The 71,729-nt window shown below is 47.9% G+C and overlaps 2 protein-coding genes and 1 non-coding gene across 3 annotated transcripts; 1 reads left to right on the top strand and 2 right to left on the bottom strand.

The window, feature by feature from the left end:
• Positions 1-13,526: 13,526 nt before the first annotated feature.
• Positions 13,527-13,600, bottom strand: TRNAT-AGU (transfer RNA threonine (anticodon AGU)). The gene has a single exon. It is a non-coding gene; the product is annotated as a tRNA-Thr (tRNA).
• A 23,140-nt stretch (positions 13,601-36,740) lies between these two features.
• Positions 36,741-46,269, bottom strand: LOC142047405 (uncharacterized). The gene is given in 3 exon segments (XM_075070264.1): positions 36,741-37,267; positions 37,270-37,695; positions 46,143-46,269. Coding segments are annotated over 3 exon segments (972 nt in total). The 5' UTR covers positions 46,177-46,269; the 3' UTR covers positions 36,741-36,755.
• Positions 46,270-51,613: 5,344 nt separating this feature from the next.
• On the top strand, positions 51,614-62,999 carry LOC116825321 (uncharacterized). The gene is given in 6 exon segments (XM_075069784.1): positions 51,614-51,769; positions 54,216-54,304; positions 54,958-55,084; positions 61,019-61,132; positions 61,496-62,447; positions 62,449-62,999. Coding segments are annotated over 6 exon segments (1,575 nt in total). The 5' UTR covers positions 51,614-51,681; the 3' UTR covers positions 62,654-62,999.
• The last annotated feature ends 8,730 nt before the right edge of the window (positions 63,000-71,729 follow it).

Below are 71,729 nucleotides of genomic sequence, written 5' to 3'. Positions count from 1 at the left end.
GTATGTTAGGATTGGTTAGTTACATTTCTGTAAAATGATTGGTTAAGGCATTGCTAAGCAGAACTCAAGTTTTACAATATAGTCTGCAGTCAATCGGGAAGTAAGGTGTGGAGTAGGGGTAGGGGAATTAGAATTATGTTTTGCTAAGGTGGGAAATAGGAACAGGGAAGGGGAACAGGGACACAGACAAGCCTCTGTGGTGTCAGAGCTGGGAAGGGGGATACTGAGGAAGGAAATTGGAATCGTTGCTTGCTGGAAGTTTACCCCAATAAACATTGCAATGATTTGCAACCTTCTGAACTGTGTGTATTTGAGCTGCTCCCTGGATCATAGGAGAATGGACCAGGGATGGGAGTGGTGACTGGGAAAAACTTAACAAGACATCTTTCAGGGTGAAAAAACCTGGAGCCAGTAATACAATTAGAGACTGACCCTAAGCCATGGTTAGATTATGTGCTAAAATGAAGAGAAGATTGATTCTGTCAACCGTTGCTATTATAAGGGAAGTGAAACCCCTCCACCTCACTTTAGCAGCATGTACTCCACAAGAGTAACGCAGTAATTTTTAAGTGTAGCTTAGTGCTCAAGAGTGAGACCCAGAATCTGGCTCTCAGGTTGATTTGACTACAGGCAACTTAAGATCTAACATATAATACATAACAATATTGCCAGTGCTCGTGTAAGTTGGCAGGATATCAACCACTCCTGCATGGGGAGACACAATTGGATTCTAGTCCACTCGCACTTAACATGTCGGCCACAGTTAATATGTGTACGCTGCTTTGCTCACAATGATTATTCTAGTATCTCACATGACACTGTCCACTTCACTATTTCGCTCAGGACCAGCTTTCCCTCAGCCAGGAAGCCGGGCTCTTACAGTTTTTCACCGCCCCAAGCAGCGCGCCCAAATTGCCGCCATGGGTCGGCAGGGGCAGTTCCTGCACCCTAGGGCAGCGGGCATTCCAGCGGACGGCGGCACTAGGCGGCAATTTATGGTGGCAAGTTCTTGTTTTAGCTGAAGCCGCCATGGACAGCATAACAATAGAAGCTGCTGCGCAATTGCCGCGGAAACACACCTGCCCCCTAGGGCAATCGGACTGCGACACCGCCGCCCGGGCAGCAATATCGGCAACGCTACTTGGGGGCAAACAGCATGAGCACTGCCACCCCTTTGAGTGACCGTCCAAGCACAGCTTGGAATGTCCTATGGTTCGCCTGGGACAAGGCACGGCCCTGCCACAGCACACTCACAGCTCTGCATACTGTAAGTAGTCCATGGCGAACAGACCAAGGATCTGCCATTTCCCTTCCCGCTGCTGGAACATGATTAGAGTGTGTTTGTGGCTTAACGACATCGCTATGATCTGATTGTTCCTTCCAACTGTCACTGCACACTGCACAGACAGTCCGTTTACACTCTCCACAAGCTCCCCATTTCATTCCCAATAGCCGTGGACCGAGCATTTCTCTGTAGGCCACTGCCATAGTTTCAGGTGGTTGTCGTTCTGTGAGCTCAGCCTCTGCCTTTCATCCCTGCATAATTTCAATAGGAACATACACACAACCGCACAGCATAAACAACACAGCAGACAAAAAAAAAAAAAAAAAAAAAAAAAAAAATAGACCGAGCAATATCCTCACATGTCAGAGGATTGGAAAGGTGGCACATCAGTCTCCTCATGTCTGACCATTATGCACATGCAGGAGAGAAGGAGTTCACTAGGAAGTACAGAATGCCCACTCAGACCAAGAGACCACAGAGAAAGTATTTCCATAGTTATGGATCTGTATTGCACAGGGAAAATTGTGTCTCTGTGCAAATGGGAAGGAAGAAATCCACATGTGACCCCAATGCTCTAAGGAACGTGGTAGTGAAGGACTCTGCGGAGAAATTATTAACAGAAGAATTGTTCATATGTATTTCGCCCTGTTCTAAAGCTATGGCTGTTAAGGCAGCCCTCGTGTTTAGTGATCTTGAACCATGCCGATGACGACAACCGAGAGGATATACAGTCCATTCCTTAACCAGAGGTAGTTCGATATTATGAATCAAGATTCCAACATATCTTGGTCAGGTCAGTCAATATCTAGATCTCCAGAGAAACATAAATTACACGATTGATAATAAAATATTAGAAACGATTGGCATAGTCACTATGAGCAAATATGATGATTGTTTTGTGTTTCACTCTTAATATCGGCACCACCATCTTATCCTTTAGTATTGCGTTACAAAGGGTAAAACATACAACGATCACTTCAGATCTGAGGAGGATGTTTTTGTTTCATCCTGCGAGGCTACCACAGGGGTTTTGATTGAGAGTGACTTGTTCCAATCCTCCAGCTCTGCTAGGATAGTAACTATTTCAGGACTGTCACTGAACTGAGGAAGGAGATACCAGGGGCCGGTGCAACCATAGAGCGTGACTACGGCGGTATGCCTTAGGGCGGCCGAAATTTGGGGCGCACCAAAAGCGCCCCCCAATGTTTTTTAAATTGGTTAAGCAGCTCCTGCCTACTAGGACATAGAGGGTGTCTGATGCGATGGGAGCCAGCGCATGCCCAGAGGTGTCACCACTGAGTCAGGGCGCTCCGCGAGCCAGCGGCAGCCAGGGATTTCCCTGGTCAGGGCGCTAGCCGGAAGGGTGCAGGCAGGCAGCTCCGCATGGAGCTGCCCTCAGTGGTGCCTGCGGGCGGTCGCGCGATGTCCGCGGCCTGGATGGAGCTTGTCCGCAGTTCATGCCTGCTGGACTGGTTCAGCTGCTCACCGCGGCTCGATGGACTGCCCGCAGGGCACATTCGACCCTCCGCATGCACCACTGCGGCCGAGCTCCACGGAGCCGCGGGACCAGGCGCGCGGCGGCGGCACAAATTGCCGTACCGCCTAAGGGCACTCACAAACCCTAGCGCCGGTCCATGAGGATGATCATTTTTTGACAGATACACCCCTCTTAAAGTGTTTGTCTGGCAACTTGGTACCAGGTCTCTCCTGAAGCGGAAGAAACGTTTTCTGTGCAGAAAATACCTAAAACTATTAACAGAGGAGAGGGAAGGCGATGGCCACAATGATGAAGGCTCACAACAATGTTTCTGTTTATGGTGGGTATGAACCTCTGAACACTGACTGGCTCCACTCCCTTGGATTGAAGAGATCTTAGTTTTGCAACTTGGGAACCGTAAGATCAAAGGCTGAAGCAATTTTTATGGATTGGTGACTACTAGATTGAAGGGTTATTTAAGTCTGTAAGAAATTGTTAAAAAACACTTAGCTTAAAACTGGAACTCTGTTATTAAAGGCTGGTTTCTCACGTCAGTTCCATAAGCTCTGCTAGAAACCCTGGCTTCTCTCTGCCTGCCTGTGGACGCAAAAGGGAATCGTCCCCTGCTGCTCTTGGCTCCAGGCTTGTTTTTCTGTGGAGGGGACGTGGAATTGATTTGTTCACTGTTGAGAAGGGAGCCAGGCCAGTTCTCAGGGAAGGGGAACTCTCAGCATCTTCCCAGCCCAACACAGGCTGCTGCCCTGTCCCAGCCTCTGTTCCCTGGGGGCCCTGCGTGTTTGACTCTAGAGCAGACTGGGAGCTGCAGCTGAGGCAGAGGACAGCCTGGCTTTTGTATGTTACCATTTCTGATGTCCAATTTGCGTCCATTTATTCTTTTATGTAGAGACTGTCCGGTTTGACCAATGTATATGGCAGAGGGGCATTGCTGGCACATGATGGCATATATCACATTAGTAGAATGAGCCCCTGATGGTGTGGCTCATGTGGTTGGGTCCTCTGATAGTGTCGCTAGAGTAGATATGGGGACAGAGTAGGCAACGGGGTTTGTTACAAGGATTGGTTCCTGGGTTAGTGTTTCTGTGGTGTGGTGTGTAGTTGCTGGTGAGTATTTGCTTCAGGTTGTGGGGTCTGTCTGTAAGTGAGGACTGGCCTGCCTCCCAAGGTCTGTGAGAATGAGGGATTGTTTTCCAGTATAGGCTGTAGATCACTGATGATGTGATGGAGAGGTTTTAGCTGGGGGCTGTACATGATGGCCAGTGGTGTTCTGTTATTTTCCTTATTGGGCCTATCCTGTACCAATCTCGCTGGGTACCCATCTCGCTCTGTCAGTTTGTTTTCTCACTTCCCCAGGTGGGTATTGTAGTTTTAAGAATGCTTGATATCTTGGGGAGTTTCTGTACTAAACTTTTTTATTATTATAATTATTTTTTTATGTAAGAACGGCCATATTGGGTCAGACCAAAGGTCCATTCAGCCCAGTATCCTGTCTTATGGCAGTGGCCAATACCAGGTGCTTCAGAGGGAATGAACAGAACAGAGAATCACTGAGTGCTCCATCCTCTGTCATCCCAGAGGCTAGGGACACTCAGAGCATGGTGTTGCATCCCTGCCCATCCCAGCTAATAACCATTGATGGACCAATCCTGCATGAACTTATTTTGTTCTTTTTTGAACCCTGTTATAATTTGGCCTTCACAACATTCCTGGCAAAAAGTTCCACAGCTGACAGTGCATTGTGTAAAAAAGTACTTCCTTTTGTTTGTTTTAAACTTGCTGACTGGTTCTTGTGTTAAGTAAAGGGATAAATAACACTTCCTTATTCATTTTCTCCACACCAGTCAAGATTTATAGGCCTCTATCCTATCTCCTCTTAGTCATCTCTTTTCCAAGCTGAAAAGTCCTAGTCCTTTAAACTGTCCTCATATGGAAGCTGTTCCACACCCCTAATCATTTTTGTTGCCTTTCCCTATACCTTTTCCAATTCCAATATATCTTTTTTGAGATGGGCTGACCAGAACTGCATGCAGTATTCAAGACGTGGGCATATAATAAATGTTTATAGTAAAAGTGGAGGAGCTTGGTTTGCTACACTGATCAGCCAAGCCAATACTGATAACCTACGTGAAAAGCCTGCAAAACACCACACCTCTGGACTGCATGAACATGCAAAATTCCTTATAAGCCAATCACTGTCAAAGCCAGTTTTAGAAGTACTTAATAAGGCTGTTAAGAATGCTGTTTTATTATACTTTCTATTTAAGCAAGCGATACAACATACTACAACTGGAGGCCAATTTTAAGTGCATTGTCACTTGTTAATCCTGAAGTTGGACACTGGTTCCGAACAAGACTGGCAAATGCTCACTATATTTCTGCAAAAAACTCAGCTGATAGTCTAAAAGCATGCAGCGCAGCAGTGAAAGACTCAACAGCTGAAAAAGTGAAGAATTCTCTCAATGTACCTATTGGGTTCCGGGAACTGGGCGGGCGGAAGCCCACCCATTGCTAACGGATCCCCGCCCCCACCAGCCTAAGGGGAGGATCTGCAGGACCTGGAAACAAACTGATTTCAGGGGACAACTAATGAAATAACAGGGACAGGAGTGCGGTCAAAGGATCAAAAGAAGGGAGACTGATAAGGACACCGAGCAGAGAACGCTGGACAGTGCCCACTGCTCCCCAAAGGCATCAAGGAAGCCAGTGGACACTGCCCAGAGGAACTCTGCCCAGATAAGTGAACGGACAGAGGATTGGAAACAAGCCCCACAGTCACAGGAGTCTCCATCAGCCAGTCTCCTCTCCCTGGTTTTATAGATGGCGGTTTTAGCCAGGCCCAGGAGGAGGTTGACCAGGAGGTACTGTGATTTTTTGAGGCCACGGATAGGCAGTGCATAAAGAAGGAGGTGAGGGGAAAAGTGCAGCCAGAGCCTGGGCTGGGCATATGCTAGGAGCAGAGCACCAGATGCCTCTACTGGCTCCCTTCTCAGCAGCAAACAATCAGTCCCCACCTGCACCCCAGGACAGCAGCCTAGAGCCAAGGGCAGTGCAGGTATCTCTTTTTTCTCTTCCTGGGGTGAGCAGGGACTTGAGGGTCTTTCTAGCAGAGCAGTTGGAACTGAATTGTGAACCAGCTTTTAATAACAGACAGCTCAAGTTCAGACTAATTTTGTTACAATTTTCTTTATAATGTAAAATAGTTCAAAAAGTAAACAGGCCAGGGAATTATTGGAACTCTTTTCTCTCGGGTATAGAAAAAACGCTTTTTGGCTTTTATGATACGGAGTCAGGTTGTTCACTTTTCAGAAGCAAACGTGCTCAGAAGCGTTGGTGTTCATTTCTTAGGTTCCGCTGCCATCATGTGGCCATTTCCCTTCACTCCTTTCTGTCCAAGCCAAGACCCAGTTCCTCCAGGAGAGACGAAGGACATCTTTCCTTCCTGCAACAGTCCCCTTCCCTGGAGAGCCCTTTGCTGGGGACAGTCGTTTCTGAGAGACTAATTTGACACCATATTTGTGTTTGATCTATAGATTTTACAGCCAGACTAGATCATTAAGGTAACCTCTGCTCTGACTGTATTCAGAACAGAGTCCAAGAGAATTTTACCGGTGACTCCTACATCCACCCCAAGATCTTCTGCCGTGAATGAGGAGGGCTTCATTCAGAACGTTCATTCGTGTTGGATGTAAAGGTGGAAAGTGGCCCCTCTTTCAAGTTTAAAATGTTGTTAACTTCTTAACATCTAGACCGGGCTGGCCACCTAGCCGAGACGGACCAGAATTTCCCAATGTAATTGCCAACGTGCACACTTTGTTGCAACTACTGAGTCAATTGTGAACCTCCCTTATCATATAGCACACTCACACCATACGTAACTCTAAACTCAGGAGTCAATCATGCAACATAAACCTCGATCCAACTACTGCCCACACATCTACGGCCAGGACGACCATCACAGGACCTAACAATGACCACACCACAACGATCACTAGTTTCTTTCAACTGCACTTCCCACCAAGTAATAATAACGTCATGCATATGCAAGCAATGCCCCTTTGCTATGTACATATGGGCAAACTGGACAGTCCCTACAGAAAGGAATAAAGAGACACAAATCAAATATTAGGGAATGGCAATATTACAAAAACCTGTAGGGAGAAACATTTCAACCTCCTGGACTACTACTAATAAGCAGATTTAAAGGTAGGCAATTCCTGCAGCAAAAAAACTTCAGGACCCAGCATCACAAGAGAACACTGCTGCATCTTCAGTTTCTCGCCAACATTTGCCCCAATCAGCTCCGGTTAACCCAGACTGTGACTGGCTAGCCTCCAACACAGCCGTTTCTCTCCCTTGGTGTTTTCATACCTCAACTGCTAGAAGAGGACCTCTTTTCCCCTGATTGAACTACAATGCCTTATCTCTAGCCTGCTTCTGCTGCATATAATATATCTGCCCCTGAATTCCTACTACATGCATCTGATGAAGTGGGTATTTGCCCCACCGAAACTCATGCTCAAACGTCTGTTAGTGTATAAGGTGCGCGCAGGACTCTCTGCGGCTTCCCATCATTATCATTATCCTTTGACAATAATGAGGTGATTGACACTTGGCTTTATATCCCAGAGTGCCCCTGGACGTCTACAGGCTGCAATTAAGCCATACCAACTATTCGATCACTTTGAGATGGCACCTCTGTATTGTGTCTGAGCTTGTACAGCTATGAAAGGCTGTAGATGCTGATATTTTCTCACCTCTTTTTGAAGCCAGGCACTTAATACCAGGTCCAGCCAGGACTTGGGGAGAGAGAGAGCAGCAGCCTTCCCCTACTTGTTTCCTGCTCTCTTTTTCTTGACTAGTTTCTCTCTTGCAATCAGCATATACTTTGTCTTCAATGAGCCCCCTTTGGATAGCTCAGTTGGTAGAGCATCAGATTTTTAATCTGAGGGTGTTCGCAGGTTTCAGTCCCTGGTCAGGTAATAAACTTTCTCACTATGACTGAAAAAAGTGACTTTTCTGGTGGTTTGACTCTTTCTCTCAGGATTCTGTCTTTTCCTAAGAAGGGGAGGTTGAAGGGGCAACTTATCCTGACATCTCCCTCTGTCCTCCACAGGCTGGAGGAATAAAGGCGCCTTTGGGCATAGAGCATGTTCCTCCCCTGCACACACACAAATGCACAGAATATCCTTAAGGAATTAGAATCACCTGCTGCCTTCTCCTGTCCTGCTGGATCCCCAAATGTGGATGCTCTTCAGCCCACACCTGTATCCCCTCAGTCCCTCCTATGCTCACTGCTCCTCACTCCCAATCATAGCCTACTCTTCTCCATAGTCCCAACTCACAGCCCCCTCCTATTCCCAGTGCACCTCAATCCCAACCCACAGCCACTCCTATTCCCAGTGCCCTTCAATCCCAACCCACAGGCCCCTCCTCCTCATGCTGCTCCTCAGTCCCAACCCACGGCTCCCTCCTTCCCTCCAGCAGCAGGTGCTTCAGACCCCCTCAGGAAGATTTTCTTGCAAGGTTTTGTGTATGAGTCAGCATGTGGATTTTACAGTACATTGGAAATATGTTGGGTTGCTTGCCGAAATGATCACGTTTGGCTGGTGTTGGATTCTCAGTCTCCTTGTTATTGGGGCAGGAGAAACAAAGGGTTGTTATCCTCCTGTGTGAATCAAGGACTCAACCCTGGGTGTAAACTAAATGAGCTACCCACAGATTCTGGCAGCCACAGTGAGGCATTTGGTGTGAGAGTCCAGATCTGCCCCCGCCCCAGAGCGAGGGGATCATCTGCGAGGGACTGGAACACTGACCTATCAGCTCTTAACTCTCAAACTTTCAGTAACTCTATTATCAGTACCAGTGAGTGTAATTTAAACCATAAGAAAAACCACACTGGGCTAGACCAAAGGTCCATCTAGCTCTGTATTTTGTCTTCTGACAGTAGCCAATACCAGGTGCCCTAAAAGCATCTCAACAAGGCTCCGCTGGGAGTTGAATCCAAGATCTGTTGTTTACAAAACAGGTACTTTAGCCAGCTAAGCCATGGTTCCTGCCTATGACTAAAGTACGGTGTCTGCTTACACCTGACTCCCTGCATCCCACCTGCACCTGACAAACTTTGCTTGTGTTTGGATTCTGCAAAGCAGAGGAGCATGTGACGTTTTCCTTGCAAGCTGTCTGTGTGTGTGAATCTTTGGCCTGGTCTGCACTACAAAGTTATTTCAGCAGAATTATATTGCTCAAGTGTGTGAAAAACACACAACGCTCCCTTGGTCGGCAGCTTGTGGCTAGTGCACACACTGCAATGCCACGTCTGGCGACAAAACTGCTCTGTTTTGGTGACAAAATAAAACCATGTCAACGAGAGGCCTAGAGCTTTTTCCAGGAAATTTAAAGTGACAGAGTCGGTGTAGACACTGCTGTTCATTATATCACCATAACTGGCCTCCGAGAGTATCCCACAATGCCCACTATAAACTCGCTTACTCTGCATTCCTGCTCCAGAGCCATGGGCCTCTCCCCTTTCATAACTCTGGGAAGTTCTGACAGCGGAGCCTGCTGCTCTGCTCTGGCAGCCAGGAGCAAATCACTGCCATGGAATGCTGCTCTCTCCAGCACTGTGAACACAGAGCAGATGGCGGGAACTTCCTTACAGCAGGGGGGGGCGCCACCAGCATTCAAACTGTGACACCTTCCCTCGAGGAGGCTCTTACCTTCTAAACAGGGAAGTCTGTTTTCTAGTAAACTCACTAAAAGGGAAGGAGAAAACTCAGAGATTCCCCCTGCGCTCACGTACGTGAACCCGAATAATCTCTCAGTCCTCAAAGAGAGACCTGGAGAAGGAGACTTGCTGAAGCAAAGCCACAGGGGTCTCTGAGGTTTCCCTGGCCCCTCGCCCCTTTCCTGCCTGGCTGATGTCAGCATCTCTCTGTGAGGTCACCACCTCCCCACCACCTTTGACCAATAGGCTGAGATCCTGCAAAAGGCCTTTGTGATGTCACTGCCACACCCTCTCCTTGCTGTGCTAATGTCCTGCCCCTGGCCAGGCACTTTGGAGGTTTGAGCTACTCCCTGTGATCACCCCACTCAAGGAGCGTTCGTTCTAGGCAAGCAAGCCAGGCTAGACAGGAAAACATTCAGACGCTGCTCCCAATGCTACACTCAGTTTTTCAGAAATTAGTCAACTTTATGGCCAGAAGAGACCATTAGAGCATCTAATCTGACCCCCTGCATATCACAGGCCTCCTGTATGACACAATAGCTACTTTGGGGAAAACACATTCCAGAAAGGCATCTAGTCTTTCATTAAATGACATCAGGAGATGGCAAATCCACCACTTTCCTTGGTAGCTTGTTCCTGTGGTGAATCATCCTCACTGTTGAATATTTGTGCCTTATTTAATATGAATTTGTCTCTTTTCACCTTCCAGCCATTGGTCTTGTTATGCCTTCTCTGCTAGATTAAAGAGCCCTTTCATACCCAATACTTTTCTCTCCATTAAGCCCTTCAACACTTCAATGAAGTCACCTTCAATCTTCTTTGATAAGCTAAAACAGGTTGAGCTCGTTTCAATAGCTCACTAGAAGGGCATTTTTCTCCAGCCCTCAGAACATTTGTTCATCAGACTTCCTGAACTGCAAGCGCTGGATGTGGTTCTTGTTCTTCTGCACAGCATAGCCCCTGGAGAAGAGGGATCTGCAAATGTACATTCCTATGATACCTTTGTTTAATTGATGAAAACATAAACTAGACACTTAGAGGACTGGAACTGATTTCAGCTGATGGACAGCTTTGCTAGTTTTTATTCATTTGGACAGCAAAATGTTGAGTTTTTACATTCATTTCAGCAACCCCGTATAGTGGAGCTCCTGAACATAATGGAGAATGGAAATGAAAAATTTTTCCTTTTTTTTTTAAAAAAGAAAGAAGGAAGGTTATAAGAGGGGGGGGGGAGGGTTAAAACAAGGACTACTTAAGCTGCAGTAAAGCACTCTACCACTGAGCTAAACCCCCATCACAACAGGAGCATGGAATCCTGATCGCCAGGACTTTGAAGGACAGACCCTGCTTCATCGAGCTCCTTTGCCATTCCCAGACCACCCACCGATATAGCTTCTCCTACTGATATAGCTGCCACCTTCTGGGGAAGTGGATTAACTACACCCACAGGAAAACTCTCCCATCAGCATAGAGCAGTGGTTCTCAAACTGTGGGTCAGGAACCCCAAAGTGGGTCGTGACCCTGTTTTAATGGGGTCTCTAGGGACGGCGTTAGACTTGTTGGGGTCTGAGGCTGAAGCCAAAAGTCTGAGCCCCACCACGCAGGGCTGAATCTCTCAGGCTCTGGTTTTGCCCTCTCCCCACTGGGGTAGGGCTCAGGCTCTGGCTTTGTCTCCCCCCTGGCCCAAACCTGGTGTGGAGGGGCTTGCTGCTTGGTCACTCTTTCCAGGACCATGTAGTAAGTTTTTTTTGGCAGAAGGGGGTTGCAGTGAAAGGAAGTTTGAGAAACCCTGGCATAGAGCATCTCCATTGCTGAGCTGCAGCAGCATAGACTCACTGTTTGAAATGTTGACTTATCCTTGGCCTCTGAATACGTCTAGACTTGGCTCCCTGTGGCACCATGGGTGATCAGACACTGAAAGTACAGCCATGGAGACACCACACACCAGCCTTCCCAAGCTGGCAAGAATCAAACCTCCACAGAAAGACGCCCATGGTTTTCTAGCCAAGCTCCCTAAGCCCTCAGCCACAACCACTTAACACACGGGCCTTTCTACACTATGGTTTTGTTCTCACTGAAGGGTCATTTCTAATTGTTTGCTCAGACCAGCTTTCCCAGCATACCCACTGCTGTCCAGCTCTGTACGTGTGGCCATAGCTGAACAGCAGGAATTCCTGCCCATTTCCCTACTGGCTGGAGCATGGTTAGAGTGTATTTGTGGCTAATGATGTTGCTGTAGATTGTTCATTCTCTGCCTTGGCAATTCAGACAGTCCCTTTCCCAACATATCTCCAGCACATCAGTGATTCCAATAACAGGGGTAGGTTTTCTCTGAGGCACTGAGCTTTTTCAGGGCAGTGGTGGCTCCTTTCTTTCCTCACCCTGGAGTAAACTCAACTTTTTATTCCATCCTTGATGACTCATGGAGTAACAACAGCAGCATGAAGAGGAGAGGGAATATGTCTCTGCTGGGTGAGGAAGGTGGACGCATCTCCTCTGTTTGACCATTGCCAGTGCAGGAGAGAAGGTTTCAATGGAATTGAATGCCCTGGCTCAGACAAGAGACACAGGGAGGTTTTGCTGTTCATGGATCTGTGCAAAGGAAATTGTTTCTCTGTGTGAAAATGAGGAGGGATATGAAATGCCCATGTGGTGGTGCCTAAGGCAGAAGGGATCCCTATAGGATTAGAACAGGACACGTTCTCAAGCAGCATGTTTCTTACTTTGCCCATCTGTCAATTTTGATTATTATACGATTATATGAAAATGAGGAATATGGGGGTTACAGCACGCTCCCCCAAAGCTATAGAATGTCACACTGAGATTCGATTTTCATTTGTTATGTAACCAACTTTGACCTCTGTGTCTAACACTTATAATCACTTAGCATCTATCTTTCTGTAGTTAATAAACTTATTTTAATGTTTTACACTGACTTGTGAAATTGTCCAGAGTGCTTGGGAAAGCTGCTCAGATTAAAAAGGCTGGTCCATGTTCAATTTCTTTTTGAGGAAGTGGCGAATTAATTAATGAGCTTGCACTTTTCAAGAGGTTTTGGGCAGTGTAAGACGGTAGATTTCTGAGGTGCAAGGCTGAGGGCTAGGGAGATATGTTGGTGTCTATGTATAATTGAGGAGTGGCTTATAGAGCATTCATGCAACTTAGTTGGGTGCATTGCTGCATGTTCTTGGCTGAGTAATCACAGCACCAGGAGGGGTTTTGCTGCTTGTCACTAGTGCAGCATTATAAGACACAGCCCAGGCTGGAGAGATAAGAGGACAGAGCAGTCCCACAGTTTGGGTTTGTACCCTACAGATCCCACCACACAGAGACTCTCCTATGACCAGCCGTGGTAATACTGTGCTTAATGCCTTGTAGCTTCAAGAGCTGCACATGCCAGATGAGTTACAGGGACCTTGATCTTGTTTCTATGTTTATCCAAAGACTCCTTTCGACACTAGTTAGCAAAAAGACCCATTTCTTTTGCAAGCATTTGTATGGCTAGACAGAGTCGGCCTTCTCTGTTAACAAAAAAGATTGACCAAAAGGTGACAAGAGGAGACATGTTCAGCAAGGCAGCACTGGATGCCGGATCTGCTTTTTATCCAGCAGGTCTCTTGACAAGCTCTGCCACGGTGCCACTCACTGGGACTTCTCTCCTAACTGCTTCATGTTTCATCAACAACAGTAACATGAAAGGTGAAAGGACAGTAATTCTCCATTTCCTTGCAAGCCCTGCAGAGAACCCTCTAGAAGGGGCTCTGTGCATAGATATTCCCAGCAAATCGCACGGGCGAAATACACAGGTTCTCATGTCACAGCAATTGCAGTCTAAGCAACGTCCTTGCCTATGCAATGGCCTTTTCATCAAGTCCAGGCTCGTGACTTGACTCTCTCCAATGCTCCTCCGGAAAGAAGCCTTTTCCTTAGCAAGCAATTACTTGGGTTGCCAAGGGAGGTCTCTTCTGCTTTCTAGGAAGACACAGAAAAATGTGATCAGCTGAGACAAAAACCATGCAACAAGGCACCACTGGGAATTGAACCCAGGATCTCCTGTTTACTAGACAGGTGTTTTAGCCAACTAAGCCATGGTGCCTCCCTTAAGAGTCTCTTTGCAACCATTCTACTTGATGGTCCAGGAGAGCACTTTCAAATTCAAAAGTAAAAACGTTCCCCATTTCCCTCAAGACTTGCAGACCTTAAGCAGGCTGGCTCAGTGCACAGAAAGCCACAGCTGAGCTGACAGAGGGCTTCTAACATGTGCTTCTCCCACAAGCTGATCTAATCAGATACTAACACTCTGTGTTTCAGTCACGGCAACTTCAGCTCAACTCTGAGTCATGGTAACCTTTCCATCAGCTCCAGACTTACCATTTAACACTTTCCAAGACTTAGCTGCAAGGAAGGTTCTCTGTGTCTTGAACAAGCACTTACAAGGATTGTGCAGTGAGGTATTTTCTTTGTATAAGAAGAGATACAAAAAAGGAGCCTGACAGACAAGCCAGGTTCAGCAAGGAAGAACTGTCAGCCCAAGCCAGGATCTCCTGGTGAGTAGGTAGGCTCTTGAGCCAGCTCTTCCCAAAGATCACTATCTAGAGGCCACTTACCACAGAGACTGATTATGGTTACAGACCCATCCTGAAATTAGGCCAGGATATTTTTAAGCTTTATCTCACAGTAAAGTAACACAATTCAAACCATGTCGGCACAGAGGAGAAAGCACTCCTTCATTTCATAGTTATTGTCACTGATCTCACTGACAAACTTCCTTTTCTCAGGGCTTCTCCCAGCACTTTAGTGAGTTTTTCCTCTTCTCCCTTCCAGCTGTGGTGATGGGACTGCAGCAGCTCCCCAAGGCCAGCTTTGCTCTTTCACTTACATCCTTCACTGCTTTGGATGAAGCTCTGTTTGCCACCAGTTTAATTAATATCTGAGACCACAGGTACCAGCAGCTAGTTACAAAGGCTCAATTCCCATTGCCATCAATGGGAGGTTATCCTGGGCTGCCGGATTTGGCCCATTATCAGTCAAGGTGCTACGGCAGCTACATTCTTACATGTTGAGTCCTGCAGCTTATTACCAAACTGCTCTGCCATAGTCTGCAGGGCAGCCTGACTTTTTGAGAATCTGGCAGAAGAGAGATCCTGGAGTAGACAAGGAAAATGTCCTCAGCAGTCACAGCCGGCAGGAGCAGCAAAGACTGAGTATCAAACACCCTTTTTCACCAGGCCAGTAAATGTGCACAACCCCCCTGATATATTGTCAATTCACTCCCCCTCCCAAGGAAGCCCTTTTCTGCTTTATTACACTCTCATGGGCTGAGAGGGAAGGTCCTCTCATGGATAAACAACTGGTTAAAAGGTAGGAATAAATGGTCAGTTTTCAAAATGGAGAGAGGTAAATAGCGGTGTCCCCAAAGGGGTCTGGGACAAGTACTATTCAAGATATTGATAAACGATCTGGAAAAAGGGGTAAACAACAAGGTGGCAAAATTTGCAGATGATCCAAAACTACTCAGGAATGTTAAGTCCAAAGCAGCCTGTGAAGAGTTACAAAAAGATCTCACAAAACTGGGTGAAAGGGCAACAAAATGGCAGATTTGTTGATAAATGCAAAGTGATGCACATTGGAAAACATAATCCCAACTATACATATAAAATGACGAGGCCAAAAATAGTTGTTGCCACTCAAGAGAGATCTTGGAATCACTGCGGATAGTTCTCTGAAAACATCCACTCAGTCTGCAACGACAGTCAAAAAAGCAAAGAGAATCTTGGGAATCATTAAGAAAGGGATAGAGAATAAGCCAAAAATATCATATTGCTTATGGCCCCCCACATGCATTGGCTTCCCCCCAAGCAGGGGACAAAGGCCCCTCTGCCAGTTGGCGTTGGCAGCAGCAAGGGCTGGGTTCAATGTCTAGCGGAGAAGAGCAGCAGAGACGGAGGAGGAGAGAGAGTCCTGAGAGGGAAGCAATGAGAGCAGAGTGCAAACCGACCAGCTGAGGGTCTCACAGGAGTCCTGAAATAACAGTAGCTCCAGGACCCATCAGGGCTGCCCAGGGGGGAGGCGGGGTAAGTGGGGCAATTTGCCGTGGGCCCCACAGGGGCCCCCATGAGAGTTTTTCACGGCTCCTGGAGTGGGATCCTTCATTAACTCCAGGGGCCCTGGAAAACTCTCACGGGGCCAAGGACCCCAGAGATTCTTCCGCTCCGGGTCTTCGGCGGCAATTCAGCAGTGGGGGAGTCCTTCCACTCCGGGACCCACCGGCTAAGTGCCCCAAAGTTATTTTATTCAAATTTCCTGAATTGAGTTCATACATTCAGTGTTATGTGTCCCCACTAAAGCGGATGAATTCGGGGGAGTGTGTCCACAGTACCGAGGCTAGCATCGAGTGGCGGAGTGTTGCACTGTGGTAGCTATCCCACAGTTCCCGCAGTCTCTGCTACCCATTGGAATTGTGGCTTAAGCTCCCAGTACATGATGGGGCAAAAATATTCTTGCGGGTGTTTCTGGGTGTGTGCCGTCACTCACTCCTCCCTCCGTGAAAGCTACGGCAGACATGGCAGTGAAGCACGGTGCACTGCCTGTCTCCTGGTACGTTGAATCCACTTCGAATATCCTCTCCTCTTTCTATCTACTCTTTCATTTAACCATTTTGCGCCATTTCTCGGTCATCGTGAACAGAGCCGCACAGCTTCCGCCGCTTTATCCAGATTGTCTGTGCTGGACTCCCGTGGAAGCTACAGAAGGCAACAATTCACCACCGTTCCTTGGCCATCGTGAACAGAGCCGCGCAGCTTCCTCCACAAACTCTGCAGGTCCAAATCAAGTCTCTGGAGTACATCCATAGCTGGGATGGGTCATTCAGTCCTTTGTATAGAGCTTCAGTTTGTAGCAAAGTCCCTGCAGCAGTATCTGCCTTCTCTCAATGGGTCGATTGTATAGTTGATGGTCCTTAATGGGCCACCAAACAGGCTAGGCAGAACTGACACTAACTTGTCTGGCTGGGTGTCCGCCGGAAGCATAGCACAAGTTTGAAATACGGACAGCATAGAGCCAATATTCATAACATCATTCTTCACTGCTGGCATCGCGTGCTCCAGCAGCATCTGCAAGAGACATAGAGTGACATTGAAAAGTCAAAGAAACTATTTTTCCTTTTTCTTCATTTCGGTGGTGGGGGGGGAGTAATTGACAGAGCTTTCCTGACACCGGACAATGTGTTTTGACTACATTGTGATGGGAGCTCAGCAAGATGAATACTCGGAGACTGCTGTGGATGTGGGATACCTGGATCCTTAGTACCCTCCCCCACCCTCATAGCGTCCATTGAGTCTCTGGTTCCGTACGTTGTCACAGCAGTGTGTAGCCTGGAGATTTTTTTCCACTTTGCATTCTCGTCTTCGAAGGACTTTGAAGAAAGATTTGTCTCCCCATACAGCGATCAGTCAGTCCTCCGTGCCATGTTGGAGTCTTTTGATTGGACTCGCATTGCTACCCGTGCTGGATCAAGCTCCATGCTGGCAACACAGGAATGTAATTCATAAGTTGCCGGCTTTTTCTGTTCACCTGCGCCATTGCTCCAGTTCGGATTGCTGCCAAGCGGTCATTGCACTGTAGATACCGCCGGAGGCCAATTTGTCGAGTTGCGGCCACACTACCTAATCGATATTTCATCGATTTAGCACTACTTCTGCGGGAGGGTACAGAAATGGATTTAAAGGCCCTTATTTGATAAAGAGGCATTGTAGTTGGAAGGTACGCGTTAAATCTTTAACACTGTTTAATCGATTTAGAACGTGTGTGTAGACAGCTCGCGTTTTTCAGTATAGTTAATATGGCAGAGAGACCATAGAGCTCTATTAGAGCTCCCTACATAGCACAGCTCCGTGCCACAAATACTACGTTTGAGAACAACATTCAGAAAGGCATTAGCTCAAGAAATGGAATCAGATGGAAATGCCACTTCTTGGGTAGCTTGCTTCCTCGGTGGTGAAACATCCCACTGTTAATATCTGGCTCTTAGTTGTAATATGAATTTGTCTTTTTACTGCCAGCCAGAGGTCTCTGTTCATGCCTTTCTCTCTGATTAAAGGCCTTTAAAGGCCAATATTTCTGCCTCCCCGATTAAGCATTCAAATTTCACTGAAGCACCTTCATCATTCTTTCTGAGATAAGCTAAAAGTTGAGCTTTCAATAGCTCACTAGAAGCATTTTTCTCAGCCCTCAGAACATTTGTGGTCTTTACTGCCCAGCTCATTTCAAACATTTTCAATGAGACGCCAAAATGAGGAGAGTTATTCCCATATCGTCTCATTGATGCGTTCACCTTCCTGTGACTTTATTGTAGTAATCTGTAAGTATGTAGACACCTTGCAACCATTTCTATATTGGCAACTTTAGTACAATGTTGTTGGTGTAAGGGGTCTATTGGAGAGGTTATGATTGTTGTATGATTATAATTGAGCATATATCTCTGATGTGTTTCATTTGTAGTTGATAAGGAGGCAACTCAAACATTTTCTCCCTGCTTCCCTTGGCAAAGTCTGACTGGGAAAACAAAATTCCCCAAACTGAAAATTTTCTGCTGAAAAAACGAATACTAGTCTGTTTGGGGACTTTGGTTTGAAGTATTATTGTTATTATTCTCTTCTGATTTCTGAATCAGTTCAGTCTTTTGTCTTCCGGGTGTTTCCCAGCTGCTGAGTTGTGGGGGAGAGAGGCCAAGTCATGATGTCTCTTCCCTCTTTCATAGTTTCTCCAACTTGCGAGGAAGCTCCTTTGCTACAATGTGAGTTAAGCAGTGTCCATTGTCTCTGTGCTATCTCGGAGAAGCCTGCATTGTCTGTGGCATAGAACCAAATTCGTATTGGAATTATAAAGAGCTCTATTTTTAATCTAGAGAGAAATGAAGGCCATAAAAGCTGCATTTAGAGACATAAAAGAAACCTACAGTGCTAAAGACAAATATGGGGCTTCCAGGTACTGCTTGAGCTGAGCGTGCCACATCTGGGCTTCCATTGCAATGGAGACGTACTGTGGAAGAAGGGAAAGAATTGACAAGGACTTGTAGGGGATCTTAATGCGTGTCAGTCTGTTAGTAAGAGTTAGGCCAGCGGTAACCCTAATGACGTGAGATTTGTAGAAGTACCCTTGCCCCCCAGCAAGGATAGTGTGAGGCGAGTAGGAAAGAACTGTGTGAGAAGTTATCATGACCTTGCACTGATAATCAAATACGTAGACTGGGGCCCAGAAGTGAGAAAAATAAGATAGCAGGATGGCCTAGGTATGAACAAAATGCAGCTGCTGCTCATTATTGTCTGTAATATTGCTTGTTATTGTCTGTACACAAAGGTATAAAATGCTGCTGTAATTGTTTACCTGTTGAGAGACCTGTCCGGGACTGGGGTGACCCTGTGTCCTAGGATACTCCCTCCCTCTATTGCAATTGCTGGAGAAATAATAAAGTATTTGATTTTGCTGCACCCAAACAAAAAGCGAGAACTGAGTTTTTCTCAGACAGTACCCATAGAGTCCATCTCTCATGGGATAAAGATGGCAGCAGGGCTGACCTGGGTCATCTGACTTGGGCTCATGGAGCTAAAGTTGTGGGGCTAAAATTTGTGGTGCAGATATTTGTGTTCATACTGAAGCCTGGGTTCAGAAACCCTCGCCCCTCATGGGGCCTCAGCGGTTGGGCTCAAGCCCATATGTCTGCTTTGTAATTTTATGGAGAATGGAAGGGAGTTTAGCAAGTGGAAATGGGAAAACCACTTTGAGGGGACTGGACCACTGACCTATCAGCTCTTAACACCCAAACTTTCAGTAACTCTATTATCAGTGCCTGTGAGTGTAATTTAAACCATAGGTCCACCTAGCTCTGAATCTTGTCTTCTGACAGTAGCCAATACCAGGTGCCCCAAAAGCCACACCACTAGGAGTTGAACCCAGGATCTTCTGTTTACAAAACAGGTACTTTCACCAATTAAGCCATGGCACCTGCTGTTATTTAAAGAATTGTATCTGCCCACACCTGACTCTCTAACAAGCCCCACTGGGTCCTGACAAACGTTGCTCGTGTTTGGCTTCTGTAAAGCAGAGGAGCAGGTGACGTTTTGCTCCCAAGGTTTGTGTGTGATTCTTTGGACAGGTCTACACTACAAAATTAGGTTGGTGTAATTACATTACTTAGGCTGGCAGTGATTTGCTCCTGGCTGCCGGAGCAGAGCAGCAGGCTCCGCTGTCAGAACTTCCCAGAGCTATGAAAGGGGAGGGGCCCAGACTTTGTAGCAGGAATGCAGGGCAGGCGAGTTCACAGAGGGCATTGTGGGATACTGGCAGAGGTCAGTTATAGTGATATAATGAACAGCAGTGTCTACAGACACTCTGTCACTTTAAGTTTGCTGGAAAAAACTCTAGGCTTCTCATCAAAGTGGTTTTATTTTGTCACCAAAACAGGGTAGTTTTGTCGCCAGACGCGGCATTGCAGTGTGTGCACCAGCCACAAGCTGCCAACTGAGGGAACATTGTGTGTTTTTCACACACCTGAGCAATATAATTCTGCTGAAATAACTTTGCAGTGCAGACCTGGCCAAAGATTCACACAGACAGACAACTTGCAAGTAAAACGTCACCTGTGCCTCTGCTTTGCAGAATTCAAACACAAGCAAAGCTTGTCAGGTGCAGGTGGGGATGCAGGGAGTCAGGTGTGAGCAGACACCATACTTTAGTCACAGGTAGATACCATGGTTTAGCTGGGTTGAAGTACCTGTCATGTAAACAGGAGATCCTGGGTTTAACTCCCAGTGGAGCCTTGTTGAGATGCTTTTAGAGCACCTGGTATTGGCTACTGTCAGAAGACAAAATACAGAGCTAGATGGACCTTTGGTCTAACCCAGTGTGGTTTTTCTTATGGTTTAAATTACACTCACAGCCACTGATAACAGAGTTACTGAAAGTTTGAGAGTTAAGAGCTGGTAGGTCAGTGGTCCAAGGCCTTCACAGATGATCCCCTCCCTCTGGGGCAGGGGCAGGTCTGAGCTCTCACATCAAATGCTCATTGTGGCTGCCAGAACCTGTGGGTGGCTCACTCAGTTTACACCCAGGGTTGAGTCCTTGATTCACACAGGAGGATAACAACCCTTTGTTTCTCCTGCCCCAATAACAAGGAGACTGGGAATCCAACGCCAGCCAAAAGTGATCATTTTGGCAAGCAACCCAACATATTTCCAACATACTGTAAAATCCACATGCAGACTCATACATGAAACCTTACAAGAAAATCTTCCTCAAGGGATCTGAAGCACCTACTGCTGGAGGGAAAAAGGGAGCTGTGGGTTGGGATTGAGGAGCAGTGTGAGGAGGAAGGGCCTGTGGTTTGGGATTAAGGAGCACTGGGAATAGGAGGGGGCTGTGGGTTGGGTCTGAGGGGACATGGGTGTGGGCTGAAGAGCATCCTCATTTGAGGATCCAGCAGGACAGGGGAAGGCAACAGGTGATTCTAATTCCTTAGGGATATTCTGAGTGTTTGTAGAGGAGGAACATGCTATATGCCCAGAGGACTTTATTCCTCCAGCCTGTGAGGACAGAGGGGACATCAGGAAGTTGCCCCTTCAATTCCCCACACACACAAAGGCACTTCTTAGGAAAGGCAAAACCCTGAAGGGAAAGAGTAACACCAGAAAGTCAGATTTTTACAATCATAGGGAGAAGTTCATCACCCGATAAAGGACTTGAACCCTGGATCCTCAGATTAGAAGTCTGATGCTTTACTAACTGAGCTAGCCAGGCTCACACAGGAAAAGCACAAGTTGGTGCAGAGGTGAAGCTAGTCAAGAAAAAGAGAGCAGGAAACAAGAGGAGAATCCTGCTGCTCTCTCTCTCCCCAGCCCTGGCCTGATCTGACCTGGTATTAGTGCTGGTTAAAAAGGGGGGGGGAAATATCGGTATCTACCAGCCTTTCATAGCTGTACAAGACTCAGACACAATACACAGGTGCCCATCTGCAAGTGCCTAATGGTTGCATTGGCTAATGCAGCCTGTAGACATCCAGGGCACACTGGGATATAGAGCCAAATGTCCATCATCATCATTGTTTCAAAGGGATAATGATAATGAGAGGAAGGTTCACAACTGACTCAGTAGTTGCATACAAAGGTGCACGTTTGGCAGTTACATTGGGAAATTCTGGCTCCTTCTCAGTCTCAGGTTGGCCACCCCGGTCTAGATGTAGAAGTTACAACATTTAAACTTGAAAGAAGGGCCAATTTCCCCATCATTTCACACCTTTACATCCAAACACGATGATTTTCTGAATGAACCCTCCTCATTCAGTCAGAAGATCTTGGGGTGGACGTAGGAGTCACTGGGTAAAATTCTCTGGACTCTGTTCTGAATTAGGTCAGAGCAGAGGTACCTAGTGATCTAGTCTGGCTATAAAAGCTATAAATCAACACCAAATATGGTGTGAAATTAATCCCAGGAATGGCTGTTCCCCACCAAGACCTCAGAAAAGGGCTCTCCAAAGAAGGGGGCTGTTGAGGAAGGAAAGAAGAAAGATGTCCTCTCCCTGGAGGAAGTGGGCTCTGCACTTTGGACAGAAAGGAGGGGAAGGAAATGGCCACACGGTGGCAGCAGAACCTAAGAAATGAAACACAAAAGGCTTCTGTGCACATTGCTTCTGAACAGTGGACGAACCTAACTCCTGTATCATGAAAAGCCAAAAAGCCATTTCTTTCATGCCCGGGAGAAAAGAGTTCCAATCATTCCTGCCCATTTACGTTTGAATTATTTTACATTATAAAGAAAATTGTAACAAAATTAGTCTGAACTTGAGCTGCCCTATTATTAAAAGCTGGTTCCCCAATTCAGTTTCCAACTCCCCTGCTAGAAACACCCCAGGTCCCTGCTCACCCAGGAAGAGGAAAAAGAGAAACCCCCAACTGGGCCACTGCCCTTGGCTCCAGGCTGCTGTCCCGGGGTATGCAAGTGGGGACTGATTGTTTGCTGCTGAGGAGGGAGCTAGTAGAGGCCTCTGGTGCTCTGCTCCTAGCATCTGCCCAGCAGGCTGTTCCTCTAGGCTGTCCTTTGTCTCAGAGTCAAACTGCGGAGCCCCCCAGGAAACAGAGGCTGGGACAGGGCAGCAGCTTGGGTTGGGCTGGGAAGATGCTGGAGTTCTCGTTCCCTGAGAACTGGCCCAGCTCCCTTCTCAACAGCAAACAAAATCAATTCCATGTCCCCTCCTCAGAAAAATCAGCCTGGAGCCAAGGGGCAGCAGGGGACGATTCCCTTAGTTCCCACCAAGGCAGGAGAGAATCCAGGGCGTTTCTAGCAGAGCTTATGGAACTCATGTGGGGAAACCAGCCTTTAATAACAGGCAGTTCCAGTTTAAGCTAAGTGTTTTAACAATTTCTACAACATTAAATAACCCTTCAATCGTAGTATCGCCATCCATAAAATTGCTTCAGCCTTATAGGTTCCCAAGTGCAAAACTAAACATCTCTTCAAACCTCAAGGGAGTGAGATCAGTCAGTGTTCAGAGTCATCCACATAAAAGAACCATGTTGTGGTACATACTTGTCCCATCATGTGGCCGTGGCCTTTCCCTTCCTCTCTGTTAAAAGTTTTAGTATTTTTGCACAGAAACTTTCTTCCTTCAGGAGAGACCTGGGAACCAGGGCTGCAGCCAGACAAACACTTTTTAGAGGAGGCGTCATCTGTCAAAAAATGATCTTTCCCTCCTTCAGTTCAGTGACGCCCTGAAATGTTATTTATCCTGGCAGTGCCGGAGCATTGAAAGCAGCTACATCAAACCCCTGTGTAGCTCAACAGGAATGAACACAAACACTCCATTCGTATCTGAAGTGATGTTTAGTTTTACCCTTTGTTAACTGCAAGACTAAAGGGAAACAGATGGTGGTGCCAGATATTAAGAGTGAAACATGAAACAATCATCATAGTTATGCCCATAGTGACTGAAAAAACATTTCTATTTACTTCTTATTATCATCAGTATATTATTTTCTCTGGCATCTAGACATTGACTATACCTTGACCAAGAAATTAGGATCTTGATAATATAATCAACTACCCCTCGTTAAGGTAATGGACTTGACACCCACTCAGGTGTCTCCGTGCAGGTTCAAGTACTAACAACAGTGGCTGCCTTACAGCCATAGCTTTTAAACAGGGCAATACATTTGATACAAATTCCTGTTAAATGATTTCTTCCGCCAGAGTCCTTCACCCACATTCCTTAAGGCATTGGGCACCATATGGACATTTCATTTCCCTCCTCAATTTCACACAGAGACACAATTTCATTTGCACAGATCCATGAACAGCAAAACCTACCTGTGTCTCTGGTCTGAGCCAGGGCATTCAATTCCATTGAACCCTTCTCTCCTGCAATGGCGAATGTCAGACAGAGGGGACAGGGCCACCTTCACCTCTGACAGTGAGATATTGCCTCAGCTCTTTAATCTGCTGCTGTTGTTAGTCCACGATACATCAGGGATGGAATGCAAGCTAAGCTCACACACCCAACCCCCCAAAAAATTTCAGTGCCCCAGAGAAATCCAGCCTCCGGCTATTGGAATGATATGGTGGAGATTCGAATAGAAAAGGGACTGTCTGAATTGTCAGTGTGGGGAATGAACAACAATCTATAGCAATGTCGTTAACCACAAACACACTGTCATCATGCTCCAGCTGGAAGGGAAATGGGCAGGAACTCTTGCTGTTCACCATGGACACACTTACACTAATGCAGAGCCGTGAGTGTGCTGGGGAGCTGGTCTGAGCCATTTGAAGTGACAAGTTCTGTGAGAACAGAATTCATTGTGTAGTGAGTAGCTGTATATCAAGCAGTTGTGGGCTGAGTGGTTAAGGTGCCCTAGAATAGAAATCCACTAGGGTCTCCCTCACGAAGGTTTGAATCCTGCTAACTATGGAAGCATTAGCATATTGTCATTGCTGTTGTCTTTTTTTTCACACCCCTGAGCACAAAATTTGCAGCCTGTAAAGCGCCAGTGTAGCCCATGGCTTTAGTCTGAGCATTCATGGAGCCAGATCGGGTCTCACTCTGAGGCTGGCTACACTTAAACATACTGCCTGTGACACTGCTCTAGATGGCAAAGTAGACAGTTGCTACAATGACTGGAGGGGTTTTCCATCCCTGTAATAGCTGCATTGACAGAACAATCTTTCCTTTCATTTAGCACTATCTAACCACGGCTTAGGTCAGCTTAATTATACTGGTTCTGGGGTTTTTCACACCCTGAAAGACAATACTTGTTAGAGGGTTTATCCCATCACCCTCCCATTCCCTGGTCCTTCTCACGTGACCAGAGAGCAGCAATACACACAAAGTTCAAAGGTGCAAACAATTCAATGTTTATTGGGGTAAACTTCCAGCAAGCAATGATTCCAGTTTCCTTCCTCAGTATCCCCCTTCCCAGCTCTGACACCACAGAAGGCTTGTCTGTGTCCCTGTTCCCCTTCCCTGTTCCTATTCCCCCCTTAGCAAAACATAATTCCAATTCCCCTACCCCCATTCCCATTCACCACCCCCCCCCGTTACTTCCTGATTGACTGCAGACTATATAGTAAAACTGGAGTTCTGCTTAGCAATGCCTTAACCAATCATTTTACTGAAATGTAACTAACCAATCCTAACATACTGTAACATGATTATCTAACCAATTATACCCCACCACCTTAATTGGTTTGCACCTAACAAATTAATTATACAGCAGACTGAAACAATCACAGAATCAGACAGAGATTATACAGACAAGCAATAGGAAAGTGGGGACTACAGTGATAGAACAACAGAAATGAGGATTTCACACCCCAGCTATTGATCAGTGAGTTGTTGCCAGACAGGATGCTATCATGGTAGAAAGTATCAGAGGGGTAGCCATGTTAGTCTGGATCTGTAAAAGCAGCAAAGAATCCTGTGGCACCTTATAGACTAACAGACTGTTAGTCTATAAGATGCCACAGGATTCTTTGCCGCTATCATAGTAGAAGTTGTGACAGCTGGTTGCTTAACTGGCTGGCTCCCAGGGCAAGATTTTGAGGGTCACCATTACTTTCTCAGAATGCCAGCACCCATCTTTTGTTCACTTAAGACGTGAGCAGAGAGATCACAACACCGCAGAACTCATGGAGCTCCAGGAAACGTGTAACTTTAGGTCCAGGTGAGTGTGTCTAAAAATCAGCTGTGCTGTAGAAGGTCTCTAGGAGTTGAAAGAGACGTGCCATTTTGACGTCCCTAAAGAGTTCATCAACTATTAATGAAAACTAGGGTTCATAAGTCATATTCTTTGTAGTATCAGGATGGTGGACTGGTCTAATGGGCTAGTTTTAAGACTTTTTTTTCCAATCCCTTGGGTTTCCTTGTCTCTGCATAGAGACATGGTTTCAAATCCCACTCCTGACATGAAAATTTTCTTCTATCTGGAGAAAATGGCCTCACTTCAATCTCCTCTGGAACAATAGAACATCATTCGCTAAGCTTTTCTATTCCAATAGTTGTGAGAGAAGCTCCAAACCAGGGGAAAACAGTGCCTGTTCTCTTGACCGATCAGTTTTTGTCTTTCTTCATTCCAAGCCATTTTCTCAGATACATCAGTATTTCCCACACTATTTTGTTTAGCGTTCTTTGCCTTTATGAAACTTTAGGGTCATCATTTAATTGCCACACAACTGTACTTATGAAGTAAAGTGAAACACAGTATTTTTGGATATTCTTGCAGAAGAGTTTTGTTTTCTGACTTGGAATTGAACAGGGGCTACCCGAGGGGAACAATGCTACTCCCTTTTCTTGGCTCATCCAAAAAACATATGTTCTTGATGCCCTTTGTTTCCCTGTTCTTCAAAGGGAAATCAGCCGGTGTAGCGGCTACTGAGAAAGCCTTAGAAAAGGGCCCCAGAATTGATAGTAGTTGGTTTCTGCAGCGTAGTGGTCATCACATTTGCCTAACTTGCAAAAGGTCCCTCATTCGAAACCAGGCAGAAACACTGTTGCTTTCCCTCCTTTGGTCCTTTATCACTCCAAGTTTTTTCTCAACTACATCCATAGCTTCTATACTTTCTTCCTCATTATTTTTTTTCCTTTCATGGAGCTTTAAATTCAAAAGGAGACGCTTACCCAGCATTTTGAGGGAAGGAACAGACTATCATTTGGGACACTGCCAGCTCTATAACAAATCTGAGCATAGAAGAATCTCAACCCTTTGTCCTGCATATTTAGCTCCCAGCCAGCAGTTCCCCCTCATTTTTATTTATGTTGAACTAACTACAAACAGTCAGAGAAATCTATTGACTGACGATCACATTTCCGCTGCTTTCCTGGCTAGGCAGGGTTGGGGTGTAAGGAATCAGAACATAATAATTGGAACTCTCTAAACCCTCCTTTTAACATACATCACTTTCCCCTTTCTAAATAACATTTTCCCATCATATTTTTTAACACTCAACATCTTGTTTGTCTTCAAACAATGTAGTGGGAATTCTGTGACTGGCTAGCCAACTACAAAAGCAGTTTCTCCTCCCTTGGTGTTCACATCTCAACTGCTAGAACAGGGCCTCATCCTCCCTGATTGAACTAACTTCCTTATCTCTAGACTGATTGTTACCTGCATAGTTATACCTGGCCCTGGAAATTTGCACTCCATTCATCTGACAAAGTGGGTATTCACCCACAAAAGCTCATGCTCCAATATGTCTGTTCCTCTGTAAGGTGCCACAGGACTCTCTGTCTCTTTGAGGTGAGTGCAGCTTGTCTCTGATGGTGCTGACGTTGGATAGAAAAAAGGCTGGAGTCAATGACAGCTGAGACCATAGAAGGGGAAGGGGAATGACAGCCCCACAGAAGGTCCTAGGTGCTCAGATGCCCCAGTTATTGCACCCTGGCCTGTCCTAGAGAGAGAAAAGACACCAAAGGACCCAGCCCCCTACAGTGATCCCATGGACAAGAACCTGGCTGGGAGTGGAGTGAAGAGGTGAAGTCCCTCTGGGCAAAGGGGAGTTGAAATCCCTCAGTGTCCTGGAATTTAAGCAATGGAAGCTTCAAACCCTGCACGGGTGTGGGCTGAGGTGCATCAGCAGAAGGTTGGGCTGGACAGGGGCGGTGGATGTGGATAATTTTTGGTGGTGCCCAGAATGGGACCAAGTCCTGCCCTAACCCACCCTCACACAGGGCCAGCTTTAGGCTGATTCACCCGATTCCCCTGAATCGGGCCCTGCCCCTAAGAGGGCCCTGTGCCCAAGCCCCGGTACAGAGTACCAGCAAGAGCCGGTTCGCTGTACTGGGGTGGCCTGGCTTTCCCAGGGGGCAATTTAAAGGGCCTGGGGCTCCCAGAAGGGGCTGGAGCCCCAGGCCCTTTAAACTGCCACCAGAGCCCCACTGCTGAAGCCCTGGGGTAGGGCTGGGGGCTCTGGGGGCTATTTAAAAAGTCCAGGGCTCCCATTGGCTTCTACCGCCCCAGCCCTGGGCCTCTTTAAATAGCCCCAGAGCCCTGGCTGCTGCTGCTACCTGCCGGTGGCTGAGGGAGGTGAGGTACAGGGGGTACAGCCCCTCTGTACGATAAGTTCACTCTCCTCCCCCCTGCCTACAGCCAGCCCCTGCTGCACACCTTGCCCGCACCAGCCCCGCACCTCCTACCCTGCCTGCAGCCAGCTTGTCTCCAGCCAGCCCTGCACCCCCTGCGTTCAGTCAGCCCCTGCTACACCCCCTGCCCTGCCTCCAACCCCGCACCCCCTGTCCTGCCTGCACCAGCCCCTGCCTCTAGCCAGCCCCACGCACCCTGACCTGCCCACAGCCAGCCGACGCATCCTCTGCCCGCACCAGCCCCACACCCCCTGCCCTGTTTCCAGCCAACCTTGCTGCAACCCCCTGCCTGAAGCCAGCCAGTCCCGCACTCCTCTGTCTCCAGCCCTGCCAACGACTGCCGCACTCCCCTGCAGCTGTACCTGAAGCCAGCCAGCCCACCCCACACACCTCTGTCTCCAGCCAGCCCTGCACCCTTTGCCCTGCCTGCAGCCAGCCCCATGTCCACTGGTGCCCTGCAGTTCCCAGGGCAGTAATCTTGCAGACCTGCTTCAATGAGGGGGGCAGGGAGCAGCTGCGACCCGCACATGTGCACACCCTAGGGTGACCAGACAGCAAGTATGAAAAATCGGGATGGGGGTGGGTGGGTAATAGGATCTTATATAAGAAAAAGACACAAAAATTGGGACTGTCCCTATAAAATCGGGACGTCTGGTCACCCTAGCACACCTCCAGGGAGTGGCGGGGATCCACATGTGTGAAACAGAGCTCATTTCTAGTTAAGGGCCATTCTTTTAAAAAAGAACTTTAGGTAGGGTTAACATAATCTGTATTTCCCTGGACATGTCAGGCTTTTTGGTTCTTAAATCCAGGGCTGCCCAGAGGGGGGCAAGTGGGGCAATTTGCCCCAGCCCTGGGCCCCACAGGGGCCCCCACCAGAATATAGTATTCTCTAATATTGCAGCTTTTTTTTTATGGAAGGGCTCCCCGGTAATTGCTTTGCCCCAGGCCCCCTGAATCCTCTGGGCAGCTCTGCTTAAATCATCATCCAGGAGGAATTTTTTAAATTTAAAAATTTCTCCTGGGAAAATACAGATGTATGTTAACCCTATTGGTACAAAAAATACATACTGTGACACATCCCTTAAATCAGAACTTTTTATAGGAAATCGGTTGCTAGGAAATAAAAGGCTTTTTTAAACATTTTTTTTAGTCATCCCTGCTGGGGCCCCGCCAAAAATGTTTGATTTGGGCTCTGCATTTCCTAAAGCTGGCCTTGAACACCACCCTAGTGCAGAGGTGACAGTGCCTCCAGGATCTTGACATCCCAGCACTTTACACACTTTCCTGAAGCCTCCCAACTCCCCTGGGCTGTCAGGACTGCGACTCCAACCCTACTGATGAGAAACTGGCCTGGGGAGGGGAAGCTACTGGCTCAGAGTGAACCGAAGTGTCAGAAGGATGGATGGGACCCAGCAGTCCTTCTTTCCAGGCCCCTTCGCTAACCACTGCTGCACACTCACTCCCACAGCTGGCAATTACAAGCAGGCCTTCATGGCCGCTCCCCCTGCCTTTGAAAGGAAGTGTGCTCCGCTGGAGTGACTGGGCCAGGGGATTGGGAGTCAGGACTCCTGAGTTCCATTGCTGAGTTTCCTATTGGTTCCACTGCTAGTTGTTTTCCTTTTCCTGTGGGACTTTGGGCAAGTTGCTCCCCCTTCTAGGGCTCTGTCCCCAGCAGTCAAATGGGGATTTAATACTTTCCCGCTATTGAAAAGTGTTGGGAGACTCCCCCAGCCAAAGCTGATCTGACAGTGCTAAGCAGCATCTGACCATTCAAGGTTGGAGCGCACTGCCCAGGAGTGTTTGGCTCTGGGGTTTCACTTCAGCCCAGTCTATAGAGAGGGGCGCAGCCATGGAGTTTAGCTCAAGAAGACCAATTTTCTAATTTGTTAAGGGTGTTTTGAATTCCAATCCTGTACTCCAAAGTGCTTGGTGCCAGTTGCAAATTTTAGAAGCATGCTCTCCACTCCATTTTTCAAACCATTCATGAAAATATTGAACAGTACCAGACCCTGGACTGAACCCTGCCAGACCCACTAGGCGCACCCTCTCTGTTGGACAGCCAAACATGGAGAAGAGCTCTTGGAGTCTGGGCTTTCAACCAGCTCTGCACTCATTACACTGATAGCATCTAGACCACATTTCCCTTGTTTGCTTGTGAGAATGTCCTACGGGACTGTGTCAAAAGCCTTACTAACACCGAGATAGATCCCATCTACTGTTTACCCACCCCACTAGGCCCAGAACCCTGCCAAAGAAGGAAAGAGGATTGGTTTGGAATGATTTGTTCTTGACAAATCCATGCTCACTAGTCCTAGGAACCAAAGTAGCCTGTAGGTGCTGCTGACAAACTGATTGTTGAAGAATGTATTCCAGTATCTCCCCAGGTGCGGAAGTGACGTTAGCTAGACTGTAGGTCCCAGGGTTCTCTTTGCTCCCCTTTGAAAGATACGTCCTGCCTTGTTCATGGATGGGAAGATGTTCTTTTTCAGGGATATCAGATGAGAACTGGGGCACAACATCTGGTTTGTTACGGCCACAAAAACAGAGGCAGGAACCTCTTCTCTCCTCCTGGCAAAGAACTCCAGGTACCTAAGAGACAGGAACTCACATCTCTGAATGGGCTTTAGAAAAGGCAGTGGTTAAAAAGTTTGGCCCCGACCATTTCTTGTTTCCGCAGACTAGACAGTTTAGCAAACTTTAGAATTCCTTGGTGCTAAACACCGTGAAACTCCCCTTCTCCTTCAGAGAGGGCTTTAACGCCCTTATCTCACTCAGGCTTACGACTGCCCAGAGTTCAAGAATTGTCCCTGTTCCCATTGGACAGATGGGAGGAGCCTGAGGTACAGAGAAGGGAAGTGACCTACCCAAGGGCCTACACAGCAAGGCGGTGGCAGAGCCAGAAAGAGAAGCCACCAGTCCTGACGCCTGTTCTAACAAACAGCAAAACCTCCGAGACACAGGGGATAGAGCCCAGGAATTGAGATGGTGGGGAAATGTCACTGAAACTGTTTCTGTCAGAAAATCCCCTTCAGACTAAACCAGTTTGTTTCTCAAAATCAAACAAGTGGGATGAAAGTTCTCTTTGCAAAAATATTTTGTTGCAAAACAAAAGCATCTCCTGTTTGTCAGAGAGTGTTAAATTGTCTCATCGCACACAAAGAGGAGACACTTAGATCACAAACATTAGATAAGATGCTTCAGTCTGAGCTAAGTAGTTGCTGCTCTTAATAATTTCAAAATAAAAATAATACAAATAAATAGACTATTTCAGCTATTCTATTATGTCATAATCTGCTCTGAGTAAACGTGATAGGACACCTCATATTATGCACTACTCCCAGTGACACTCTCCAATGGATCCCCATCCTCCACCCACTGTGAGGTAGGTAGGAGCGGATCATTATTATCCCTACTTGAAAGAGGGAGAAGCTCAGGCTGAGAAAGGAGAATTGACTTGTCTTAGGTCACACAGCCAGTAAGTGGCAGAGTTGGAATAGGACCAAGAGCCCTGATTTTCAAACTAACCATCAGATCTTGAATTTCAAACATTGAATGACTTGAGTAAAGTTTCTCAGATGAGCTCCAGACCAACAACACTGCACAGTAATTATTCAGCAAGTATTTGAGGAGAACTGCAATGTTAGAGAGAATCATGAACTGCTCAGAGACATTCATGCAGCAAAGCAGCAAAATTCATCAAACATATAGCTGGTTATGACTTATTTCCTTGGTCTTAAAAGAGAACAACAAGGATTGAGTCTCCTCCTGTCAATAACCCCTGCTCAGCCAATCAGGGTAGAGACTGAGGACGGGAGCATAAGGGTTCTCACCAGAGAGCCAAAGGATGGCCAGATCATCAGGTGAGGATCACTGCCGAGCACATTTCAGCCCCACATTTTTGGGTGGACTCCCACAGTGGGAGCTGCATAGCACTCCCCCGCAACACACACACACACACGCACACACACACACACACCCGATCCTGATGTTGGGAGGGGAACAGGAGAAGGACAAAAGAAGCAAGAGACAAGAAGAGAAAGGAGGGAGGGATGGATAGAGGAAAAGGTGAAACAAAAAGGACAAACCCTAATGTCCCCAGTGATTCTAGGGGACAAAATCCCAGGTGCAGAATAAAATTCTGCCTCCTTAAGCTCGTATTTTCCATGCCTAGAATTCAACTGTCACCAGATGGATCAGACTGAACAGGTTTCAAACCTCAGGAGGCTCTTACCTTCTAAACAGGGACGGCTCTTTTCTAGTAAAATCAGGAAAAGGGAAGGAAGAAAACTTGAAAGAGGTTCCACCTGGCGCTCACGTACGTGAACCCGAATACTCTCTCAGTCCTCAAGAGAGAGACCTGGAGAAGGAGACTTGCTGAAGCAAAGCCACAGGGGTCTCTGAGTTTCCCTGGCCACTCGCCCCTGTCCTGCCTGCCTGATGTCAGCATCTCTCTGTGAGGTCACCACCTCCCCACCCACCTTTGACCAATAGTCTGAGGTCCTGCAAAAGGCCTTTGTGATGTCATTGCCACACCCTTCCTTGCTGTGCTAATGTCCTGCCCCTGCCCAGGCACTTTGGAGGTTTGAGCTACTCCCTGTGATCACCCCACTCAAGGAGCGTTCGTTCTAGGAAGCAAGCCGGCTAGACAGTGAAAACATCAGACGCTGCTCCCAATGCTACACTCAGTTTTTCAGAAATTAGTTGACTTTATGGCCAGAAGAGACCATTAGAGCATCTAATCTGACCCCTGCATATCACAGGCCTCCTGTATGACACAATAGCTACTTTGGGGCAAACACATTCCAGAAAGGCATCTAGTCTTCATTAAATGGCATCAGGAGATGGCAAATCCATCACTTTCCTTGGTAGCTTGTTCCTGTGGTGAATCACCCTCGCTGTTGAATATTTGTGTCTTATTTGTAATAGGAATTTGTCTCTTTTCACCTTCCAGCCATTGGGTCTTGTAGGCCTTTCTCTGCTAGATTAAAGAGCCCTTTTAATAGCCCAATCTTTTCTCTCCATTAAGGCACTTCAACACTTCAATGAAGTCACCTTTCAATCTTCTTTTTGATAAGCTAAACAGGTTGAGCTCGTTCAATAGCTCACTAGAAGGCATTTTTCTCCAGCCCTCAAACATTTGTTGGCTCTTTGGTCATCAGACTCCTGAACTGCAGCTGGATGTGGTTCTTCTTTCTTCTGCACAGCATAGCTCCTGGCGAAGAGGGATCTGCAAATGTACATTCATATGATACCTTTGTTTAATTGATGAAAACATAAACTAGACACTTAGAGGACTGAAACTGATTTCAGCCGATGGACAGGTTTGCTAGGTTTTTATTCATTTGGACAGCAAAATGTTGAGTGTTTACATTCATATCAAGCACCCCTGTATAGTGGAGCTCCTGAACATACTGGAGAATGGAAATGAAAATGTTTTCCTTTTTTTTAAGAGAAAGAAGGTTATAAGAGAACAGTGAGGTTTGAACTAAGGACAACTTGATCAGCAATCAAGCACTCTACCACTGAGCTATACCCCAATGACAACAGTATCATGGAATCATGATTTCCAGGACTTTGAAGGACAGATCCTGTTTCTTCATGGTCCTTTGCCACTCCCAGACCACAGGTGGTTTTAAAAATGGGGTTTGATTAAACTTCTTCAATGTGGTAAACACCACAGCTTGCACACCCACCGATATAGCTTCTCCCATTGACATAGCTGCCACCTCTTGAGGAAGTGGATTAACTACAGCCATAGGAAAACTCTCTCCCATCAGCATAGAGCAGTGGTTCTCAAGCTGTGGGTCAGGAACCCCAAAGTTGGTCGTGACCCTGTTTTAATGGGGTCACCAGGGCTGGCATTAGACTTGTTGGGGCCTGGGGCTGAAGTCAGAAGTCTGAGTCCCACCCCCGGGGCTGAATCCCTCAAGCTCTGGTTTTACCCTCCTCCAACTGGAGCAGGGCTCAGGCTTTGTCTTCCCTGCCTCTGCCCAGTGTGGAGAGGCTTGGTCCCTCTTTCCATGGCCATGTAGTAAGTTTTTTTTGGCAGAAGGGGGTTGCAGTGAAAGGAAGTTTGAGAAACCCTGGCATAGAGCCTCCGAATGTCTAGACTTGGCTCCCTGCGGGTGATCAGACACTGAAAGTACAGCTATGGAGACACCACACACCAGCCTTGCCCAGCAGGCGAGAATCAAACCTTCACAGAAAGACGTCCATTGCTTTCTAACCCATCTCCCTAAGCATTCAGCCACAACCACTTCACACAGGGGCTTTTCTACACTATGGTTCTGTTCTCACTGAAGGGTCATTTCCAATTGTTTGCTCAGATCAGCATTAGGGAAAATGGTGCCCTGGGCAAAGCTTGTACTTTGGCACTTCCCCATTGCCCCTGGACGATTCCCACTCCCCCTTTACCGCTAGCTCCTGCACTCCCAAACCTTGCACCTCCTTCTCCCCTAACTCCTGCCCCTCCTGTGCCCCTTTGCCCTTAACTCCCTGTGCCACCAGCCATTGCCCCTCTCCTGCAGCCCCTTCACATTGTTCCAGTGCTGGGGGCCCTGCACTTGTTCTCCCTTTCCCTGGGCTTTGGCATCACTAGCCCGATTAGCGAGTAGGGTTCAGTGGTCCCTAAAATATGGGGCATGACTCCTAGGGGGACACAGAGGAACATTCATGGAGGCACCTCAGGGCCTGAGCCAGCCCCCATGGAAGTAGCACCACTCAGTCCCACTCTGTCCCAGCTCTTCCCCATCCCCACCCTCAGCTTGGGCCTCTGGCTCCCAGCTCGGCCTTGACCCCCTTACCCGTCTGCACCCCTCTGCCCAGCAAGCAACAGCCCCACTCCCAGCCTCGATTCTTGGCCACGGCTTCCAAGGGTCCACGGCCATGGATAAGAGGATGTCAGGTGTGTTTGGCAGCAAAGGTCCAAATCCAGCTTGCTACTCAACCTGACCCAGAGCCTATGGGCAGTCCTCCACCGAAAACCCAAATAGAGATTTAAAAAGTCTCTCACCTGTCATATGCTGGCTGGGTTCGGTGGGGAACGGTCTGTGGTTTTCTGGTCCGGTGGACAGTCTGTGGAGCTGAGCCACAGCACCAAGATTGTCATGGAAAAATGACCATGCATTGTGTTTGGACCAGAATTGCCCGAGGCCCCTTTATTTTTGAGCATGAAAGGGGGAGATCCCAGCAAACTGGCAGTCCCCCCAATTACAGATTTTTCAACATCTTATAGAGCAAAAAAACCACAATTAGTAATACATACTTCCTGTGACAAATTTCCTCCTCTACCTTGGTGGGTTCCTGCACTTATTGGCAGATTTGCTCACCTCAGTGATCTTCCCCACAGTCTGGGTCAACTACTCCTGTGTCTGATCAGGAGTTGGGAGGTTTGAGGGAAACCCAGGACTGCCCTCTACTCTGAGTTCCAGCCCAGGGCCCTGTGGATTGCAGCTGTCTATAGTGCCTCCTGTACAGCTATAACTCCTTGGGCTACTTCCAGACTCCTGTACCCCACCGGTTTGGGTCTGTCACATTCCTTGTTGACATTTTTCCAATAGAATATCATAGAAGATTAGGGTTGGAAGGGACCTCAGAAGGTCATCTAGTCCAACCCCCTGCTCAAAGCAGGGCTGATCCCCAGACAGATTTTTACCCCAGTTCCCTAAATGGCCCCCTCAAGGATTGAACTCACAACCCTGGGTTTAGCAGGCCAGTGCTCAAACCACCGAGTTATTCCTCCCTTTGATAGTGACTAAATACTCAATATTGTTCACTATCTGGACATTGGAGAAATTGTAAGAGCCATTTCTGAACAAAAACTTTTTTTGAAAAAGCCAATTGAGGTGTTGATGCTCTGTGAAAGATCTGGCAGAAAAAGCACCAGGTTAGAGAAAAGAGGTAGAACTTGTGTATTCTAGTCCCACCTCTGACTTTATCAGTGTGAATTTTGATTGCATTGTCCAATTATTATTTATTTACATCTCAGATCATCTCTGCTAAGTGGAAAAGTACCACTAAACCCCAGCCTTCCCATATGTAAAACAATGAGTGGCAGAGTTTGCTTGATTTCATGGGAGCGAGGCACTTACCCTGCTTATGCACTTTTGTAAATCCCACAGGGCTCCTATCTGCATCTTTAGGCACCTAAATACCTTTCAAAATCTGGCCCACGATGCCCAGAAACAATTTGCTGATTCTCTAACTACCAATACTTGGTGTTATAGGGGGCGTTGCAAAGGGGCTGAAACACCTGGGGCTAAGCCAGCCCAGATTACAAAATGCCACCTGAGAGGAATCAAGTGATTCCAATATAAAATAATATAAAAGGCAGCAGAAAGCTATCAGGGAGAGGGGCAGAGAGACTGTCAGAAGCAAACAGTCTGGCAGTGAGTTGGGGAAGCTCAGGATAGGAGGCTAGTGGAAGAAGCAGCTCTGAGGGGCAAGGCTGGCACTTGCAGAGCCCTAGCCAGGTAAAACCTGTGACTGGAATTAAAGAAGGGAAAATGAGCAGTATGTTTGTTTTGAACTCCTGAGTTCTATTTTTGACAAACTCTCTTGCCATCCTGAGGAGAACTGGTGAAGAGTGAACCAAAGGATTTGAGCTCAGAAGGTCACTGGAGACTGTTCTTTAAGGGACCTGGATGAAAGGGAAGTAAAGATGGGATGACCCCAGGANGAAGTTTTTCCCACACTCACTGCATTCATAGGGCCTCTCCCCTGTGTGGATTCTCTGATGTTCAGAAAGGGCTGAGCTGCTAGTGAAGCTTTCCCCACACTCACTGCATTCATAGGGCCTCTCCCCTGTATGGATTCTCTGATGCCTGATAAGGTGTGAGCTGCGACTGAAAGTTTTCCCACACTCACTGCATTCATAGGGCCTCTCCCCTCTGTGACTTATCTGATGGAGAAAAAGGTCTGCTCTCTGAGTGAAGTTTTTCCCACACTCACTGCATTCATAGGGCCTCTCCCCAGTGTGGATTCCCTGATGTTCAGAAAGGGTTGAGCTGCACTTGAAGGTTTTCCCACACTCACAGCATTCATAGGGACTCTCCCCTGTGTGGATTTTCTGATGGTTAAAAAGGCCTGATCTGTTAATGAAGTTTTTCCCACACTCACTGCATTCATAAGGCCTCTCCCCGTGTGGATTCTCTGATGTTCAGAAAGGGCTGAGCTCTTAGTGAAGCATTTTCCACACTCACTGCATTCATAGGGCCTCACCCCTGTGCAGATTCTCTGATGCTTTGTAATGACTGAGTAGTCACTTAAGTTTTTCCCACACTCACTGAATGTATTTTTTCTCTTTCTCTTGAGGATTTCCTGCTGTGCTGTGGTTTCCATGAGGTCCTTCTGAGTTCTCTGACAGGAAATACATTTACCCACATTCTCCCCTGGATGGTTTCCGTGATCTCTTTCTGATTTCTGCTGAATCTCACAGGAGTTTCCCTGCTCATAACTCCTGGACACATTACTTTTTGATCTCGGCGATAATGCTCTGTATTTATCCACTTGCTCAACATTTTCCTGCTGAGAATTCTGCTCCTCTTTCTCACATACCATTGCGTCACCTGCTGTGATAGAGACAGAAACCTCAAACAGGGATGGAAAGGGGAAGGCCAAACTGAAACAAGTGCTGGAGGGAGGTCAAATAAAAATCAGGAACTGAACTCCCCCAAACTCTTCCCCCAAATGTAGTTGTAGGATTTTAGGTTGGTATTTTATATAATTTGGAATGAAGGATAAAGAATAAGAATGTAGCATGTATTAAATGTATTGGTGTATGATCTGATCATATCCTGCCAGCCACCCTTTTTGAGTAAAAGAAAGGAATGGCCTAATGGGCCAAGGGGTAGAGATACATCAGCCAGAATCTGTGTCTGGACTGATTTCAAGGCAGTAACAGACCGTTGAGGGTCACCAATTTGTTGTAGGTTTAGCATTTTAAAATAAGTAAAAGAATGCCGTGAGTGTTTTCTTTTGCATTGCAATTTGATGTTCCTGTTCAAAATGTTGTGTATAAATTAAATTCTGTTTTGTGTGTGAATGAGAAATGTAGGTATTAAGAGAGAAGTGTGTAGGCCATCGCTGAACCAAATGTACGAGGGAGGAACCAAAGACAGATGCAAGGGCACCAGGAGGCTGCAACACACCCCTATTGAAATGTGAAAGGAGGTAGAATGACAACTCTAAAGATGAGACAGGCACCTATCAATGGGGACAAGACAACTCTGATCAAAACCAGCCTGGGATAACTCCCTGAGGAACTTGATGAAAGAACAAGATAAAGGATGAGAAGGACAATTTAAGAAAACAAGCACTCGTCAAACAACAATTGATTACAGCATGACAGTGCAAAACTCATTGGTCGCAATGAAGGAAAATCACTATATAAACAGGGTGACTTGCCATGAAACTTTGGGATCACTCTCCAAGACTTCCCCAGAGAATCATGTTGCAACCAACAGAACCCAGCTCCTCCTACGTATGATCAACCTAGCTGGCCTCAAGATTGATCTGGACTCTGGACTGGTAACTGTAACATCGACTGGCAGGACAGTGTGTGTGTGTGGTGTTACTGAATGCATATGTTAATTGTTGTATCTTCAATAAACACAGTGTATTGCCTTTTCCCCTGAAAAAGATCCTATGTACTTATTATAAGCATAACACAAATAGGAGAGAGGAGGGGATCAATTTGGCCTTCACATCCCATCCAAATTCACAGGGGGATGGGAAGAAGCTACTGCCTGGTGTCTACTAGGATCTACAGCAGGCCAGCACAACTCGTAAAGCAGCGAGGGTCATATTACTCCAAAGAAAACAGCTGAGGGCCGAAACCCACCAGCCCCACCGCCCCTCCCCAGCGCCAAGCCTCCCCAAAACACTACACCCCCCAGCACTGCCCAGCCCCCCAAAATACTCCTCCAAGCCCAGCACCAGCCACCCTATGGAAACAAACCTTCCTTCCCCAGCGCTGCCCCACTGAAACAGCGGTATTGAACCTTGGTAATATGTTACAGTGGGCCCTTAAGGTAGTATAATTAAGGTAAAAGAAAAATGTCTTTTTGCCAGAAGTAGAATAAGATCTTCCCCCAACTTGGTAATCAATTGCTCTGTTGAATAAATGAGGTGTAAATGAAGAAGGCAAAGAAGGCAGGACCTCCAGACAGCTGCAACCCTTGGAGAGGGGATGGGAGCCAGATCAGATCAGTAGAACAGGTCAGCCACCAACTCGCAGCTCGCCTCCTTAGCCTCCTTCTCCTGCCACCGGCTCACTCGCCCCGCAACTCCCTGCCCACACACCTACTCACCCCCTATGGGCCACACAGTAAGCCCACCTACTCATCCCCTGCGGGCTGCACAGTGAGCCCACGTGGGCCGCATGTTGTGCAGGCCTGATCTACAGGAAACCATGAGCTAATTTACCCTGAGGATATAACCCCTGCTAGGGACAATAATGAACTGACAGAGCTCCAAAGGGCTTTGTAGGGGTTCCCAGATGTTTCCTTCAGGCACTTACAGATTCTGAGTTGGTTTAATGTTTCCTCACTTGTGCAGGGAGCTCTCTGGATCTCTCTTTCCTCCGAACCCTGGAGGTCTGGGACCAATGGCTCTTCCCGTTGTTCCAGCTCAGAGATCACATCAGGTTGGTAACTGGAAACCCTGCTCAGATGAAAGAAAATAAAGGAGTTCACTTGATTTCATAACTTTGTCATAAAAAATACATCTATTCATTTAACTTCAGTTCTTAGTGTGAGCTGATGTGCCTGGGTCAGTCCTCACTGAAAATGCCAAGGTCAGGGCAGGCTGAAAAAGGCAGAGCAGATGCTCTCAAAACTGGTAGTTATCACTGAAGTTAAACTCACCGACCAGTCACAAACTGTGCTTCTGATTCCCCAAACTCATTACTGAGAAGCTGAAAAAAGAAATCACACAGCCCCGTTTATCGCATCCCAGTTCTCTGACTCCCAATCAGCACCTAGCTCCAGTACAATGAGAGGTTATTTAAAAACGCTGCATGCATAGACAAACTGTTCTTCTGACCCCAAAGGGTCAGCCACATCACCAGGTCAGTATATGTCTGGATCTTACACAAAATACCATGTTCCCTGCCAGTCCTTTAGCATCTAAACTAAAGGTTTATTATAAAAGAAATAAAAAAGAAGGGATTTGTTAAATGGGAAAGGAGTCAGATACATTCCAAAATCTATATATCAGGTTCTTAGCAGTATTGGTGAGTTGCTGGCTTGAAAGTCCATCTGGAACACAGCCACAGTTTGGATGGGTCATTCTGTCCTCTGTTCAAGGCTTCAGTTTGTAGAAAAGTTGCTCCAGAGGGTTTGAAGACAAAATGGAGATGATGCAGCTGCCCTTTATATTCCTTTGGCCTTGTAGTTTCTACTTCCTGTGTCAAAAACACAAGCTTCATAGCACATGGTATGGAAAAGCCTTGGAGTTCTCAGTACACAGGCTGTGAAGCAGTAAGGAGTGGGACAGATTGACCTGGGAATGTTGGAGGGGAGTTTTACTGGGACTGGCTGCATTAGGGATGGGATAGCAGGGGATGACTTCACTTGAGGAATGATATCTGAGCCTGTAACCTAAGCCAGGAGGGGAGTTGGGGCCAGGTGACACGTTTGCCCAGGAAACTGGACAAAGGCTGGAGGAGGAGCCAGGGGAAGGCTGGATGAGACTGCTGGAGGGGGTTGTCAGTTTGGAGCAGTCTGGGGAAGCAGAGGGAACCCCAAGGCTGGGGTCTAAACTCCCTGCCCCTCCCCACCCAGGACCTGACTGAGAGGTCCTGGCTGTACCTACAAGCTGTTTGGGACTGTGTTCCTGTCATCTAATAAACCTTCTGGTCTACTGGCTGGCTGAGAGTCACAGTGAATGAAAGGAAGTGAGGGTGCAGGGCTCTGACTCCTCCATACTCCGTGACAACTCGTGGCAGTGGTGGGATGTACTGCACCCTGTGGATGGCACTTCCTGCAGTAAGTGACTGGTGAGCAGTAAAACAAAGGGGGATTGATGGGGACCGGTATGCTGAAGATTCAGAGAGAAGCAGTTTTGGGGGGCGGAGGAGCTACGTTTAACCCCTGGGAGTGTATGACCAGCACGGAGGACTGTTGCAGTAATGGGGCCCCCCGGGCACTGTGGTGAGCAGGCTTGGGGCAGAGTCGTCTGCAGCTTCACCCTGGGAGACAGGTGGTGACCTGGAAAGGTCTGGCACACTAGGGCTTCCTCCTGGAAACCGTGGGGAGCTGAGAGCACAGGCCTGTGAGTGGCCAGCAGGAAGATGTATAAGAAGCGCCTTAAGAGCGACCTAGTCAAGCTGTGCAGGCAAAGGTGGCTGAGTATTGGGAGGCTCACCAAAGAACAGCTGATTGCCCAGCTTGGGGAGGATGATCGGTCAGAGGAGCCTGTTCCTGTCGCTGAGGGAAGCAGCCCAGCAGATGAAAGGCAGGCACCAGTATCTGTCCTATCTGGGAGTGGTCAGATGGCTGCCTAGGGCATCCCAGGACCCCTCCTACCTATTCCTAGGGAAAGGACTGGGAGGAGCCCAGCAAATAACAAGGGCACCGTGACCCCAGCAGCCATAGCCGCCGCCATCACTGAGCTATGCAAGAAGGGGAAGCCAGACAAAGTGGTCTGGACCAAGGAGTGCCAGACGGCTCTCTGTGCGCTGAAGGAGGCTCTGGTAGGTGGCCCAGTTCTGACAAACCCAGACTTTGACAAGCCCTTTATGGTGTTCACTGATGCCTCAGACAGGGAACTGGGGGCAGTGTTAATGCAGGGTGATGAAAAGGGGGAGATGTACCCCACTGCGTACCTAAGCAAGAAGTTGCTACCCCAGGAGCAAAACTACGTGGCCATCGAGAGGGAATGCCTGGATGTGGTGTGGGCCCTTAAGAAACAAGAGCCATATCTGTTTGGGTGACACTTCACCGTGTACATAGACCACTCTCTCCTGACCTGGCTACACAAGATGAAAGGAGCCAACGTCGAGCTCCTGAGGTGAAGCCTGTTCCTGCAAGATTATGATATGGACGGAGTCAATAGGAAGGGGAGTGAAAACATGATAGTGGATGTGTTGTCCCAGAGAGGTGGCACTGAACTTCCCCAGGTCACTGGTCAGAGTGACCCCACTCAGTTCAGTCTCAAGAGGGGGCGGGGGGGGGAAGAGACATCACACAATACACTGTGTGGCAGATTGATCTGGGAATGTTGGAGGGGAGTTTTACTGGGATTAGCTACATTAGGGATGGGATAACAGGGGATGACTTCACTTGAGGGATATAACCTGAACCAGGACGGGAGTTGGGGCCAGGTGACACCTTTGCCCAGGAAACTGGACAAAGACTGGAGGAGGAGCCAGGGGAAGGCTGGGTGAGATTGCTGGAGGGGGGGTCTTAGTTTGCAGCAGTCTGGGGAAGCAGAGGGAACCCCAAGGCTGGAGTCTAAGCTCTTTGCCCCCTCCCCCAAGGGACCTGACTGAGGGGTCCTGCTTGAATCTACAACCTCTGTTTGGGACTGTGATCCTGTCACAGGAAGTGAGGGTCCAGGGCCCTGACTCCCCCACACGCCGTGACACAGGCATACCCCTGCATGTTTTGCTGACTCAATAGGTGTATCTCCTTAGTTCTTTCCATGGGTTCATTGTACAGCTGATGACCCTGGATGGGCCATTAAACAGGCTAGGCAGCGCTGATGCCAATATGTCTGGGGGCGTCACCCAGAAACGCAGCACAAGTCTGGAAATACAGATATACCATACATATCTATAACTCACAATACAAAGGTGATACAAATATAGAAACAAAATGATCATACTTGGAAAATCATAACATTTTCCCCGACACCTTACATGGCATATCTAGCACGACTCATTGCAATCATTTTATTAATAAAATAGCAATACAAAGTATCTCACAATTCCATACAGTGTCACACTCAGTAAAAGGGTCAATTCCCAAGGCCAGCTCCCCAGGTCATTGAAGATGCCAAACACTTTGCTTCTGAGGGATTGAAATACCCACATATCTGCTGGGAACACACACAGACAGACACAGTGTCAGTCTGTACCCTGTGTTCACTCTTCTAAAAATTATGACCAATTTTGTACATAGTATGGCTTGTGAGGTATCATTTGAAAACACAATATACTGAACATTATCCTCCTGTTAAAATGTGTAGCAACGCTATGTAAATGAGATTTTACAGTATGATATTACTGAAAAAGTTACAATTCTGGGGAACACCCACAGCCCAGTTCCTCAAAGACAGCAAGGCAAATAGCCGGTCAAATAGCCATTCTCCGGCGGGGGAAGGTGTGAAGAAGACATTTACATTCCATCACAGGGTCCACTTGAAGCTCATATCTACAACAGACAGCCTGGCACCCTGACTCAGCTGAGACTGAAGCTGTTTCTAGTAAAGGACTGAACTACAAAAAGGTGAGGAAAATGCTTGAGACTCTCTCTCCCCTTTCCCTCTGCTCATGATAACTCCAGAAGAGCTGAACTTGGGCAGCAGGGGCAGGTTGGGGGAGTCCTGGCTGAAAGGAAAGCCAGCCTGTCTCAGCACAGGGTGAGAAACATTTGCTTTCAATCCGTTTTAGCTTGTTAACTTAGACACTAGTTTTTATCTTGTATTTCTTTTGTAAACAATTCTGACTTTTATGCCTCACTACCTTAGTCACTTGAAATCTTCTTTTCCCCCGTAGTTAACAATCTTGGTTTATTGTTTATCTAATCAGTGTGGTTGGATTCAAGTGTGTTGGAAACTCCATTTGGGATAACCAGGCTGGTGCATGTCATTTTCCACCGCTAAAATAACAGACTTCATATGAGCCTGCATTGTTCAGTAGTGTGCTGGACACGGAAAGATGCATATTTCTGGGGGAAGTCTGGGACCGGAAAATTTTCTAGGGTTCTCCTGTGGGGTGCTGTAATTCGTGAGTCACTGACTAGCAGCACTCAATACTGTGCAGCTGGGAGCGAGTTACATGCTGGAGACTGTGTGTTAACTCCCCAGCAGTGGTTGTTCTCACAGTAAAGAGGTGTAAAAGGCACCCCAGCTTGGGGAACTGAGGGGACACAGCTGTTCAACAGTAAAGATTGCACTGTGGTTAATGTCACAGACACTCAATTTCAAAGAGTCTCCTAAAACACAGAGAAAGTAAATCCATGTCTCAGAAATCGAAGACTCCAGACAGAGGGCAAGTCTCCCTGGCACTGCTTCTTGCTGACAGAGGGGTCCAGAGACAGACAGTGAGAGAGTCCTGGGGAAGCTGGGAACAGTAACCATGGGCTGGTGGGGTTCAGAGGAGAAAGGGAACAGGAAGGGCAGGGATATTACTGAACACAGGATCTCAGCAGTGCTAGATGTCAGGATAACACATATTGCAGCCCATTGGAAAACATAATCCCAACTACACATATAAAATGAAGGGGTCCAAATTAGCTGCTTCCACTGAAGAGAGGGATCTTGAAATAATTGTGCATAGTTCTCTGAAAACATCCACTCCAGGTGTAGAGGCAGTCAAAAAAAACCAGAATGTTGGGAATCATTAAGAAAGGTAATAAGACAGAAAATATATTGCCTTTATATAAATCCATGGTACGCCCACATCCTGAATACTGCATGCTGATGGGGTCACTCCATCTCCAAAAAAGATATAATGGAATTGGAAAAGGTTCAGAAAAGGGCAAAAAATGATGAGGGGTATGGAACAGCTTCTGTATGTGGAGAGATTGAAAAGTCTGCGACTTCTCAGCTTGGAAAAGAGATGAAGGGGGGTGTGAGAGAGGTCTATAAATCATGACTGGTGTGGAGAAAGTAAATAAGGAAGTGTTATTTACTCCTCCTCATAACACAAGGACTAGGAATCACCAAATGAAATTAATAGGCAGCAGGTATAACACAAACAAAATGAATTATTTCTTCACACAACGCACAGTCAACCTATGTAACACTTTAACAAAGGATGTTGTGAAGGTCAAGACTATAACAGGGTTCAAAAAAAAAAAAAAAACATGATAAATTCATGGAGGACAGGTCCAACAATGGCTATTAGCTAGGATGGGCAGGGATGGTGTCCCTAACCTCTGTTTGCCATAAGCTGGGAATGAGTGACAGGAGATTCATCACTTGATGATTCCCTGTTCTGTTCATTCCCCCTGGGACACCTGGCATTGGCCACTGTCAGAAGACAGGGTGCTGACTAGATGGACCTTTGGTCAGACCCAGTATGGCCGATCTTATGTACTAGGGAACCTAGTGTGTCCAGTGTAATGGGAGGGAGCAGGAAAATCCCTGACTGTGGAGAACACTGGGAAATTAGAAGCTGTAATTCAGGAGCAACAGACTGTAATTAGTCTGGAAAAGCAGAATGTGAAAAACAAGAATCAGGTCATGTGACTTAAGGAATAGAGCCTGCAGAGACAAGAGATTATGGCTATTACACACAGTGACAGGGGAGCAAGACTCTCCCTGTCTCAGGAAATTTCACTACCAACCTAAGCCATTTTCACATGCTGGGGTGCAATCCGGAGCAGTGAGGAGTTGTGTCATCTGTAATCCTGGGTGAGAGTCAATGTTCTGCAGCTGGAGCTCCCCTGTCTAGATACCCCCAGCCGGCAGTCAAGGATGCACTGAGCGTCTGTGTGATAAGTAACCCTGGACAGGCAGCTCTGACTCCAGCAGCCTGCTTTTACCCTCCAAGCACATTCTGGTTTGGGTAAAGAAGGCTCAGGGTTTGAGACAAGGTCTGGGATGGGAAGCTTCTATTGGTTATGCTGGACCTAACCCTCAGTTTTACTTATGCAAACAGGAGATATTTGACACTGTGTGATACTGCTCCTGTGCTCTGTTCCTCAAGTGTTCTGCAGCAGGGGAGGGTCTCTGGCAGTGTGTGTGTCACTGGCATAATAATGTGATGCTGAAATAGGACAGAGAGGTGGCCGGTGTGAACCTTCTCTTCGTTTCCCCTTCCAAGAACTGAGGGGACAGTAACCCTTACCCAACGAGGTCACATTCTCATAGTTCTCCTGCATGACGTCTCTGTAGAGGGCTCTCTGAGTGAGATCCAGCAGAGCCCCCTCTTCCCTGGTGAAATACACAGCCACGTCCTCGAAGGTCACCGGCCTCTGAAACAGCAAGAGCCCAACACTCAGTACCTGCTGCACCACTCATAGCCCCACTGCTCATGGGGGAGAGGAGCCAAACAGAAACTCTGGGTGGATCGCAGTCAACAGAATCTCACCCCACCCCATTCAGAGAAATCCAGAAAACACCAGAGTGAGGAAATGAAGAGAGAGCCCCTTGTCTTTCCCAGCAGATCCATCATACACCTACTAGCCACAGACTGATACAGAAGATGGAGCCCCTAGCAGGGTCCAGGGAGAGCTCCCTCATAGGAAGCCCAACACCCTCCTCGTTCTGAGGAGCTGGACATGAAGGGAGGGGAATCTCCCCTAAACCTGACTAGTGGGTTCCCCCTTCATATCTCACAGTAGCCGCTGGTTAGGCTCCAGCACTGTGAATCTCGTCAGTCTCCTAGCCCCATGTAGGTGGATTATTTTCTGTTCAAAAATTAGGGCATTTCCACCATCGAACCTCATGGGTCTATTCCCAGAATCTAGGCCACTTATTAATCAACTCCCAGCAGGTTTGCCCCTCCTGCCAGGCTAAGTCCACAGAGACATTTTTAACCTCCCTTCTCCCTCCACCCATCCCATAACTAAGTCTCTGAACATAAGGCTAGAAAAGAGTAGAACCAAAGGAGTCACTTTCCACGATTCCCTCTGACACTGACCCCACGGCAGCCACACCCCAGCAGGAGGGATATGGAGTCAGGAACTGGGTTTTCGTCTGTCTGAACCTCATCTTGTCCACAGGAAAGTGACTACTCAGGGTGCAGTAACACATCTGTCTGGGCAGATTAAAGATCTGGAAATCTCTCTGAAAACTCTTCTCTCCCATTGCCCCTTTCAATCTCTCTTTTTATCTCCTTTTCCCTGTCCCCTCTTCCTGCCTATCTGATAGGAAAGTCCCATTCCTGGGTTCTTTGGTCCTCAATGGCTGGATTTGCTCCTGCAATTGCTAATGGGAGGAGAAATGACCAAAGGGGCTATTTGTGTAGAGTCATTTTAATGCCAGACCCCAGCATTTTCCCTTGGTTTCTTCCAGTTACCCGGAGTCTCTGGCTCAGAATTTAGTACTAACAGGGCCAAGGGCTACCCTAGGGGGCTAGTACGAGCTGGGGAAAGTCATCCTCTAGGCCAGGCAGAGAAGCAGCTCAAATTAAGGTCACTTCTCAGCACAGAGCCCCTGCTGGGGGAGCAGCAGCTGCTAAGCCTGGTCTCCCAGATCACAATGGAGGCTGCAGCATCAGACTCAGAAAGCTGAATCCCAATATCCCAAGCAGAGAGGGACAGAGTTTGAGCAGCTTCTCTCCTTTAGCTCACTGGGGAGAGCAGCTAATGAGAGCCCCTCCTCACAGGAAGAATCTCATTTGCCCCACTGTCCATGTGGAGTCACTCCTCATCTTTCCATGCAGTGATTGTGGATTATCATGGTCTCAGTGAAACCAGATTTCAGAAAGAATGAGTCCAGAACGCTGTGGAAGAGACCATTGTGTAGCAGCGCTAACCCCCTTACCACCACCCTCACTCCCTAGGCCTAGGACAAGGACGGGGTGGAAGGCGGGGGGGTCACGAATTTTCCCAAGGGAACTGGAAGTTCCTGCAGTTTTCAAGACGGGAGAAAAGCAAAATCTGTGATTTCACCTCACAGTGTTTGATAAGTGGATAGAAAGTTATCACGGTGACTGGGCCTTGCCAGAGAATGCCGAGAAGTGCTTGGAGCCAGGTTTCTGGCACAAGTTGATCAGAGAGAAGGAGCGAGGTCAGGAGCAGTCCCCAGAGCCCCCAGTCAGGATCCCCAGACAACCCCCCAGCCAGGGGCCCATCAGATATTCCCTGGGACACAGCCCCCAGAGTCCCTGGCCAGGGGCCCCAGACACCCATTAAAGCCCACCAGCCAGGAAATCCCCACCAGACCATGACTGCCATGTTGGGAATACGAGGGTTCCCCCCGCCCCCCCAAGAACCCCAGGAGCCAGGGACACCCCTCCTCCCCTCAAGAGGACACCCCACTGGAAACTCAGTCCCTCACTGCCCACCTGGGATTCCCCCACTCCTGCTTAGACCCCCACCTGACCTCCAGTAGGATCTGCCATGCCATTCACCTGGAGCCACCTCCTCCCCCCAGCGGGACCCCCTGATGCTTTACAGTGGGACTCCTCACTCTGCTTGCCTGGCATCCCCTGACCTAGTTCCGGGGATCCCAACAGGACCCAATGAGGGAAGCCCGGACAGAGCCCTTGGTACAGCACCAGGCTCCCTCTAGCCCCCTGCTCTGCCTCTCCAAGAGACATTCACCCTCACTGCTCTGCAGCCAACAGACCCCCAGCGATACCCACCTCCAGGACCCATGGCCTCAGGGCTGGGCACATCAGAACCACCCCCTGAAACCCCAAAGCTCCAGAACCCACCAACCTGACATGGGTACCCCCTGCCCAGCCACCCATAGGCCTCCCCCTACCACAATGTCCCTTCAGCTCCAGCTGCAATCTCCCCATACATAGACACCCCCATCCCCCGGCCCAAGCAAGTGTTACCTCATAGTGTCTGATAAGTGGATAGAAAGTTATCACTGCTCCCTGCTGGCCAGTCATACAGGCAAGGGAGCCCTGGGGGATGCTTCTTTAAACAGGAGAATGGAAGACATGGAGGGCCAAAATAGGCAAGAAATTTCCATGCCTATCACTAACAAATAATAACAACCATGGATTCACCCCAGAGGTGGCTACAGCTTAGCACTGCAGGAAGCAACCCCTCACAGAGACCATTTGTAACGGGGTTTGGGATACTTCTGGACCCACACTGCACTCAGAGTGATCTCCTCATCCCATGCCAGCTGGAGAAAAAGAGAAAGGTCCAGCCAACTCTCCTGTTACTAGTTGGGAACCACTGATCCCCCAAACACGGGGAGGCCTCTGAATTTGATGGGTATCGAACATGTGTCTGGGCTCTTTCTTCAGCAAACATTTTAACAGAGATAAAGAAGGAAGAAATGATTCTCAAAGGAGAGGGGAAAGATGATCACTGGGCAATTTAACCAACCAGGATGGAGAAGGACTCAGGGCAATAGGTTCCCTCAAAGGAAGGAGAAGTTGCTGGTATTTAGAGACATGGGGAACAGCCTCAAACCCAACAGCATTTTTAATTGACATTTGTTGATGACATAGAAAGAGGCAAAATCTGAGATCTATGTTCAGAAATGAAAGAGAATGGGTGGAAATCTGAGGGATTTTGGATCCATTTTTCCAAATTAGTGGGAGGAAAGTGGAAAATCAGAGGGATTTTTACCTCATATCAACAACTGATATAAATCTGTGTGTATTTCACATCAATATATGATAAATGAACACAGGAGAAATGGGCAACATTTGGAAACGTTTTATATCCATATTTAAGAATCTGAGAAAAGGTGTAAATGAGGGTTTGTTTTTTTTTAAAGAAGTATTTTATAGTTAGAGAGAGAAGGAAAAATGCAGGGCATATTCACTTAGCAATATAGTTAGAGAGAGAAAGTGGGAAAATCTTTAGGGTATTTCATAACAATCTGAGATTTGCAGAGAATACATGTCACAACTGAGAACATGAGAGAAAAACACCAAAATCAGAGGGAATTTTATATTGCTATTAAAGAACTAGAGGGAAAAGGGGACTGTTTGATTGGATTTTATACGACTGTCCAATACATAAACAGAAAGTGAGAGTCCCCCCCCCCGCCCACCGCCATCATTCATGTGGGCAGCAGGGAGCCCTTTGAGGAGCTGCTTTAAGAGGGCAAAGGGGGTGGGGGAGCTGGAAGGTCCCTGGATGAGGGAAAGGGGCAGCAGTGGGGGATGGAGACAACTGTGTTGGTAGTTAGGGGGCAGTAACTGGGATTGGGAAACCAAGGTCCAGGCAGTCCCCATGGGGGCCACGTGCCCCTCCCTTCCCCGCCCTGGCCGAGAACGGGCATCGCCTCCCATCCCCACGCCAGGGGCAGCCATGTTCTGGGGAATGACCCAGGGCAACAATTTCCCACCTAAACAAGGACAAATCGCTGCAGATAAAATGGGTGGGAACCCCCCCCACATCGGGGAGACTTTAAATGGACATTTGAGAATCACGGAGAGACCAGAGGGGAAACAGGGGAGACAAGAGAGCGCATCATTGGGGGGGGGAGGGGAATCTCCCCGGATTTTATAGCCACATGTGAGATACTGTTGCAGGGAGAGCAATGGTTTGGGGTTCGTTTGCCCGGTGTGCGTATCCCCAAATAACCACACCGGAGTGGAGAGGCTAGTATTACTTTATTTGAGCTCAAATAAGGTGCACGGAGATGCAACTCTCAAATCATGCACGAATTACTATCCGTTGCCATGTCTTATATACCCTACTTGTTTTACAGAGATGTTCACAGGTGCTACAATTCATTCATTTACAATTCATAACTACCGGATCTTTTAATTAACCTATACCGTAACCCATTTACTACGACCCCCCCTTTGATCGCATGACCTCCTTACCACAAACCCAAAAAAAACAAAAGAAATTGATAAATGATCACATTGTACTTATTGCTAGCTAGCAAGGCCTAAGAATGTAAACGTTTCTGACCCTAACACCATATTGCGCCCGAGTACTTGGAGGCTTCCCCCCCCCCAATACCGCAGGAGAGAAAAAGCGGCAGACCTAGAGAGAATTTGTACGGGGGCGAGAGGCCGCACAAAAGGACAGGATCCCAATTAACTTCCCCCGTCCCCCCCCCGTGCGAATTCTGGGGGCTGCCCACAGAAACAGTTCAAACCCCCCCTCGCATCTCGGCTTCTCCCCCCGCCCGCCGGGGACCCCAGGCCCCCCCCCATCGCAGCCGGGGCAGGGGCGGATCCGGCTGCCCGCTCCCCTGGGCCGAGGCGGGCTCCGATGGCTCTCCCAGGGTCCCGGGGACAGAGAGTCAAAATTTCCCGCCCCGGCCCCCAGGCGCCCCCCCCCCCCCCCGGGTCCTCTCACTCACCGGAGGGGCTCGGCCCGGCTGGGCGGGGCAGCCCGGGGGCGGGGCCCAGCTGCAGAAAGCCCCCGGCCGGGCACGGAGGGGTTAATGCCGGACCCCCCCGCACAGACCCGGGAGCAGCAGCAGCTCAGCCCGGACCAGGCTCGCACGGAGGGAGCAGCAGCTTTGTTCTCCGGCCCCCAGCGGGGCTCGCACGGAGCATGCGCAGTTTCAGCTGCTGAACCCCTCCCTTACCTGGGCTGGAGAGAGCGGACGCGCCCCGGGGCAGGCTGGGAGATGTAGTTCCGGCCTCTCCGTGGAGCGGAAGTGACGTCATTGAGGGAGGTGGAGCGCGAACGGGCGCGGGAAGTTGCGGTTGTGCCTGGCTCCTGCGGGGCCGTTGGAGGCTCTCACGGGGCCGGAGAAAGGTTTGTGCTGTTGGAGCTCTGGGCATGCGCAGATCGCGGCGGGAGAGACCTTCATTAACCCCCCCCCTTCCGTGGCCGGGTCCCGCTCCCGCTGCGGAGCTGCAGCCTCCAGGTACCGGAGCGAGCCCGGGGGAGACCTGGGAAAGGGGCGGGTGGAAAGTCTCTGTGCAGCCCGGACACGGCCGCGGGGGAGGGGAGAAGAGCAGGTGACCCCCGAGGACCGGGGAGAGAAACGGGGGGGGGGGGCTGAGATCCACTGGGATTTACCGCTGCCCCCTCCCGTGGGGACCCCCGTCCCGTCCTGCCCCCTTTCTCTGGAGAGCAACGAGCAACAGCCAGGGTGGCCCCCTCCCCCAAATCCCTGAGAAGTTCCCTGTTCCCCTCCCCCGATTGTGCCCCATTTTCTCTCCACTTCGCCAATGTCCAGCTCTCATTGTGGCTGGTGGGGGCTCTGGAGGGTATCTGGGGTCCTTGGCCAGGGACTCTGGGGACTGGGTGCCAGGGAAGCTCTGGCAGGACCCTAGCTGGGGTTGTGGGGGTGTCTCGGGCCCCTGGCTGTGGGGTCTGGGCTCTGGGGGCTGCTACTAACCATGATTCTCCCTGATCAGTTTGTGCCAGAATCCTGGCTCCAAGCACTTCTCGGCATTCTCCCGCCAGGCCCAGTCACTGTGATAACTTTCTAGCCACTTATCAAACACTGTGAGGTGAAATCACAGATTTTGCTTTTTTCTACTCTTGAAAACTGCAGGAACTTCCAGTTCTATTGGGAATATTCATGCCCCCCAGTCCTTGTTCTAGATCTAGGGGGTGAGGGAGGTGGGAAGGGGGTCAGCATTGCCACACAATGGTCTCTTCCACAGCATTCTGGACTCATTCTTTCTGAAATCTGGTTTCATTGAGAACATTGTTAATCCAGAGTCACTATGTTGTGGGCAAACAACAGTGGTAGTCCGTGCCTGGCGTGCTTAGCGCCAATAAACACACCAGGGGGAGAAGCAAGCAGAGTTTATTTGAGATCTCAAAGTGGTGCTGGGAGACTTGACCTGCCTCAGATCCAGCACACCTAAAACAAGCAGTCTGTTCCTTTATATCCATGAGAACTTTTCTTGCTGACTAGCAAGCCCCTGTTTCCCCTCCCTCTTCTGTCCGGCTGCAGTATCTTTTCTCACACACACACACTTCTTTGTCTTTCTTCCCCCTCCCTCTCCCCCTTGTAGAGTTACATTGAACAGTTGATTAAAGCTGGCGTGAATTACGACCTAGTCTTTGTAAACCATTATCTCCTCTCCCTTGACCAAAAGTATGCAGGCTTTATTATTTTTGCTCCATACCAGTTTGAGCAGCCTTACAACTGATAAGGCTTCGGACACCTGGCCTTTTGTTTATTTATTGGCCTGCTAGGTCAATTAGAGTTTAACATGGATGGACTTTTGCTCATGAGAGGCCTAAGGGAAAACTCCATATTCTTATAGCCTTTACCTTTTAAAATTACTTAGAATAATGCTTAGTGACACTTAGTGGCCTCAACAACTACATGGAAAGACAAGGAGTGACTCCAGATGGACTGTGAGGCAAATGAGAGTAGCAATTCTCCCTGTGAGGAGGTGCTCTCATTAGCTGCTCTCCCCAATGAGCTAAAGGAGGGAAGCTGATCAAACTCTGTCCTTATCTGCTCAGGATATTGGGGTTCAGCTTCCTGGGTCAGAGGCTGCAGCCTCCACTGAGATCTGGGAGACCAGGCTTAGCAGCTGCTGCTCCCCCAGTGGGGGTTCTGTGCTGGCAAGTGACCTTAAGTAAAGCTGCTTCTCTGCCTGGCCCAGGTGATGACTTTCTCCAGCTTGTACTAGCCCCTTAGGGCAGACCTGGGCCCTGGTAATACAAATTCTACCACAGACTGCAGGTAGCTGAAAGACCTCTGAGAAAGTGCTGGAGACTAGCAAGAAAGTGACTCTGCACAAACGACCTCTCCTCCCTTAGCAATTGCCAGGAGAAAATCCAGCCCTGGGAGAGCAAAGCCTCCAGGAATAGGACTTTCCCAGCCAGAGGGGCAGGGAGAGAGGACACGGGAAGGAGAGACTGAAAGGAGCAGTGAGAGAAATGAGTCGAGGGGAGAGATTTCCAGCTCTCTAATCCACCCAGACACGTGTATTGCAGCATCCCTGTGCAGAACCACTTTCCAGTGAACAAGAACAGGATCAGACAGAGGAAAAGCTGGTTCTTGACTCCATATTCCCCCTGCTGGGGTGTGACTGCAATGGTCCCTGTCAGTGTCCCAGGGAATGCCCCGCAATGACTCCTTTGGTTCTGCTCTTTTCTAGTCTTGTGTTCAGAGACTTTGTTACAGGGTCAGGGGAGGGTGAAGAGAGGTTAAAAATCTCTCTGTGGGCTTAGCCTGGCAGGAGGGGCCAGGTCTTCACTGTAATAAAGAGATTGAGCATTTTCCTAGGATGGCAGAATCTAAGATGTCTGTCTCCAGGGAAAGGGCTTAGAGAATTGTCTTGTGAATTTAACTAAAGCCTGTTCTGAAACCCCCACAACTGCCCTTCTCACCCTCCCAGGCTGCAGAATGACGTCCATGTTTTGCTCCAGCTCATCTCATCCTCCCACGAGAGAAGGAAGAGAAATGGCTGCAGAGGAGCCTGTTCAGGTAGGGATTATCGGGGAGTTGCTGGTGGGTTCCTGCAGGAGGGAGTGGGACAGCAAATATGTTGGAGATGGGAAGATTTGCACAATCTGGTTTGGAGCAGGGCAGGAAATGCACAGGGTGAGGAAGGGAGGAGGACAGCTTGTGACAAACCTGCTGGGAGTTATTTAATAAGTGGCCCAGATTCTAGGAACAGACCCATGAGATTAAGAGGTGGAAATACCCTAATTTGTGAAACAGAAAATAACCCTTCTACATGGGGCTAGGAAAACTGACCAGACTCCCAGTGCTGGAGGCTGACCTGACTAACCAGCTGCTGCTGTGCAATATGAAAGGGGCACCCACCGTGAGGTTTAGGGGAGATTCACTTCCCTTCATATCCAGCTCCTCAGAATGAGCTCTCCCTGGTCCCTGCTAGGGGCTCCCTGTCCTGTATCAGTCTGTGGCTAGTAGGCGTGTGATGGATCTGCTGGGAGAGAAAAGGGGCTCAATTCGTCCCCTTAACTTGGTGTTTCCAGGATGCTCTGAGTGGGGTGGGGATGGGACTCTGACTGTGATCCACTCAGAGTTTGCATTTGATTGGCTTCTCTCCCCCACAAATAGTGTGAGTGTGAGTGGGGCATCAGGTACTGAGTGTTGGGCTCTTGCTTTTTCAGGGGCCGGTGACCTTCGAGGACGTGGCTGTGTATTTCACCATGGAAGAGTGGGCTCTGCTGGACTCTGCTCAGAGAGCCCTCTACAGGGACGTCATGCAGGAGAACTATGAGAATGTGACCTCGCTGGGTAAGGGTTACTGTCCCCTCAGTTCTTGGAAGTGGAAATGAAGAGATAAGGTTCACACCAGCCCCACAATACCACCTCTACTCTGCCCTGTCTCTGCATTACCTCAATATGCCAGTGACCCACAGACACTGCCAGAGACCGTCCCCTGCTGCAGAACACTTGGGGAACAGAGCACAGGAGCAGTATCGCACAGTGTCAAATATCTCCTGTTTGCACAAGTAAACTTCTTTGAGATGGGGCAACCACACCTGCATGCAGTGTTATGCTCCTACAAAGCACACATGATCTTTGTAGTGGAAGGTAAATACACAGCATTTATTGAGAATACAACAGTTAGCATATGCTTTTTAGACACACACACACACACTCCTGCCAGTGATGTTCATAGTTACAAGTCTGTTGTAGCTCGAGTCAATCTAATGCGTGATCTGATGCTCCTGGATTGTGGCAAGACGAACCCCAAGTCCCATGGCCAAGCACCCTGGTCCTTGCAGAGTTTTTCCTTTGTTGAAGTGTATGGATTTTGCTGTGTCAGTTTGTAATCGGTTACTTCTTAATTGGTATAAACATTCCAGTACACCTCCGAGAGAGTCATCCTGTCCTTTGTTCCGATTTAATCAGTTGTCCTCGGGGGTGCCAGCCTTTACCTCAGGGTCATCAATCTGCCCTTCATTATGGATGCGCGTTGATGATTCTTTGATGTCCTTTAAGTCTCTTTTCTCCTTCTTCCTTGACTCTGGCTATAACAATGGCCTTTACACCTTATCTTTTCCTGATGCATACATTCTCATTCACACAAACTGACTGAGAGTACAAGCAGTAGTATTTTATATCGAGCAAAAAGGCATTGCAAATCAAATCTTGCCTTCAATGTTTCTCTAATCTACTTAACATAGACACAATAGAGAATTCTGTCTCTTACTTACTAAACCTTAAAACAAAGAAATGTATATTTAACTAGAGTGCCTAATTTGTAATACATAGAAGAAACCATAGTAGACAGTATAACTTATCCTAAAACAAAAAGTGACCATAATCAATCAGAAGGATTGTTCTAGTCTGTCATTCCTTTCTGCTGTTCAAAAAGGGTGGCTGACAGGATGAAATCAAATCATACGTTAATTCTCACAGTACATTATAAAATCCAGCTCCTACAGCTGTATTCGAGATGTGGGCATACCATGGATTTATATACAGGCAATATGATATTTTCTGTCTTATCATCTATCCCTTTCTTAATGATTCCCGACATTCTGTTCGCTTTTTGACTGCCACTGCACATTGAGTGGATATTTTCAGAGAACTATCCACAGTGACTCCAAGATCTTTCTCTTGAGTGGAAACAGCTAATTTAGACCCCATCATTTTGTATGTATAGTTGGGATTATGTTTTCCAATGGGCTGCAATATGTGCTATCCTGACATCTAGTACTGCTGAGATCCTGAATTTAGTAATATCCCTGCCCTTCCTGTTCCCTTTCTCCACTGAACCCCACCAGCCCATGCTTACTGTTCCCAGCTTCCCCAGGACTCTCTCATTATCTCTGGACCTCTCTGTCAGCAAGAAGCAGTACCTGGGAGACTTGCCCTCTCTCTGGAGTCTTGGACTTCTAGGACATGGATTTACTCTCTCTGTTGTTTAGGAGCCTCTTTGAAATTAAGTGTCTGTGCCATTAACCACAGTGCAATCTTTACTGTTGAACAGCTGTGTCCCCTTGATTCCCCAAGCTGGGGTACCTTTTACACTGGTTTATTGTGAGAGCAGCCACTGCTGGGGAGTTAACACACAGTCTCCAGCATGTAACTCGCTCCCAGCTACACAGTATTGAGTGCTGCTAGTCAGCAACTCATGAGTTACAGTGCAGCAGAGGAAAACTCCAGAAAATTCTCTGGTCCCAGACTTCCCCCAGACTTCCCCTACTGAACACTGCAATCTTATATGAAGTTTGTCATTTCATCAGGAGAAAATGACATGCACCAGCCTTATTATCCCATGTAGATGAGTGGACTCACCTCTGCGGCACGTCCTACTGGTGACTTCTGGGAATTAGCTCATTCCAGCTCTGGCACACCCTCTGCAGGCCGGTGATCCGCCTGTCCTCTGGCCCTCGTGTCCCTCCCTGGACCTGGTGCCCCTTTTATCTGAGGAGCTGCCCTCTGGCAGTAACCTCTCAGTCTTAGGGTCTCCCCTCCCCAGAGAACCCCCACCCACTATTACCACCTCAGCTAAGTATAACGCCAGTCATGGTCTAGCCCCACGCTCTGGGACAGACTGCAGTATCAGCCACTCATCACTGGCAAGGAGGGTTTGGACCTGCTGCCTTGGCCTACCCCTGGGCTGCCCTCTGCAACCCCCAGTACCTATTGTCTTCTGCTAGGCCTCAGCCTGGAGCTCCCCAGCTCCTCTGCCTTGCCCCAGCCCTACTTCACTCAGGTACCCTGTCTCTAGCTCCCTGAAGCCAGGCCCATCTCCCTCTACAAACAGAGAAAGACTCTATCTGCCCCTGGCTTCTCTACCCCGCTACATCCCAAATTCAATTTCCTACACACTTTAATCCAAACGCACTAGTTGGATAAAACAATAAAATAAGATTGTTAACTACCAAAAAAAAGATTTTAAGTGACTACAGGTAATGAGGCATAAAAGTCAGAATTGTTTACAAAAGAAATGCAAGATAAAACACAAACTAACTTATAAGTCGGGGTGGGCAAACTATGGCCCGCAGGCCACATCCGGTCCCTGAACTCCCGGCCAGGGAGGCTCTCCTCTCCCCTCCCCTGCTGTCCCTTCGCCCCCGCTGTCCCCCTGCGGCCTCAGCATGCCGCACCGCCAGCACTCTGGCCTGCCGCTCCTGGGCAGTGCTGCAGCGGTGGGGCTGCAAGCTCCTACCGCTCTGAGCAGCATGGTAAGGGGGCCGGTCTGCGCACTCCTGAGGGACCTCGTGTCTAGCTCTGGCAAGCCACGCGGCAGTGGTAAGGGGGCCAGGGCCGGGGGGTTGGATAAGGGGCAGGGAGTCCCGGGGCAGTCAGGGGACAGGGAGCAGGTTGGGCGGGTGGTCAGGGGATGGGGAACGGAGGAGTTGGATAGGCATGGGAGTCTCTGGGTCTGTCAGGGGGCAGGGGTGTGGATATGGGTCGGGGAAGTCAGGGGACAGGGAGCAGGAGGGGTTGGGTGGGGTCCTGGGGGGGGCAGTTAGAGTGGATGGTCTTGGGAGGAGGCGGTCAGGGGACAAGGATTCGGGGGGCTTAGATGGGAGTGGGAACCCAGGAGGTTTCTAGGGGGGTGGTTAGTGGCGGGGGAGGTCTCTGGAGGGGGAAGTCAGGAGACAAGGGGCGGGGGGGTTGGATGGGTCAGCAGTTCTGAGGAGGGCAGTCAGGGGGTGGGAAGTGGGTCAGATCGGATAGGGGACGGGGCCAGGCTGTTTGGGGAGCCACAGCCTTCCCTACCCGGCCCTCCGTACAATTTTGCAACCCTGATGTGGCCCTCTGGCCAAAAAGTTTGCCCACCCCTGATCTAAGTTAACAAGCTGAAATGGATTGAAGGCAAATGTTCTCACCATCTGCTGAGACAGGCTGGCTTTCCTTTCAGCCAGGACTCCCTCTAACCCGCCCCTGCTGCCCAAGTTCAGTTCTTCAGGAGTTATCATGAGCAGAGGGAAAGGGGAGAGAGAATCTCAAGCATTTCCCTCATCTCTTTTTATAATTCAGTCCTTTTGTACTAGAACCGACTTCAGTACTCAACTGAGTCATGGTGCCAGGCTGTCTGTTGTAGATATAAGCTTCAAGTGTCCCTGTGATGGAATGTAAATGTCTTCTTCACACCTTCCCCCTTCCGCAGAATGGCTATTTGGCCTTGCTGTCTCTGAGGAACTGATCTGTGGGTGTTCCCCAGAATTGTAACTTTTTCAGTAATATCATACAATAAAATCTTATAACTTTATGTACAGTGTTGCTACACATTTTAACAGGATAATATTCAGTAGATTATGTGTTTTCAAAATGCCATTCTGTGTACAAAATTGATCATAATTTTCTAGAAGAGTGAACATAGGGTACAGACTGACACAGTGTCTGTCTGTGTGTGTTCCCAGCAGATATGTAGGTATTTCAATACATCATAAGCAGAGTGATCAGCATCTTCAAGGACCAGGGGAGCTGGTCCTGGGAATTCACTGCTTTACCAAGTGTGACACTGTATGGAATTGTGAGACATTTTATATTAATTTTTTTTATTATTAATACCAATTTGATAAAATTGAAATGACTCGTGCTAGATATGTCATGTAAGGTGTCAGTGATAATAATTTTGTTTCTATGTTTGTATCACCTTTGTATTGTGTTATAGATTGATATCTAAAAATATCTGTATTTCCAGACTTGTGCAGTGTTTCTGGGTGAGGCATATTAGCGTCAGCACTGCCTAGGCTATTTGATGGTCCATCAGCTGTACAATGAGACTATGGAAAGGATCAGGGGCAGGGGTGGATGAACTTTTTAGCCCGAGGGCCACATTGGGGTTCCCAAACAGCCTGACCCCACCCCCTATCCGCCCCTCCCACTTACCAGCCCCTGACTGCCCCTCTCAGAATCCCTGAGCAATCCAATCCCCCGCTCCTTGTCCCCTGACCGCCTCCTCCAGAGACCCCCTCCACCGTAACTGCCCTCCCATGACCCCACCCCCTACCCAACCCCGCTGCAACCTGTCCCCTGACTGCCCTGTCCTCTATCCACCCCCCTTCCCACTGACAGGCCCCCGGGACTCCCACACCTATCCAACCTCCCATCCCCCCAGAACCTCTGCCCCATCCAGCTGTCCCCTGACTGCCCCCCGGGACTCCCTGCCCCTTATCCAACTCCCCGCCCCCTTACCATGCTGCTCAGAACAGTGTGTCTGGCAGCCACATGGACCGCACAGAGCCAGACACGCTGCCCCGCAGGAGCACACAGCCCTGCCCCGCAGGAGTGCTGCCCGCACTGTGGCGCGGCTGCGGGGGAGGGGCTAGCCTCCCCAGCCGGGAGCTCAGGGACCAGGCAGGACTGTCTTGCGGGCTGGATGTGGCCCGTTGGCCATAGTTTGCCCACCCCTGATCAAGGGCATAAACCTATTGAGTCAGCAAGACATGCAGGGGTATGTCTGTGTACTGAGAACTCCAAGGCATATCCATACCATGTGCTGTGAAGCTTGTGTTTGGGACACAGGAAGTACAAGCCATATGGCAAAAAGAATATAAAGGGCAGCTGCATCATCTGCATTTTGTCTTCAATCCCTCTTCCTACCGCTTGAGCAACTTCTCTACAAATTGAAGCCTTGAACAAAGGACTGAATGACCCATCCGAACTGTGGATGTGTTCCAGAGAGACTTTCAAGCCAGCAACTCACCAATACTGCTAAGAATCTGATATATAGATTTCTGAATGCATCTCACTGCTTTCCCATTTAACAACTTTTTTTGTGTCGTGTCTTGTCTTTCCATGCTAAAGGATTGGCTGGCAGTGTGGTCTTTTGGGTAAGATCCAAATCCTATAGTGATCTTGTAATGTGGCTGACTCTTTGGGGTCAGAAAAACATTTTGTATATGAGCAGAGTTTTTAAATAACCTCTCACTGTATTGGACTTAGGTGCTGATTGGGAGTCAGAGAAGTGGAATGCAATAAAGGAGGCCATGTGATTTCTTTTTTCAGCTTCTCGATAACCAGTGTGGGGGATCAGAAGCGCAGTTTGTGACTGGTTGGTTAGTTTAACTTCAGTGTTAACCACCAGTTTTGAGAGCATCTGCTCTCCCTTTTTCAGCCTGCCCTGACCTTGGCATTTTCAGTGAGGACTGCCCCAGACACACCAGGTCACACTAAGCACTGAAGTTAAATGAATAGAATTTTTTTTATGACAGTCTTATGAAATCATCTGAACTCCTTTGTTTTCTTTCATCTGAGCAGTGTTTCCAGTTTCCCAGCCTGATGTGATCTCTGAGCTGGAGCAAGGGGAAGAGTCATTGGTCCCAGACTTCCAGAGTTCGGAGGAAAGAGAGATCCTGAGAGTTCCCTGCACAGGTGAGGAAACTTTAAACCAACTCAGAATCTGTAAGTGCCTGAAGGAAACATCTGGGACACCCTACAATGCCCTTGCAAGGTCTCTCAGTTCATTATTGTCCTTAGCAGGAGTCGTATCCTTAGGGTAAATATAGCTCATGGCTTCCTGTAGACCCTAGCAGACACCATCCGGTAGCTTCTTCCTTTTCCCCTGTGAATTTGGATGGGATGTGAAGGCTGAATTCATCTTCCTCTTCTCTCCTATTTGGAGGAAGAATTTGGGGGAGTTCAGTTCCTGATTTTTATTTGACCTTTCTCCAGTACTTGTATTGGTTTGGCCTTCCCCTTTCCATCCCTGTTTGAGGTTTGTCTCTATCACGGCAGGTGACGCAATGGTATGTGAGAAAGAGAAGAATTTTCAGCAGGAAAATGTTGAGCGAGTGGATAAACACACAGCATTATTGCAAAGATCGAAAAGGAATGTGCCCTGGAGTCATAAGCAGGAAAAATCCCATGACATTCAGCACAGACCAGAAAGAGAGGAAGGAAAGCAACCAGGGGAGAAAGTGGGTATATGTATTTCCTGTCAGGAAACTCAGAAGGACCTCAAGGAAATCACAACACAACAGGAAATCTTCAGCAGAAAGAGAAAAAATACATGCAGTGAGTGTGGGAAAAACGTATGTGATTACTCCATCCTTATAAAGTATCAGAGAATCCACACGCGGAAGAGACCCTATGAATGCAGTGAGTGTGGGAAAACCTTCAATCGCCGTTCGAACCTTATTAGACATCAGAGAATCCACACAGGGGAGAGGCCCTACGAATGCAGTGATTGTGGAAAATGCTTCACTAGCAGCTCAGGCCTTTATCAACATCAGAGAATCCACACAGGGGAGAGGCCCTATGAATGCAGTGAGTGTAGAAAATGCTTCCCTAGCAGCTCAGGCCTTTCTCAACATCAGAGAATCCACACAGGGGAGAGACCCTATAAATGCAGTGAGTGTGGAAAATGCTTCCCTAGCAGTTCAGGCCTTTATCAACATCAGAGAATCCACACAGGGGAGAGGCCCTATGAATGTCGTGAGTGTGGGAAAAGCTTCACTCACAGCTCTCACCTTACTGGGCATCAGAGAATCCACACAGGGGAGAGGCCCTATAAATGCACTGAGTGTGGGAAAAGCTTCACTAGCAGCTCAGGCCTTTCTAAACATCAGAGAATCCACACAGTGGAGAGGCCCTATGAATGCAGTGGGTGTGGGAAAAGCTTCACTAGCAGTTCAGGCCTTTCTAAACATCAGAGAATCCACACAGGGAGAGTCCCTATGAATGCAGTGATGTGAGAAAGCTTTCAGTTGCAGCTCAAACGATCTTACCCATCAGAGAATCCACACAGGGGAGAGGCCTTATGAATGCAGTGAGTGTGGAAAATGCTTCACTAGCAGCCCAGGCCTTTCTACACATCAAAAAATCCACACCGGTGAGAGACCCTATAAATCCAGTGAGTGTGGGAATACCTTCTGTTGGCACTTAAGGAGATGAACACTATAAAAACCTCTAGGGCTATCAATACTTCTTTTCTTTAATAATTTTCCTGATTCTCACATAGTAACTTTTAAAGCTGTTTGAACTGTTTGCAGCATGGTTATACCTCAGTTTGACCAGATGAGTGGCCCATTTTTGCCTTTTGCAGTTTGCCCTGTTTTGAGGTGGACCCATTTGTCCTTTCTATCAACTCCATTATCCCATGAGTAATTTGAGTGTGCCCTTCCTATCAGGAACCAGGGAGCATCACATTTATACTATTCTTCCTATTTCAAAGTTATTGTTAGTCACCAGTGATACAGATTGTATCATTACCAGTTGTTCTCACGTTAACCTGGGTTGTGCTGAACTGCAGATATAGTGGGAATTTTTCAACTTATATTTAAATGAAGAGGAGCAGGGGCAGGGGAAAAAGGAGTCATTTCAGCCTCTATGACAGTGGAAGAGGATGGAGTGACTCAGAGATTCCCTCCTTCCCCATCACTGCAGAACTGTTACCTTTTGTCTGAGCCAGACAGGGTTTATCTTCATCACATTCTACCCATCCACTTCTCAAAGTGTCCTGTGAGAAACAGTTCTCAGCTGTCTGTGCTTGGAGATGCTTTGACTTCTTTAATCCTATACCAGAGTCGCTATGACTGGAGATGAAAGTGTCAAAGACCTGGAAGGGGAATTCAAATGGATCCCAAACACAGTGTGATCATTGGGAGTTTAAATCCCAGGTTCCATCTATTGGTAAAGCCCCTTCTGGCAAGCTGAGTGGTTATGTCTCCCATGATGGCAATCCTAGGATACTAAAAAAATTGTAAATACCATAACTGACTATTGAGACAGTGCTGAGTGAAGTATGTTTGAATGGATCAGAGGAGAATGTGATGGGAGAATCCCTTGTCCTGATTCTGAATAATCAGATGTAACCTGCTCTGGAATTTCACTTCACACTTTCATTGCCATGTATGTGATCTCTCTGTGATGTGGGTTTCTATCTTTCCTGAAGACTGTTTGGTCACCCAATTGGATATTTGTTCAGTTTGATAGGATGTAGCTCAGATTTATTGGAGAATTTAAGACAAATGACTATTTGCTAAAGTCATCATTTCTCACTTCAGCTTTGCTTTTTCCCCATCCCTCCATGATGACATGGAGAAAGTTGAAGTGCAGTTCTGTCAACAGATGAGAACTCTCCAATTTACTGGACAGGCTAACAAAGAAACAGCAGTGATTTAAAATCTCCACTCAGAAATGATGAACAACCACAGAACCTCAGCTAACTGAAGGAAGTGCATAAGATCATAGTGTAGTTCAGTTGTTGAAGTCAATACTGTCCCAGATGATCTGGGGAGAGAATTCCATGATAAGTGATTTTGAACTAGGCAAAGTGCCCATGTATTTGGTTCCAAAGCCTTTGTAACCCAGGCCCTACAGAAGATCTTTCCTAGCTAATCTTATGGTATCGGAGATGCTGCCCTTCATGATGCAGATGTTGGGGAAATAGAAGTGGGGTTTTTGTTGAATTTATCCTTTGTAGGTGCTAAAAATGTATATTGAATCATATAGCTATTTTTGAATAGAAACTCCAGCCCTGGTAACTAATGAAGATTGTGATCCAGTCCTGTATCCAGTCCCTTGCCTTGAACTGTGCCACCAAATTAAAGAAAAGCTAGGCATATTTTGGTAAGCCTCCATGTTTTGGTAAGCCTCACTAACACTGCTGAGATTTGGAGTGGTTTTGTAAAGCTTTCTACTTCAAAGAAGTGTAAATTTACCCTAACCAAGGCCAAGGATTTGGAAAGAACTGAGACTGAAAGAGTCCACACCCAGTTCTTGGTTTCCACTCCAGTAAAGGAAGCTATGGTGACCAATGACCCAAGGAAAATTGTTTGTACAATTCTATTTCCTAGTTCAGTGTCACTGATGACAGTTCCAAAGGATGCCAGGTTACATTGAGAACAATCATCCTTCACCATCTGGATCCAAAGAGAGAGTCCTTCATAGGACATTCCTTCCCCGTGGATCCCAAACTGGCTGCCTGATTGGGTAACAAGGATTTCAAGCCTGTAGAAATGATGGTAACCAATGGGGCAATGAATGTGTCAGGCTCCAGTTTCAGACTTCTGGATACACACATGTTGAGTCCTGATTCCACGTTTTTTTTTTCTCTGACGCTACGGCTACACAATAAAGCTGATGTTGGTGCAGCTGCACCAATGTAGCTGCGTTGCTGTAGCACTGCTATTACAGATGCTTTCAGCCAGTGGGAGAGATTTCTCCCATTGGACTTGATTAGTCCAACTCTTGCAAGCGGCAGTGGCTCTTTTGGCAGGAGAAGTTCTCCTGCTGATGTATTGCTATCTACACAGGGGGTTAAGGCTGTGTAAGTACATTGCTCAGTGGTGTGGATTTTTCACACATCTGAGTAATATAGTTATACTGATAAATGTCTTTAGTGTGGACCAGACAGTTCTCTCTTGGGTCTTATGCATTTACATCATTTGTCCTCTCCCTCCTCCTACTTTGAAAGATTAAAAAGTGTGATGAGAGAGATTTTTCTCCATGATGCAAACACGCCCACATAGGAGACCCCTTCCACCAACACATGGCAGAAGATCCTGAGATATATGAACTTACAGAAGTGGTTGGGATCTACTTTGGGACAAACCACAATTTGAGCCAAGGTTCAGTTGTTGGCAATGGAGACTAAAAGAGAACTAATATATATGACAAGAATTTGTGATCTTTGAATATGTTATTAGTACCAAGGAAAATGAAATTATAGGTGAAGTTATTGGTTAAAGAGTAAGACTGTGTGATGATCTGAATTATTTTGGAAAACTGAAAGTTGTCTTGTTTTTTGTTTTGTTAGTCATACAGGAAATGATGGCTAATTTTGAAACGTTAATTTGATTTAATTTGCCCCTTGTAGTGTAAGGAGTTCTGGTTGAAAACCTCACTCCAAAGGTTGAGGTGGGAGATTGTGTGTTAGAAAGAGTGAATAAGAGAATATTGGCCCACTATAGATTTTAATTTTTTGTGTTTTCAAATAGAACTTATTTTAGTCAGTTTCAAAGTCAATTTGTGTTAAAAGGAAAGCTACTTGAGGAGATAAATTGTATAAGTTTTTACCCACTTGGACTGTAAGGGTCACTATCTTCCCCACTTATCTAGTTTGCAAAGGAAAGGCCTGACATCTGTCACAGGATGTGTCCAGCAGGTAGGAAAGCTGCAGTCATCAACCGTCAATATAAAGCAAAAGGTTGAAGTCCATTGCCTTTCAGGTCAATAAGCTATCTAAAGGCTAGTCTACAATGAAAAGCTATGTTGGCAGAGCCACATCTCTCAGGGGTGTGAAAAGTCCTCTCCACTAAGAGAAGTAGTTAATGTGACCAGAGCCTCAGTGTAGACAGTGTTAGGTTGTCAGAAGAATATTTCCAGTGGTATTGAAGTGTAGACAGAGCCTTAGACAGATTGATCTCCTATGGGAAGCGAGTCATGACATGCATTCCAATTTTGACTCATCTCCCTATATGTGAGAAAGTTACTAGTATGGAGGGCTGAGGCCTTGGCTACACTGGCACTTTACAGCGCTGCAACTTTCTCGCGCAGGGGTATGAAAAAACACCCCCCTGAGCGCAGCAAGTTACAGAGCTGCAAAGCGCCAGTGTAAACAGTGCCCCAGCGCTGGGAGCACGGCTCCAAGCACTGTAAGCTAATCCCCATGGGGAGGTGGAGTACCTGCAGCGCTGGGAGAGCTCTCTCCCAGCGCTGGCACCACGACCACACTCGCACTTCAAAACGCTGCCGTGGGAGCACTCCCACAGCAGCACTTCGGAGTTTTGAGTGTAGCCAAGCCCTCAGACAGCTGTCCGATCACCTGGTTCCTCAACTGTAGCTACAGCTCTTAGTACCCATCGATCCAAAGCCTGAGAGAAATGGAGCATTCCAACCATTGTCATTTTAGTATCTGATTGTTCCTCTCTCTCTTTTTTGTGCTAGCCTTTCTATTATATCCCGGGTGTGACTGTATAGCTCAATGCATGTGTGACAAAAACTCATTGGTGCCACTTGGCAATGGGGTTACTGTTCTTCACAAGCAACTCCTGTCTCAGACCTGACAAACTCACCACACGTAATACACTGATTTTATTATATTTATCCAGGAAGCATAGCAGTGAGATCTCTACTGCAAGCTTGTAAATTATTGATACTCCTGCTCACTGCAAGAGGTGTGTACGAGTCATATTTAAGGAGTAATGTAAGTACATGGAAAATTATGCCCATATAGTATTGTTGTGAAAGTGAGGCACCCCAATCATAGGTCTTGGTGGGGACGGTCCATTCCAGTGGGAGGGAATTTGCACCTGTCCCTTGCTAGCCAGTTATGTGATGTGTTGCTCCATTGTCAACCTTTGCACCAACCCAGAAAAGCCAATGGAAAACCATCAAAGACAAACTATAGACATTGAAACCCTGTGGAAGTGACAAGGACAATATGAGAATGAGGAGATCATCCTTTCTATGAATAAAGACAAAAGGCTGATTCAGTTCATAAGAGAGTGGAGAAAAACACTCTGGGTCCATTCACCAAGGAGATTCCTAATGGCCAGTGGTGCTTCATGAAAGGCAAGGCCCTGGCTTCTAGGGACTAGCAATCAGTGAAATTGACTGAAGTGTGAGGTAAGAATCTACTTAGATAGGAAAGGTAACTATTAAAAGGTACAGGTTACATTTTCTGCTTTTGTTTAGTTGGTAACAGTTGGTTTCCATCACTCACATTTCTTTGTTTAAATCTCTATCCGTTGTTAAATTTTTGCTTGTTCGATAATTGTACTCAAGTGCTGTGTGAGGTACAGTAGCAGTGGTCCACAGTAAAACTAGTAACCTAGGATTTACCATTACTTCGAACAGAGAGAATCTGGGATTTCTCTGAGTATCTGATGATCAGGACTGGACCCCAGAGGGGGACACATTGAAGGAACTCGGGTTAGAGGGGCTGCTGTAGCTCAGAGGAGGGTCCTTGAGTGCCTGACGGGCTGGGTGAGTTTGGTTATTAACGTCCAACTGCCAAATGCAAAACTTCCTCTTCCTAGTGGCAGGTGGCAACAAGGAATCTCACAGCCCTCAGCTCCCTGAGAAGGGTCACAATGTGTCTCTATGTTGATTCACCTGTCAAATTCACACAGGGTAAGCTCCCTATAGCATAAAATTCTGCCCTAGGAAATCATGGAACTTGTGCTCTTCACTCTATGAAAACATGTAAAGAATCCAAGCACTGGAGGACAGAGTTTGAGTCCAGAGTGACCTAGACAAATTGGAGGATTGGGCCAAAAGAAATCTGATGAGGTTCAACAAGGAGAAATGCAGAGTCCTGCACTTAAGAGGGAAGAATCCCATGCAGTGCTGCAGCCTGAGGACTGACTGGCTAAGCTGCAGTTCTTCAGAAAAGGACATGCGGATTACAGTGGATGAGAAGCTGGATATGAGTCAACAGTACCCTTGTTCCCAAGAAGGCTAACAGCAGATTGGGTTGTATAAGTAGAAGCATTGCTAGCAGATCGAAGGAAGTTTGTTCATTTCAAACCTGCAGCTTATTCATTTCATTAGGTGACCCCTCCTAGTTCTTGTGTTACGAGGAGTAAATAGTACTCCCTTCTTTGTTCCTTTAAAAGATATTATGTGACGCCCTCCCCCTTGTATCCATGTTGGTTCCAGGACATGAGAGACAACACCACCGCAAACAACAAGGTTCAAAGTCAATGCATATGGGAGAAGCATCATGTGTTTCATTCCTTATGTCCTGGTCCCATCATGTGGCCATTTCCTTTCCCTCCTTTCTGTTAAAAGCTTTGGTGTTTTGCACAGAAACATTATTTCCCTAGGAGAGACCCAGGAGTGGGAGCTGCATTCCCGTGCCAAACAGTCACTAGAGGGGGGCAGACAAAGGCCTTTAGGATGAGGTATCCGTCACTGTCAAAAAATCATCTCCTTCCTGTGATTCCAGGGGCAGGAAGAGCAGCCGCAGCTCGGCGGCCTCCGGCAGCACTCCTGGGGTGGCTGGAGCAGCAGCAGGCCCCCTGGGGCTCCCCCCTCTGGGGCAGCAGCTGGAGTGGCAGCAGGTTCGCAGGGCTTCTCCTCTGGTAGCTGGTGCTCATCCATCAAATAAATCAAAACACTTCCACTTGCAAGTGGATTTAGCCCAGGACCCTCAGAGTCAGCAGCTCTTACACCCCCTACTTTTTTGGACTGGACATTGTAGCTCCACCATTATTTTATTGAATTGCTTCAAAACAGCAAGTGTAGAAAGTCTCTTAAGTGCCAGGCTCTCTGCCATGGAAAGAGCTGCCCCTGCTCTCCAGGAGTCTGTGCGTTCCACACAGCAATGTATAAGCCTGCTCTGAACTGAAGGCGGGGGGCGGGGGGTCAAACAGTGACGGTAACACAAATACTTCAGACTATTAACCCAAGTCCCTTCCTTTCTTTAACCCAGGAAGTGCCAGTCAACTGGTAGCCATGGCGTTATCTGCATCTTAAAATACCTCTCAGGACATTTAAGAGAAGAAGTGAAACCCCCTCTCCCAAATGGCTCCCTGTTGAGATGTTGTACCGTACCTGCCCCTGGACACTGTCTGGTTTTATATCCTTAGAGCTTTTTCTCTTCAAACCCCTTAGCCCAATCTATGGGCCACCCTCTGCGTTTCAGAGTTTAGAATTTATTCTCATTACCCTTGTATGGCACTTTCCATGTGAATTAGACAAAGTAAGTCGGGGAAGCTACATGGCTAATGAAAACCAATGCTCTGGGTGAGGCCTGAACTCTCACCCACAGCTGTATTTCCCCTTGCACAAGCCAGTGTAGGTCCTTCAGAGACAAACTTGGGATGGAGGCAGTTACCTGTGTCTGTGGTTCACCACTTTGGCTACCTAGTAAAATGCTGATGGTTCAAACCCAATAGAAGATGGTGGGTTTTGGGTTCTTTTAGCGATGACAATTCAGTACATTTTAAAAGGCAGAAAATCTCTATTCTGGTCTAGCCCCATTTGACTCCTTGTGCCCATCTTCCTTCCCTCAGTGTCTTTCCTTCCCCAATGGGGACATGCAGAGATGAACCCCAGTCAGTCTGTGTCACAGAGAGTCTGTATCTTCTATGGGTGAAGGATTCCAGCTGAGAACTGAATTAACTCCGCTCACCTGGGTTAGAAACATTTGTTTCTTTTGAGCAGATAGTGGGAAATTGGACATTAATTCAGAGCCAGGAGGTAAGGGAGAGGTTTCTTGACCTTGATCTCCAGGAAGTGCACGAGGATCCCCAGAAAGGAAGGAAGGAAGCTTCCTTTAGTCTCAACCTGGGGTCTTCTGGAAGTTGGAAAAGACCTTCAGTCACACTCATGGGATCGTGCTGCTCCAAAGGCTCCAGAGTTCTGGGTGCAGGGAGGGTGTCACTGCACAGTCTGAAATAGAAGGGAGGACCCTAGAAGGGAAGGGAGAAACAGAAAATGGAGAGGAATGAAACAGAGCAAATGCCTCTTCTCTCTCCACTCCCCAACCCACAAGAAATGTTATCAATGGGGGAATTCCCCACCATGAACAGCAGAGAACACAGAGACATTTGCCTCAAACTGAGCAGTAGGGTGACCAGATAGCAAGTGTGAACAATCAGAAAGGGGCTGGGGGGTAAATGGTGCATATATAAGACAGAGCCCCAAATATCAAGACTGTCCCTTCAAAATCAGGACATCTGGTCACCCTACTTTTGCCTCCTGTCCCAGTGAGAGCAAAGAGCTGCCAGTGCTGGAGCTGTGGGCTGCTGTGCATTTCTTCCCAGATGCTGGAATAATTTGCAGCATGGAGACCTGGCTCGGCACTGATTGGGTGGAAGATCTGCATGCCCCAGTGGGTGAGGGGGTCCCTGGGGGAAGAGTCCCAGCTGGGCAGGGCATGGGGGCAAAGCACAGGCGAGGCCATGGGCTGAGTGCTGGTGGCTCCCCCACTGCTCGGGAGGTTCTGTCGGTGGCACTCTAAACGCAGCAGCCCAGCCCCCCTCCAAAGGGAGGTGCATCACATCCAGCATTTCTTGCCCCCTCAGCCTCTCTGAGCCTCTTATGCCCACTGCCCATGTGCAGTGTCACTGGTAAATACGGTCAGAGGAGATGCTGGGGGCCTGAGGTGTGAAATCACTGGATGAAACTGGCTGCCTGAGCCCAGCCCTCAGGGAGTAAATCCTCAGAATTCTCACCCCTGGGTTTGTATTCAGAGAATCATAGAATATCAGGGTTGGAAGGGACCTCTGGAGGTCATCTAGGCTCCAGCAAACAAGACCCTCTGTGTGTGAAGGGAGGGTCTGTGAGGGGCAGGGTTATGGAGTGTCTCTGGGAGGGGATGGGCCGAAAGGAGGACGGGCCATGGAGGTGTCAGTGTGAGGGGGAGGGGCTGTGAGGGGGAGAGTCCATGGGGGTGGGAGGGGGAGGAGCTGTGAGGGGGAGAGTCCATGGGGGTGTTGGGGAGGGGCTGTGAGGATATTGTCACCTGCAGGCACCAGGAGACCCCGACATGGGAGTTGAACTGCCCCATCCCCCCAGGTGCTGTGGGGGGCCTTAGAGCGCTGCATGGAGCTGCTGGCCCTGCAGGGTCCCTGGGCATCACAAAGGGGGGATGCGAGGTTACTGCCCCATCAGTCCTGGGGTGGGGGACTGGAGCCCCTGGAACAGCCCTGTGGGGACTCAACCCTAAGGGGAATTCAGTGTCTGTGGAAAAGCTCATCTAGGAATGGGGATTCCCAGCTGCCTTAAAGCGGCATGAAGGAGAAGAGAGAGTTATTGCTTTAGAACAGTCTGGGTGCGCTGGGTGTGAAGGAGGGTGCCCAGCGCTCAGTCTGCAGAATGGCCAACCCCAAATATTCAAAAACCCTGAGTCAGGCTCACCAAAACTCATGAGATTGGCTTTAAACGCATGAGATTCTATAAAATTAATAAATTTGGGGATCTTTTTATTTGCCTTCTGCTTGATGAGCCTTTAGGGTGCACTGGGGTGACATTTTGAAGCTTTCTCCAGAGCCACAAGGACTAGGAAGGTTCTGTT

The sequence above is a fragment of the Chelonoidis abingdonii genome, chromosome 1 (assembly GCF_003597395.2).
Source record: "Chelonoidis abingdonii isolate Lonesome George chromosome 1, CheloAbing_2.0, whole genome shotgun sequence".
NCBI lineage: Eukaryota > Metazoa > Chordata > Testudines > Testudinidae > Chelonoidis > Chelonoidis abingdonii.
Note: the sequence above shows the minus strand (reverse complement) of the source record. Positions and strands in the feature narration are given on the sequence as shown.